Source organism: Microcebus murinus, chromosome 2 (assembly GCF_040939455.1).
Source record: "Microcebus murinus isolate Inina chromosome 2, M.murinus_Inina_mat1.0, whole genome shotgun sequence".
NCBI classification, from domain to species: domain Eukaryota; kingdom Metazoa; phylum Chordata; class Mammalia; order Primates; family Cheirogaleidae; genus Microcebus; species Microcebus murinus.
The window spans coordinates 117,626,148-117,687,095 of NC_134105.1; the positions used below are offsets into that span (position 1 = coordinate 117,626,148).

Below are 60,948 nucleotides of genomic sequence, written 5' to 3' on the forward strand. Positions count from 1 at the left end.
TTGCTTTATGACCCATTTTGAACTCAAATAAGAGTTCACCCAAATTTGCTTTTTGTCTAACATCATTTCCATAGTCCAAAATAAATATAAAATAAACAGCAAGTAATAAGTCATTAGCAAAAAACATAAAGTGAAAAATGCACATTAAAATGACATATAACATAACCACATTTATTTAAGAATGTATTCCAATAGCAAACGGCCAACTTCAACAATGCTAAAACTGCAATTACTTTTGCACTGACCTTAATATTGGGAGTGTGGACCTTCCAGTAACTATTTCATAAGGGGTTAACCTGTTTTCTAATGAGAGTGGATCTGGTACCATAATTAGTAATACTTCTGATCAAGGCAATCCAATTGATTCAGTTAGCTTTGCCTAATGCCTTGTATTTGAATACCTTATTTAACTGTTACAACTTGTCCAATGAAATGAGTACCTCCATCACTCATTTCCCCAGGAATGCCCTACAAGGAAAATACATTTTCTAACAATCTTTAGCTACTGTTACAGCATCTCCCTTCCTGCATAGGAAAGTTCCTTACAACCAGAAAACTTGCATTTTTAGGTGACACTTGAAGGAAATCCATCTAGAAGTGTTCAAATGATCTAGCAGGTGCCAGAAATGTATCACCTGAAGTTTTCATTGTCTTACCAGAATTATGGGTTTGACAAACCAAACATTGGTTATAATCATTTTGGCAATTCTAAAACAGGCATTCCACCAATACTTTTTCATAATTTGGATCATTTTTTTTTCTCTTCCATTACTTCCATCATGGAGTGCATAACTTTTAATAATGGAAGCTTTAAGAACTCAGAAAGGACCAGATGGCTGCCTAGGCCTCCTTGAATCCATGCTCAACATTGGATTTACATCCTCTTAAATATCAATTTTGTGTTTCCAATCCAGGTGCATAGCACAGTTTATTAAACAGGTTGTCATAGATAATTTGACTTGAATCAATCCTATGGAAGTCATTCAAATTGCACATATCAACAATTTCAGTACTGGCTGACTTAGCATGAAAATCTGCCAAATCATTTCATTGGTACTTGATTAATTTTTGTTCTGATTGATGTTGGGTTAGCAGTTTTTTGAACCAGTTTCTTCATTAGAATTGTGGAATTCTTACCGAGTCCATTGGTATGACCTTGAAGTTATTAAAACCTGTACTTGCCAGAGTCCTTTCCATGAATCTCCTTGAAAATGAAACACTTTAGGCTGATAGTTGCTCAGAAAAGTACAGGAGTAAACAACTAACAGTCTGGGAATGACAAGACTTAAAATGGCCATGGTTAAAAATCTGATAAGAGTTCATTACAACGATGTAATTGGTGAGGAAATTGCATTGATTCTGTTGCATACAATATTTTAACGTAATAACTAGAATTATGACTAATAGCATTATATCAGGATTATTAGATTTCTACTAATTTCACATAATTTCTTAAACACATTGATAATGCATCCATAAAAATATAACTCAAGGTTTAGCATTACTTATTATTTGACAATGCTTCCCATATAATTTAATATATCAAATAAGCCCAAGTAATTTATTATGTCTCTTTTTATAAAGAGATATATCCTTTTGAGATGTTACAAGTCCCCATCTGGAAAATCTCTAACTTAATTTGTGGTCAAGAAAAATACTTAATTAAAATCTGATTTGGGGAAAATTCATCAAAAACATCAAAGGTTTAAAATATTTGATCAAAATAAGATGAGAAGTCATTGTGAAATAACAGTCATTTATTTAACCAAAGTGATAATTTTAAAACTTCAAAAGCAAATACAGAAAGTTACATAGTTGTAAAAAAACTGTAGCTGTTAAGAGAAGAGTCAGTTTTCTTAAGTAATCAAAACCTAATGAAAGGCTGAGCACGGTGGCTCACGCCTGTAATCCTAGCACTCTGGGAGGCCGAGGCAGGCGGATTGCTAGAGGTCAGGAATTCGAAACCAGCCTGAACAAGAGTGAGACCCCGTCTCTACTATAAATAGAAAGAAATTAATTGGCCAACTAATATATATAGAAAAAATTAGCTGGGCATGGTGGCGCATGCCTGTAGTCCCAGCTACTCAGGAGGCTGAGGCAGCAGGATTGCTTGAGCCCAGGAGTTTGAGGTTGCTGTGAGCTAGGCTGACGCCATGGCACTCACTCTAGCCTGGGCAACAAAGTAAGACGCTGTCTCAAAAAAATAATAAAATAAAATAAAAACCTAATGAAGACAAAATGAAGATAGGAAATTATCTTGGTAAAACAGAATCTTTGTTTCTTAGGCCAGTTACCTAAGAGGTAAAGAAAAACCTTTCACAATTCTCTATTAAGAGCAGACCAGTACTCCAAGAAAACATCATTATATAACAGAGACACCAAATTCTAGTTTTGCATTAGTGAACTTTTGATTTTAATGCTTGATTTCTAAAAAAATGCATAAGTCCCTTATAATCCTACAGCCTGATCACACATAAAATTGCTTTCACGGCCGGGCGCGGTGGCTCACGCCTGTAATCCTAGCTTTCTGGGAGGCCGAGGCGGGCGGATTGCTCCAAGTCAGGAGTTCGAAACCAGCCCGAGCAAGAGCGAGACCTCATCTCTACTATAAATAGAAAGAAATTAATTGGCCAACTAATATATACAAAAAATTAGCCGGGCATGGTGGCGAATGCCTGTAGTCCCAGCTACTTGGGAGGCTGAGGCAGGAGGATTGCTTGAGCCAGGAGTTTGAGGTTGCTGTGAGCTAGGCTGACGCCACGGCACTCACTCTAGCCTGGGCAACAAAGCGAGACTCTGTCCCAAAAAAAAATTGCTTTCACAAGATTCATCTTCCACAAATCATACAGCTTTCTCATCCTTTCAGTTTTGGTACTATACTTTTCCTCTTCTCATTTTGGAACAACTAGTTAATCTACTTTAGAACAATAATTACTCTTTTCCCCTTTACAAAACAATACATCCTCAGACCTTATAGCTTTTTAAAATCATAAGCAAATATTACCTTCCTTGTACACTCACAAATATTAATAGGATTGTTTTCCCTATGATTTCCAGTAATTGTGGTTACCTATATTAATTAGAATTCTTAACCCTTAGTGACTTCATTTCCAGCAAACACTGGGAAGCAAGCAATTGTGAACCATCACACTAGCAATCTGTAGATTGGCAAATCTATGAACCATGATTTCTATAATAGACACATGTGCTTTCTTATAGCACAACTTGTCAATTTGGCAAGGAACATGTTTACTAATAGCTTTAGTCTCTCTGTAATAAGAAACTGTAGAGGAGTCAAAATTGTATGTCTATTTGTTTGTTAGGCTCAAGCATTAAATTGTTGTATGCACAGATTTCCCTCAGCTTTAACTTTCCATTCTTTTTTTTTTTTTTTTTTTTTGAGACACAGTCTCACTCTGTTGCCCAGGCTAGCAGGCTAGAGTGCCATGGTGTCAGCCTAGCTCACAGCAACCTCAAACTCCTGGGCTCAAGCAATCCTCCTGCCTCAGCCTCCCAAGTAGCTGGGACTACAAGTGTGTACCCAGCTAAATTTTTTGATTTTTAGTAGAGATCGGGTCTCGCTCTAGCCCAGGCTGGTTTCAAACTCCTGACCTCAAGAGAGCCTACCACCTCAGTCTCCCAGAGTGCTAGGATTACAGGTGTCAGCCACCATGGCCAACCAACTTTCTGTTCTTGATGATAAGAAGATAAAAACTCTGCTATAGAAAGGACAGCTTTCACACGGGAATTCTATCTTACTTCTAACTCACTTATTTTCAACAATTATGCTTAGATTGCTTATAAAAATGAGACATTAAACAGCTAGCCATCATCTTAAGTCACTTTTCTTGCTAACAAATTTTGTAATATAGAGATAAAATAAGTTTATTTTATTAGTAAACCTAGGTACAAAAAGTTGTACATCTGTTATTATATTTAATACTGAAAACTCTGAGGATGTGTATATTTTAATCAAATCGATGATATTCTTATTTATCAAGGATTACCCAAGTCACATGAACTTGAAAAGCATTTGGGTTAGTTCTTATTTTTCTAAAAGAATATTTCATATGTATAAGCATTTATTTTCTAAAACCAATTAAATAGAACTCTTTTACAATTTAATTTGGCAATATCATAAGTAGATACAAAAATCACACATATATATCATACACACAGACATATATAAACATATAGACAAAAATATATTGTAGCTTCCATCCTAAAATTTTACCCATGTGCCCAGTGCAATAATATAAGCTCACCAATTTACCAAAGAATATCTGGATTCAAAGTGTTTTTCCGGCCAATGAAACAAGATTTCCTGCCCAAATGGCTAAAGCTTCTGACTAATATTTGTGAAAAAGACTTTTAAGAATTTTTCGTTTGCCATCTATGAGTAACCTTTCAAAGAGGCAATCTTTCATTCATTTAGATGCCTCTGCATACCAATTAAAGAATGCAACCCATTGCTTTTATGGTGTTTTAGATCCTTTTTTTTTTTCTAATGCACATTTCAAGTGAACAATTTTATATAGGTTAAGACTCCCCCACCGTGGCTGCTAGAATTTAATTCATTTTCCCAAAAATAAACAGGTTCTGGGACCGTTATTTTAGTAAATGAAGTTAGCTGTAGTCCCAGAAAGTGGAGTCCTAGACTTCTTAGATTTGGAGGAACCCATTTTTTAAAAGGTACCTACTTAAGGCCTCTAACTAGATCCATTCCAGTTAATTATTGAATACAATTTGATCCTGGACCCAGGCCAGTAAAAAGTGCTCAAATAAAGTTGAAGAGTTCAAAACACAAATCGATGGAGCTCAAATCCAATAGTGCCTGGCGAGTACCTTTACTTGGTCACTTGATGCCCCTGGGGATTGCTGGAGGTCTACTTTGGGTACTACTTCTGATGCAACTACATTAAAAGAAAAATTTAATTTGTTTAGACAAATTAAATTTAGCAGAGCTTATTTGAGCAAAGAAACAATTCATAAACCAGGAAGCACTCTAGACTGCTAGAGGTGCAGACAGCCCCACCAGCCACACAGAAAGGCAATACTTATAGACAGAAAAAGGAAGTAACAAACAGAAACAGCTTGATTGGTTACAGTTAATCATTTGCCTTATTTGGAATGTCTGAGCAGTTTGCAGCCTATGATTTGCTGAAAGCCCAGCTACTATAATTGGCTGAGACTCAGTTACTTGTTACAAAGATACACTCTCAAGCTAGGTTGCAGTTTGTTTGCATATTAGATTAGGGTATAGTTTGGTCTGCACAGAGGCAGCATTAGGCTAAATTTAATTGAATTTAACAATACAATAATAGGAATTATGCTTTGGAAGCAAAGGGTCATTACAAGTCACTGGATTGCTTTAGTTCTGGAAGGGACTGAACAGGATGCTCTCGGATAAGAAAACAGAGGCTCAGCGAAGTCAAGGCAGTACCCAGGATCACATGACCAGTCAGAACTTCTTTATATCAGCTGCTGTTCTTTCCACTACAAGTCCAAACAAACCATTGTGAGGATGGCCTGCTCTACTGTTGCGGATGATAAGTGTGTACCTAAAACTCATATTTTCATACTTAGATGTCCATCTGTGTATGCTACATATTCTGGGAAAGGGATTTTAATTATAACTAATAGAAAGAGTTTTATTATTAGATATCCCTACATTTTGTGCTGCTGGCCACTTGTGGTGACAAGAGTGGCTTTATTTTTAAATGCTAATCCGCCTGACTAACCCCAAGTCCAGAGATACCTCCAAAATGTCTACTTGAGGTATTACTCTTTATGTAGGGAAACCTATTCACTAAGAGTTTCACCTTTCCTTCAAAACAACCCTTCATGCTGGTGCCCTGTGATGGCCGGCAGCATTCCTTCCAGAGCATGCATACTTTTTCTCCCAGGGTTTGCAGTATAGTCTGCAAACAGTCTACCTGTCTTACAGCTGCCCAAGACCATGCTTCTGTCCGTAAGTGCCCCTAATAATTTATCCTATACTAATAAACTGGATTTGTCTGCCTCATTCTTGGGTTTCTCCGCTCCTTTGGCATTTGGGGTCGCTGTGCATATACCAACCCTTCACAGAACACTAGTAGAAAAGAATTGATTGTTAGAGAGCATCACTTTCTCTTGACATTGAGCTATTTCAAATTTTAGCCACCTAAGTAACCTGGATAAAATACTGAAAGCCACTAGATGTAATAAACAATTCAATTTTATTTAATTATATTTCATTCTAACAACTTACTTTATGCATCAGGAATCTGAGACTCAAGAGTAAACAACTTTCCCAAGTTATTGTGGCTTATAAGTGGGCCCAGTGGGTTTTACTCCCAGGACTGTCTGACCCTCACCCTTGTGCTAACAATGATATACAAGATGATGAAATCCTTTTTTAAAATCAGGTATTATCTCTGCATTTTCCAGTGTCTGTTTTATGTTCAAGATAAACTATTAATCAGTTTTGTTCCCTCTCTAGATACCAAAAGAAATGATCCCAGCAGTACTAAAACGTTGATCAACTGTAAGTCGTCAAAGAAAATTTAAAAATTATATCAATTTGTTTGCGTTAATAACATAATATAAAATTGTATTAATATCTGCATTAATGAGTACTATAATTATGTATGCATTAAAGTATCTGCATAATAACAGGAACTGCATTTGTTTGGAAAAAAAATATTCTCACAAGTATCTGCAAGAAAAAGGAAAGACTTTGAGGGACCTGGTTTGGGGCAGAACTGGATTCTTTAGGATAAAAGAGAGAAATGTTCAAGTTATTTAAAAGAGGAAGAAAGGAAAGAAAATAAGAAAAAGAAAGAGTAGAGCCAGTGGGATAGCAAAATCCTGGGTATGGTGCAACACGACTCTCTCTGTGGCCCCTCAAACATGCAGAAAAGTTAGTAAACACAAAAAATATTTAGTAGAAGTGGACTTTTGCAGGATAGAGAAGGAGCTAAGCTCTGTACTTAGATTGGTATGGGACAAAACAACAGCACAGTCAGAAGCCAGTGCAGACATAGAGAAAACCATGAAGTAAGCAGGAGTATTGGGGCGAACTGTGAAATTGAGGGCATGTGCCAGGAACAGGGAGATCCCAGCTTCTGTGCAAGTCACATATATTTCTAATAAGTTCTCAGGTTGCCTGAGCCTTAGAAAAGTTTCTTACAAGGGTCTATGTATCACATAAAAGACCAGCTTGGAGTCCTCATTCTTAGAAGATTCATAACATCTTGGAAAAACCTGGATATCCTCTGTAAGCAAGGACATATAGCCAGCAGTTTATTCATTTATTAAACATGTATTAAGCACCTACTACATACCAGGCATTGTGCTATGTCTGGGGATATCAAGATGGATGAGAAAAAAACAAATGCAGACTTTTGAGGTTTAGTTAATCGAGTTCTATAGCATTTATAAAGAACTTCTACTAATATTATTTCACCTGATCTCCACCACAACCATATGTGCTAGGCAAAGCAAGGATGGTTATCCCATTCTACAGATAAGAATATTGAGGAGCACTGATTCCTTGTCAATGTCCTTTCAGCTTCAGCCCACTATACTAGTCTGTGACTCCACGTAAACATTTCTCATGAATTACAAACTCCTTAGGCAGACACAAGACAGAATTCTAAGTGATATAATAGTTTCCAATTCACAGTTTCAGGCTTTCTCACAAAATTCTTATCAAGCTATAAAGACATTTAAGGAAACTCTAAAAGGAAGTGTCTGTATTTGCTCCGATTCTCAGATGGTAGAGATATGAGTCATTGAGTCACCACCACCGGCATAGAGAAGACCCATTTCAAGGACAGCAACTGGCCTTGAGTAGGGTTGGTGCTTCCTCCACCTCCCCTTTCAGTGCTTTCATTCTGCAGGTGTGTTCTCACAAAGAGAAAAAGAACTGCCTCAGTGTGTAAGGGACTTAGGGAATGACCTCCCCTTAGGAACATGAACACTTAAAGAAAAAAATACTGCAGAGACAGACACCTGCAGAGAAGACCTATGTGGGCAGGGAGCCTCTTCATGCTTTGGGGAGCCCCGAGGGTGTTGAGAGGTAGGGAGCTGTGTTAGTCTTAACTTTGATTTTTGCAGGGAGAAAGAAAAAAATTGCACTGAGTAGATCCAATTTACAGCTGGCACTAACACTAAGTAAATTCTGTGCTCGCTTTCAGCTCTAAATTCCACAGCTCTGAATCTGAATCAGAGCAGGGAAAGGAAGGAAGAGAGGATAGATTTAAGATGATGATTTAGAGATACAAGCAAGGAGTTAAGAAACGTCCCTCTGCTGCCTCATCAGTCAGTAGAGTCTAGGGGTGATGCATTAACAACCAATCCCTAAATCTCAATACCTTGAAATAAAACAAAGACTATTTCTCTTTCATGTGTGTATCCATTAGGAGGAGGCTTGCTTATCACAGTCACTTGGTAACCAGGCTAATGGAACAACCAACCACCTTGAAGACTGAAGGAAAAGAAAGTTCTGTAGGATCTTGTGCTGGCAATTAAATCCTCCGGCCCAGAAAGGACCCATGTTACTCTGGCTCACAGTTCTACAACCAGAACTAGTCACATATTCCCAACCAACCACTAGAGGGCCAAGAAGTATAGTGCAAGCCTACCATGTTCCCAGAAGGCAGAAAGTCCAGCGTATTTTCTAGAGAGCATTATTGTTTGTCCATCTGGCTTTCTGAGGTCTAGGTCCACTTGCATAAGGAGACTAGGTATCTTTCCTCATCCCAGAGTCTGCAGTGCAATTAATTAATAATAAGCCCTGAAAATAGATGAAAATGGAGGTGACGCTGAAGGCCAGTCTTCTCATTTTTAATTACAAGTCTCTTACTAATTATGGAAAACGAAGTGATAAAGTGACCACATTATACTCAACTAACACGTTAAAGTCCTTTGATTCCCCTTATGTCAGCAGCATGCCTGGTAAGGCCCTGGGGACACCCTTGAAGTGTGTCATGTACACATCAAGGTAAGTGCTTAAGTGCTGTGCTTTTGGGGAACACTAATGGTGGCCCCAACTCTGAAGTCATCTCTGACTCAATATCAAACATATTTTGATTTTTAAAAACACATTTGAACTAATAGTAGCCTTAAAGGCTTACTTTCTGGGTAAAATTAAGTTTGAAATCATCCAAATATTATCATCTTCATAGCTGCAGGAAGGCAGCTGAACTTTGTAGGGCTAACAATGCTGTCTGTGTGCACAGGTTTTAATAAGCTAGGATAAGGCAAGGGGTGAGCCCCACGAGCGAGCAACAACTCAGTGACACACAAGGCCCTCCAAATGCAGAGCCAAAGGGTGTGGTTGTACCATTTTGAAAATCAAGGGAAAAGATTCAATCTTTCAGAACCCTCTCCTTGCTTCAGTCCATGAACCTCTCTTGGCGTGTACTCTCTGTGCCTGTGGGAGTCATTTCAATATGATGAATCAATAATCAAGACGCTGCATCATCATCATCACAATCATACATAACTTCTACTATGAACAAGACCCTCAAAATAGACTATCTCGTCTAATCCCCATCACGACTCTCTGAGGCAGGTATTATTATGTCTATTTTAAATTGAGGAAACTGAAGTTGAAAAGTTATATAATTTTTCCAAGATTACTCTGATAATAACTGACGAACACAATATTTGAACCCAAGACTTGTGACTCCAAAGGCCATGCTCCTTCCATATATCCACCTTGTATTTTCTAAGTGCCAGAGCAATCATCTGCACTTAAAAAGGCTTTACAAACTGAATGCACTAATGCGGGTGATGTGTGAGTCTTAAAAAATAATAATAATTTTCTCTAAAGGTGAAATGGATCAAAAACCCTTAAAAGTGAGTCTTTGATGTAGCAGCTGTTAACATGATTGTCTTATTTTATTCTCACCCCTTGGAAGAGTGAAACTGATGAACAATGAGGATGCTGTTGTAACTCCCTATCTCTATTTGCAGTCTGCAGGCAGAATACTGAGTCTAAAGTGCGCACGGACAGACAGCGTTTCTCTTAGCATTTCGCTGTTGCAATTAATCAGCAAGTTAAAGTATAAACAACAGCTAATTCTACATGACATCCCTTATCTCTTAGACCGGGTTCATGTGGTGTGCTGGGGACTCCCAGGACAGTCCTGGCTCACGCTGATGCCTTTTGATTTCTGCTTGCTCCAGAGTCCTAACTGTGTGACAGGGCCATCGGCACCAGGAGTTACAAGTACATAAAGTAAGTAACCGGATATTATATCTGATTCCTTTGGATGAGCAAGGTGGGCCTGGGTTTTTCCTCTTTTGTTATTGTGATTCAGGCACCTAATCACCTAATCAGAAAGCAGCTAGCTCCTTCTGCCTGACCCAGGAGGAGCTTCAAAGCTACCCCCTGCCCCAAGGTACAGTACCAGTAAATGTTGGATATTTGTAATGGGGCGATATAGTCAAATATTCCCACCTTACATTGGTAGGTATTCTGCTGGGTGGATTATTAAGTGGTTGAATGAAAGGGGGAAACTTGGATTTCTAATGCAAAAGGAAATCCATTGTTTTTCTCAAGTGCTTCTATCAGTAGCTTCTAACGTGGTCTGAGACAATGGTTCAGGGGTGTTGACTAGGAAATGCTGGTAGTTGGTACAAGTACGGAGTGAGAGGTAAGCCCCTATTTGGACTCTGATTAAGTTGTTCCGGTATGTTATCCTTTGTTGTTGTTGTTGTTGTTAAAAGTGTTTCATGCTCCATTCAATGTACATGTCAATATTCTTGATTTTCATCCCATTGACAGGTCTTTTTTTACTAATTCCACTCCCAACTAAATTCACAAGATTATAAATATCAAGTGTTTTGAAAATCAGTTTTAGCTATTCAATTCAATGCCATCTGTTTTACAGATGGAGAAACTGAGTCTCAGCCCTATTTTCTTTCTTTTTTTTTTTTTTAAGAGAGACAGGATTTCTTTGTTGCCCAGGCTGCAGTGCAGTGGCTCACTGTCGCCTCTAACTCCTGGGCTCAAATAATCTTCCCACCTCAGCCTTCAGACTACGTGGGACTACAGGCACATACCACCACTCTCAGCTAATTCTTTAAAAAATGTTTGTAGAGATAGGATCTCACTATGTTGCCCAGGCTGGTCTCAAACTCCTAAGTTTAAGAGATCCTCCTGCCTCACCTTACTGAGCAGCTGAGATTACATGCATGAGCCACTGCACATAGCCCTTGGTTATTTCTTAGAGTCTTCTGTCCTAGACACCTTGCCATGACCTTATAACTGGCACAGTTAGAGCCTGGCAGACTTAGAGCCTGGCAGAATTTTTGTTACCTGGTGGTTCTGGTTAAGAATGGGCTTGAGGAAATGGGGAGCTGCTGTCAGAGGATAGCAATCCCAGAGCATCGTGGCATAGAGGAGCTGAGCTCCGTGCTTAGATTGGTGTGGGGCAAAACAACAGCAGCACAGGCAGACGCCGATGCAGACATAGAAAAGACCATGAAGAAGCAGGGAGAAGTCATGGGGAAAGCTGTGAGATTGGGGGCATGTGCCTGGGGACGGGGAGACCCACTGCTATCCAGCCAAGTTTCTTACCAGCTTGTGCTCCTCTGTCCCCAGGGACTGAGTGGGCATCTTCACCCACCCCCAGTTCCCATCCAGCTGAATCTACTATCTGATTAACTTCTGAAATGCCACAGCACAGTTGAGAATATGGTATCATTGTGCAGTCTGTATCAACGAGTATTCCGAAGCATTTTCACGTGCTTAAGTGTATATGTGTCTGTCTGTCTGTCTGTCTCAGAGGGGCAAGAAGGGAGGGAGGGGGCTGGGAAATGCATAAATAAAGGGCTGCATGTAAGTTGATGGAACCAGTGACGATGGCTTCCTGGTAAATGCATAGGTGAGCCACAGTGAAGACAGGTAAACATTGGCTAATCAGTACTGTGCTGGGCTCAAACATAAGAGCTTGCATTTTCCTGAAAATAAGGGATAATGTCTCCAGGTCAATAAAAAATACCCAGAAAGTAAGATTCTTGCCCAAAGGTTTCCAAGCTATCTAGGTGCAAGGTTCCCTTATTGACCCCAGGCCATAGCTACTCTTAAGTAGTCAGGCCCACACAGCTTTTAATAAATATTTATGTTGGCATAACTTTGTGGTTGTTTGCACAAATAATATACAAATGGAAAAAAAATAGTAATATTTTTATTTCATTCTCAATCATAATTACTTAATAATGGGGTTTATGTGCCTGCTGAGTACTGCATATCTTCTCAATGCTAGGAATCAGATTGGGCATGACCCCTTCACTTTCTGTCCCACCTCAGTTTTCCTGCAGTCCTTGCTTTTTGTCATGGCAATTGCCAGACACCTAACTTTGCAAAGATATGATGTTATCAAATGGAACACAGCCTTATACAATATTAAAACTGTTAACTACCTTGAACTAATACTTAGCGTGGTGTTCAATGGACATTGAGAATCACTGTGCTGTCCTCAAAAATCTAAAATAACTCAGGCCACCTCTGCATAGTTTGGGAAAGACTGTCCTAGCCTCCTGTTCTGACCCTTCATGGTATATTATCCCAATAAACTAAAGTGGACATTCAATCTGACTTAGTAAATTACATATTTGCATTTTACTTCTTTGAAGTAGAGAAAGCAGTATAAAATTCCCAGGAAAAGCATAGTAGTCTCTAACCTTGTGGTTACAAATTGGTAACTTTTGTTACCTAGTAATTTTATGTTGCTTAAGTTATCTACATTTTTAATTCACTTTCACACACTGACATCTACCTTCCCAATATAGTCATATTTTCCTAATTCTTATTACCTATTTCTTTCATATTTAGTCAACTTTGATGAGTCTTTCTTCATTAAAATAATATTTCTTCAAAATATTCCAACAAAGGAACAGCCAAGTTTTTGTTGAATATCTACATAAGGAGCAAGAACATTTTAAATGTTTCTGCATTTGCTTGTGAAATAGCATTCCAATAATCAGTGGCATTAGTGTACTTTTCACTCTAATAAAATTTTCTATCATATTATCAGTCACTCTGCCTAAATGTAAGACAGTCACTGACTAAAAACTTATTTTTACTTAAAAGAAGGGTAGGGGACAAAACTTTTTCTACAAAAGCACACTTACATTTTTTAAATCATTTTGGTTTCATACAATTATCAATACTTGGAGGAGAGGTTGGAAGCATTAATTTGTATCTGACAGTGAAGGCAGTATTCACATTGGGAGCCTCTGTGCTCACATTTTCTCCTGTTTGCTTTTCCCAATGTGGAAAACAACTCAGATGAGACGATGGTGATATACCGAGCAGATTTGAACCAGAATATTAAAGAAAGAAACAAAAAACTGTTCAAGGTGACTTTGAAACCTATTCTGTGCCCTTATTTTTTATTTTTCTCTCTTTCCCTTTCTCATCATCATTCTTATATTTCCTTCACTTTCTAAAAGACAACTTTTTTTTTTTTTTTTTTTTTTTTGAGACAGAGGCTCACTCTGTTGCCTGGGCTAGAGTGTCATGGCATCAACCTAGCTCACAGCAACCTCAAACTCCTGGGCTCAAGCAATCCTGCTGCCTCAGCCTCCCAAGTAGCTGGGACTACAGGCATGCACCACCATGCCCGGCTAGTTTATATATATATATATATATATATATATATATATATATATATATATATATAAATATACATATATTTGGGTTTTTTAGTTGTCCAGCTAATTTCTTTCTATATTTTCAGTAGAGACAGGGTCACACTCTTGCTCAGGCTGGTCTGGAACTCCTGAGCTTAAACGATCTGCTCGCCTCAGGCTCCCAGAGTGCTAGGATTACAGGCATGAGCCACCACGCCTGGCCTAAAAGACAACTTTTAAATATACATTTCTAGTTTTCCCCAATGACTCTAATTCCAAATATTCTGTAACTTTGTCTTCATAAACCCCAAATTGTCAAGGCAGATATCCACAAAGATATCAAATTAAAGAAAAATCTCCTAAAGCTATGAAAATAATATAGCAATATCTATTGAAGGGCCTAGCATGTCCCAAATACTGTGGTAAATGCTTTTTATACATTTTTTTTTTTTTTTACTTTTACCACAAACCTTGGAGACCAATTATACATGTAGCTTCATATGCGGGAGAAGGAAACTGAGACATGAAAACATTAAATCACTTGCTTTAAGTCATACTGCTGGTGATTAGCCAACACTGAACTTTAAACCCAGGTCTCTGACTCCCTACCTGTCCCATGGAAAACCCAGGGAGACCTGTTGCTCAGAGAAGCCTAACTGCCTCTGGCCCACACCGAGTGACAGTGGCGGCCTGGGGAGACTTCTGTTCATTGTACATTTGATAAGAGGCCATTTGAGGAAGGAATATTTAACTCAGGATATTAACTTCCAGCAAATTTTTGCTCAATTAATTTTTTTTAATTGAAACAGATATAAGGTAATGAATGAATTCATTTTACCCATGAGAAAATCAACTCAAATATTTGTGCAACAACTATTATGGACCACGCACATTGCTAGGAAAAAAATAAGAGATAAGCCAAAGAAAATGCCCTACTTTGGGAAAACATATAGCCTTAAGCAGAGAGAAGACTAACTGATATGATCAGAGTTCATCATCGATATAACGCAGTCCTTTCTTGTGGTGAACACACTGTAGTTCCTCCAGGAGTCAAGATAAAGGCAAAGTAAGGAAAGGGCGGAGCAAGATGGCTGAAGAGAAGCCTCCAGCAATCGTCCCTCTGCACAAACACCTGATACAACAATTATCCACCCAAGCAAGCATTTTCAGAAGAACCAAAAATCAAGTGAGGGATCATACCACCTGGTTTTAACATGATATGAAGGACAGAGGCACAGAAGAGAGTAGAAAAGACAGTCTTGCATTGCCCCTGCCACCCCGTCCCCATCCCCCAGCAGGGCTGTGCCCGTGTGCCAAGTGGAGAGAGAATCTCTGTGCCTGGAAGAGAGAGAGGGGAGGTGATTGTGGGGCTTTGCACTGGAACTCAAGGCCACCTGGCCCACGGAAACACACCACAGGGCAACACAGCGCAAGGCAGAATTCTGCCAGTGCCATGGAGAGAGAATTTTGACTGGGCCCACCACCGGGAAATCCTGCACCCCCAAAACCTAAGTTCCCTCTCGCCCCACCACTGGCTGACAAAAAGCAGCCTGGGGCCTGGACTAAACTCGTAAGACGGTCTGGCCACAAAGATTGCAGCGGTTAGGCAATTCCTGTGGCTGTGCTGACTCTGAGCCAGTGGACCTGGGGTGCACATAACCCCGTGAGACACCAGCAGCTGCAGCCACAGCAGCTGCAGCCCGTGTCACTTCTCCCCAAACTACAGACAGCATGGCTCAGGGAGAGTCTTCTTCCACCTGAGGAAAGGAAAGGGAAGAGCTCAGAGGACTTAATTTGGCAACCTGGACACCAGCTCAGTCACAGTAAGATAAAGTCCCAAGCAGTCTCCTGAAGGCCCTGAGTCTAGGTCTTAGTTCAAGGATGGCATTTCTGGATCCACCCTGGGCCAGAAGGACACATGCTGCCTTGAAGGAAAGGATCTGGTCCTGGCAGGATTCACCACCTGCTCACTAAAAAAGCCCTTAGCTTTGAAAAACATCAGAAGTAGCCAGGCAACAGTCACCATGGGCTTTGGGTGAAACTGGGCTGGCTTCAGGTGTGCCCTGGCACTGGTGGCCATGAGGGAGTGTCCACATCACTCCTCCCCCAACTCCAGCAGCCCAGCACAAAAAGTGAGGAAAGAGAGCAAGAGATTTTGCCTGGCAATCCAAGGAATTCTGTATTACTCAGTCCACCAAAGCAGTATCACCAGGACTCTACAAGAGTCACAGCATTAGTGGGGCTGGGGCACCCCCAGTGCTGATGTGGCTGCAGTGATCAAAGATTTAGATCATAGCACTTAATTCCCTTTGTGTATCTGGAAAGCCTTCTCAAGCCCAGACTGTAAAGATTAAAATAAATACCTAACTCTTCAATACCCAAACATCGATGAACATCCACAGACATCAAGAACATCCAGGAAGACATGCCATCACCAAATGAACTAAATAAGGTATCAGTGACCAATCCAGGAGTGATGGAGATAGGTAACCTTTCAGACAAAAGAAACTTCAAAATAGCTGTCCTAAAGAAGCTCAGTGAACTTCAAGACAACACAGAGAAGGAATTCAGAAGCCTATCAGAGAAATTAAACAAAGAGATTGAAACAATTTTAAAAATCAAGCGAAAATTCTAAAGCTGAAGAATTCAGTTGACAAACTGAGAAATGCCTCAGAGTCACTCAACAGCAGAAATGACCAGGCAGAAGAATTAGTGACCTTGAAGACAGGCTATTTGAAAATACATAGTCAGAAGACAAAAAGAAATAAAAATAAATATGAATGAAGGACACCTACAAGATCTAGAAAATAGCTTCAAAAGAACAAATCTAAGAATTATTGGCCTTAAAGAGAAGGTAGAGAGAGAAATTAGGGTAGAAAGTTTATTCAAATAAATAATAGCAAAGAACTTTCCAAATCTAGAGAAAGATATCAATATTCAGGTACAAGAAAGTCATAGAACACAAAGCAAATTTAACCCAAACAAGACTACCCCAAGGTATTTAATAAACAAGTTCCCAATGGTCAAAGATAAAGGGAAGGTCCCAAGGGAAGGAAGAAAAAGAAAAAAATAACACATAAAGGAGCCCTGATACATCTGGTGGCAGACCTCTCAGTGGAAACCTTACAGGCCAGGAGAGAGTGGCATGACATATTCAAAGTGCTGAGGCAAAAAAACCTTAATCCTAGAATATTATAGCCTACAAAAATATCCTTCAAGCATGAAAGATAAATAAAGACTTTCCCAGACAAACAAAACCTGAGGCATTTTATCAAGACCAGACCTATCCCATACAAAACACTAAAAGGAATTCTGCTATCTGAAATAAAAGGACATTAATGAACAATAAAGCATCATCTGAAAGTATACAACTCACTGCTAGTAGTAAGGACACAAATATAGAATACTCCTATTCTGTTGCTGTAATTGTGGTATATAAACCACTTATATCTTGAGTAGGAAGACTAAAAGACAAACCTATAAAAAATAACAACTGTTTGAGAGCTAGGTAGTATAAAAATATATGGATGGAAACAATAAAATGTTAAAAGTGAAGGGAGATGGAGTTAAAATGTACAATTTCTTTTAGATTTGTCTTTGCTTGCTTGTTTGTAAGCAGGGTTGTCATATGTTTAAAATAATTGGTTATAAAAATTTTTTGCAAGCTTCACAGTAAACTCAAATCAAAAAACCTACAACAGATACACAAAATATAAAAAGCAAGAAATTAAAAGACACTACCAAAGAAAATCACTTTTAACAAAGGAAGATAGGAAAGAAGGAAGAATGAAAGAGACAACCACAAAACAACAAGAAATTAAATAACAACATGGTAGTGGTAAGTCCTTACCTATCAATAGTAACATTGAATGTGAATGGACTAGACTCTCCAATAAAAAGACATAGAGTGGCTGAATGGATTAAAAAACAAGAGCATACTATATGTTGTATACAAGAAACCCACTTCACCTATAAAGATGCACATAAACTGAAAATAAGGGGATGGAAAAAGATAATCCATAAATATGGAAACCAAAGAAGAGCAGGAGGAGTATCTATACTTCTATCAGATAAAATATATTTCAAGACCAAAATTGTAAAAAGAAACAAAGAATGTCATTATATAATGATAAAAGGATACTTGTAGCAAGAAGACATAACAATTCTAAATATATATACACCTAACACTAGAGTACCCAGATATATAAGGAAAATATTATCAGAGCTAAAGAAAGAGATAGACCCCAATATAATAATTATTGGAGACCTCAACACTCCATTTTCAGCATCAGACAGATGACCCAGACAAAAAAATTAGCAACGAAGCACTCCACTTAGTCTGCACTATAGACCAGATGGACTGAATAGAAATTTACAGAACTTTTCATTCAACATTCAAGAATGTGAAGAATTCACATTCTTCTCCTCAGCTCATGGATCATCCTCAAGGATACACCATACGTTAGACCACAAAACAAGTCTGAAAAAATTCAAAAACATTGAAATCATACTATGTATTTTCTCTGACCACAATGGAATAAAACTGGAAATCAATAACAAGAGGAAAATTGCAAAAAATATACAAACACATGGACATTAAACAATATGCTCCTGAATAACCTGAATAATTCAGTGCATCGATGAAAAGATTAAAAAGGAAATATAAAAATTTCTTGAAACAAATGAAAATGAAGACACAACGTATCAAAACCTATAGGAGCCAGTAAAAGCAGTAATAAGAGGAAAGTTTATAGCAGTAAGATAAGTGCCTACATCACAAAAACAGTAAAGCTTCAAATAAACAACCTAACAATGAATCTTAAAGAACTAGAAAAACAACAGCAAATCAAACACAAAATTCATAGAAGAAAATAAATAATAAAGATCAGAGCAGAATAAATGAAATTGAAACAAAAGAATACAAAATATCAACAAAATGAAAAGATGTTTTTTTGAAATGATAAAATAGACACAACTTTAGCCAGAATAACTAAGAAAAAAGAGAGAAGACCCAAATAGATAAAAGCAGAGATGAAAAGGAGACATTACAACTGATGCTGCAGAAATCCAAATGATGACTAGAAACTACTATAAGCAACTACATGCCAATAAATTGGAAAACCTAGAGGAAATGGATAAATTCCTAGACACATACAACCTAGCAAGATTGAATCATGAAAAAAATCGAAACCTGAATAAACCAATAACAAGTAATGAGATAGAAGCAGTAATAAAAAGTCTCCCATCAAAGAAAATCCCAGGACCTAATGGTTTCACTGCTGAATCTACCAAGCATTCAAAGAAGAACTAACGCCAATCCTACTAAAACTATTCCAAAAAACCAAGGAGAAGGGGATACTTCCAAACTTATTCTACAAGGCTTGTATCACCCTGATACCAAACCAGACAAAAGAAACAACAACAAAAAAAATTATAATCCAATGTCTCTGATAAACACAGATGCAAATATCCTCTACAAAATACTAGCAATTCAACAATACATTAAAAATATTATTCATCATGATCAAGTGGGATTCATCCCAGGGATTCAAGGATAATTCAACATATACAAATCAGTCGATGTGATACATCATATCAACAGAATAAACGACAAAAAAAAATCATATGATCATTTCAATTGATGCTGATAAAAGCATTCAATATCCCTTTGTGATAAAAACTCTCAAAAAACTGGGTATAGAAGGAACTTACCTCAACACTATAAAGGCCGTATATGACAAACCAATAACTAGTATCATAGTGAATGGGGAAAAACTGAAAGTCTTTCCTCTAAGATTTGGAGCAAGACAAGGATGCCCACTTTTACCACTTATTCTACATAGTACCAGAAGTTCTAGTTAGAGCAATCAGACAAGAGAAAGAAATAAAGGGCATGCAAATTGGAAAGGAAGATGTCAAATCATCCTTGTTTACAGATGATATAATCTTATGTCTAGAGAAACCTAAAGATTCCCTCCAAAAATTATTGGAACTGATATACAAATTTGGTAAAGTTGCAGAATACAAAATCAACATGCAAAAATCAGTAGCATGTCTATATGCCAACAGTAAACAATCTGAATTCCTAGAATCTAAAACCAAGAAAGTAAACTCAATTATAAAAGCTACAAATAAAATAAAATACCTATGAATAAACTTAAAGAAATGAAAGAACTCTATAATGAAAACAAAACTTTGATGAACAAAATTGAAGAGGATAACAAAAAATGAAAATATATTCCATGCTCATTGATTGGAAGAATCCATATTACTAAAAGTTCCATACAGGGAGGGGGGCGGGTATATACATACATAACGAGTGAGATGTGCACCATCTGGGGGATGGTCATGATGGAGACTCAGACTTGTGGGGGGAAGGGGGGAAATGGGCATTTATTGAAACCTTAAAATCTGTACCCCCATAATATGCCGAAATAAAAAAAATAAAAAAAAAACTGAAAAAAAAAAAGTTCCATACTACTCAAAACAATCTACAGATTCAATGCACTCCTCATAAAAATACCAATGACTCTTCACAGAAATAAAAAAAAAAAAGTAATCCTAAAATTTATATGGAACCACAAAAGGCCCAGAATAGCCAAAGACATCCTGAGCAAAAAGAATGAAACTGAAGGAATCACATTACCTGATGTCAAATTATACTATAGGGATGTGTTAACCAAAACAGCACGGTACTGGCATAAAAACAGACACATAAACTAATGGAACAGAATAAAGAACTCAGAAATAAATCCACACATATATAGTCAACTTATCTTTGACAAAAGTGCCAAGAACATACTGTTGGGAAATGACAGTCTCTTCAATAAATGGTGCTGGGAAAACTGGATATTCACATGCAGAAGAATGAAACTAGACTCTTATATCTCACCATATACAAAATCAAATGAAAATGGATTAAGGACTTAAATCTAAGACCTGAAACTATGAAACCACTAAAAGAAAAACACTGGAGAAAATATTCAGGACATCGGTCTGGCAAGGACTTCTTGAGTATTACCTCCAAAGCATAGACAACTAAAGCAAAATTGAACAATTGGTAACACATCAAGCTAAAAAGCTGCACAGCAAAGGAAACAATCAGCAAAGTAAAGAGACAAGCCACAGAACGGGAGAAAATATTTGCAAACTACCCACCTGACAAGGTATTAATAACTAGAATATATGAAGAGCTCCAACAACTCAATAGGAAAAAATCAAATAATCCAATTTAAAAATGGGCAAAGAATCTGAATAAACATTTCTCAAAAAAAGACATACAAATGGCCAATAGGTATATCAAAAAAGCTCAACATCATTAGTCACCAGAGAAATGCAAATAAAAACTACAATGAGATATCATCTCACCCCAATTAAAATAGCTTTTATCAAAAAGACAGGGTATAATGAATGCTAGCAAAAATGTGGAGAAAGGGGAACCCTTGAATACTATTGGTGGGAATGTAAACTAATGCAACCAGTATGGAGGTTCCCTAAAAAGCTAAAAATGGAACTACTATATATGGCCCAGCAATCCCACTGCTGGGTAGATAGCCAAAGGAGGGGAAATTAGTATATCGAAAAGACATCTGCATTTTCATGTTTATTGCAGCACTATTCACAGTAGCCAAGATTTGTAATCATCCTAAATGTCCATCAGTGGATGAATGGATAAAGAAATTGTGGTACACATGCACAATGAAATATTATATAGCCACAAAAAGAATGAAATCCTGCCATTTATAACAACATGGATAGAACTGGAGAAAATTATGTTAAATGAAATAAGCCAAGCACAGAAAGACAAATCTTACATGTTCTCACTCATGTGGGAGCTAAATATTAAAAGTAACTGATCTCATGGAGGCAGAGAGTAGAATGACAGTAACCAGAGGCTGGGAGGGTAGTGGGGAGGGGAGATATGGCGGGGATGATTTAGGGATACAAAAATATAGTTAGATAATTAGATAGAATGAACAATATTTGATAGCACAACAAAGTGACTATAAACAATGATAAGTCAGGATATGCTTTAAAATAACTAAAAGAGAGGAATGGGAATGTTCTCAACACAAAGAAATGATAAATGCCTGAGGTGATGGATACCCCAATTACTCTAATTCGATTAATTTACATTGCATGCCTATATCAAAACTTCACATGTACCCTATAAAAATATACAATTATTATGTACCCATAATGATTAAAATAAAAATAAATTTTTAAAAAAGAGAAAATGGGAGGCTGAGGTGGGCGGATTGCTCGAGGTCAGGAGTTCGAAACCAGCCTGAGCGAGACCCCGTCTCTACTAAAAATAGAAAGAAATTAATTGACCAACTAAAAACATATATACAAAAAATTAGCCGGGCATGGTGGCACATGCCTGTAGTCCCAGCTACTCGGGAGGCTGAGACAGCAGGATTGCTTGAGCCCAGGAGTCTGAGGTTGCTGTGAGCTAGGCTGATGCCACGGCACTCACTCTAGCCTGGACAACAGAGTGAGACTGTCTCAAAAAAAAAAAAAAAAAAAGAGAGAAAGAAAGGCAAAGTCACCATGGGATCAAACAGCCACACACACCTTTATGAACCACCTCCAGCTCTTGTTCTCAGTGCTCCCAGACTCTGAAGCACCCCTCCTCCCTTCTCTGCCCACTGAAGTCCTATCCATCCTTCAAAACCTGGAGCAAATACTATTCCTCTGTGTTGTTTTCCTACCGACCCAGAGTCAGAATTAGCACTTCCTTCTTCATGCTCTTATTGCACTTTGTCCATAAGACATACCTATATCTTAGCACTTTATACAGAATATTATACTTATTGGCCGGGCGCAATAGCTCACACCTATAATCCTAGCACTCTGGGAGGCCGAGGCAGGAGGATCGCTCAAGGTCAGGAGTTCGAAACCAGCCTGAGCAAGAGCAAGACCCCCGTCTCTACTATAAATAGAAAGAAATTAATTGGCCAACTAAAAACATATATAGAAAAAATTAGCCGGGCATGGCGGCGCATGCCTGTAGTCCCAGCTACTTGGGACGCTGAGGCAGGAGGATTGCTTGAGCCCAGGAGTTTGAGGTTGCTGTGAGCTAGGCTGACACCATGGCATTCTAGCCGGGGCCACAGAGTAAGATTCTGTCTCAAAAAAAAAACAACAAAAAAAAACAATATATATATATATATATATATATATATATATACACATACATATTATATTCATGTATTTTCATATCTCACTTCTCCACCAGACTGGTCACTGCTCTAGAGAAGGCATCATGCCTTGTTCATCCTTTGCACTCCCCATACCTAGCCTTAGGCTTAGCAGCACAGAAGCCACCCACTTGAGTGTTTGATGCCTGAATTAATCAGAGAATGAACCATAGAATCTGAGTTGACAGGATCCTGTAAGGCAGTGGTCCCCAAACTTTTTGGCACCGAGGACCGGTTATATGGAAGACAATTTTTCCACGGATGCAGGAGCCAAGGGTCGGGGGGAAGGATCTGACAGGAGGCGGAGCTCAGGCAGTGGCGTGAGCAGTGGGGGGCAGCTGTAAATACAGATGAAGCTTCACTCGGCTCCCCACCCCATCACCTCCTGCTGTGCAGTCCCGTTCCCAACAGGCCACAGACCATCACTGGTCCACGGCCCCGGGGGCTGGGGACTGCAGCTGTAAGGCATCTGAGTCCACCCTTCCACGTGATCTATTAGTCTCCTGCTTATGATATCTTCAAAAATTTGTCATCTAGACTCTGCCTCAATAAAGCTGACTTTAGAGCTGGAAATGCTGGGAAGTGCTTCTATTGAGCTCGAATGTGCCTCTTCAGTTCCACCGCTGCCCGTAAGTCTAATCCTTCTCTCTGTGATAGCCTTTCAGATGCTTAAAGGCAGATGTTTACATTACTGGTCAGGCCCTTGGATAAGATCCACTACTTACATGCTCTTCTGCAAAGTAAACCCGGGGCAGTTCAGTTCCTTGCCCAAGGCCTCCATGGTCAGCTCACAGCAGAACCAGGTCCCTGGCTGGGCCCCCCTGTCCCCCAGCACTGGGAGTAAAGGAGTGCTTCTCACTGGACCAGCCCGGCGCTTTAGTCAGCAGCATGGGCCTGAGACTGCAACATCCTAGGCAAGGAAAGAAATACACACCATGGTCCTCTCACACCAGGAGCCCATTCCTCCTGTCCAAACGCACTCTCCAGCACGCCAGGGCAGGGTGAACACTACGAGCCTCTCTCCAGGGAAATCACCCCTCCCCCTGCTGAATTCCTCTTTAGTTTCAGTGGAGCCACGCTAGGAGAATTCTCTCACCCTGGATCTCTGCCTGGCTCTCAGAGATGGCTCCTCACGCTCCCATAACAAAGGAGCCTGCTTTGTTTGCTGTTTTCCTGCTGAAGACATGAATGTCATGCTATGGGCAGACCTGCTGTCGTTATAGAGCCAGCGTGCCTCTGCGCACAGCCACAGATATCATATGTGTATACGCAATTCCCTCTCTTTATTACCAGAGTCTTTTTTCCCATAAAAGTGGACATTCTTTATTGAATGCCTATTATGTCCCACAAAAGTGAATAGCATTGTATCTCACCCTGCAAATGAAGAAACTGAGGCCTAAAGTGGATAAGCCATTTTTCTAAGTCACCAAGTTGATTCATGATAGAGCAGGGATCTGAAACTGAGTGACCCGGCCCCAACACCCACACTTCAGCTGCCTCTCCAAACATAGGGTCACTCTACTCCTTTGGGGCCCAGGAGAGGGAAATCACACAGCGTTCTTGATTCCACCGTGTCCGTCGGGGTCTAATGCATGACTTCGCCTAAAGAAAATCCACCAGCTCTTCCCCAATAAACACAGTCCAGTTGCTATAGGAAGAAACCAGCCCTACAACAATTTTACGTAACACTTGAAAAAAGGGAAGCTTTTCATTTCATTCGAAAACTGTGGATTGAGTATGTATTCTACTGTGTTCCCAGTGCTGCCCTAGACACCAGGACACAGCAGAGAACAAAGCAAGTGACATCCCTGTAGTCGAGCTGCTTCTCTCGGGTTCCGATTCTACAAACGAAACATGCATATCATAAAAAACAAAAGGAGAGAGTCCATCTGTGAAAGGAAAAATAGAAAATGTTTAGGAAAACTATGTTTTGGGGGACGCTTCACTGTGCTTTTAAAACTTACAAACTTGGGAAGATAACAATTTTGCCAAAAAAACATATTAGGGAAAAGCTAACAAGACATTTCTGAATGACCAGAAATGCTACAGAGATTAAAAGAATAGAGGTTTGTTGATGTGACAGGCAGAAGACAAAACCAGTTCTGGGAAATGTTTTTATAGTTACAATAACTTACAGTTATTACGCATTTACTACGTGCCAGGAACCATCATTCTAAGACACTTTATGGGTGTTAATTCTCTTGATTCCCACAAAACACTGCAAGGAAGCTATTACCATTTTCTTCATTTTTGTGATGCACAGAGGGGTTACATCATCCGTCCAAGATCACACAGTAGTAACTGACAGGACCGAGATGTCTCCCAGGCAGCCTGGAGCCAGAGCCTGGCTGCTTGCTCCGCGCAGTACACTCCTCTCTGTGTTTTCACGCATCCATGTGATCGTGCCCACAGGTGGTCTCGTGTCAGAAGGTTCTCCAGCCTGTGCCAGTGGTGAGATGCCATGAGCCCTGGAGACGAATCAGTATCAGACTGAGGGAGGATGGATGGCTTTCCACGCCGGCCTTTCCACCACACACCCTCACCGGCAGCCACCCTCCATCTCCCACCGGTGGCCATCACTGGTGACCAGCACAAGAGGGACACCCCAACAGCCCACTGGGGTGCTGGCGGTGTGCCAGGGGCTGGGATCACACAGGGCAGGGCTGCAGCAGCACCTGTGGCCACAGACAGGGTCTTGGCTCCTGGTCCCAGCTGCCCCCACCAGCTGCTGTGTGGCTTCCTGTCAGGTTACCACGCCGATCCGAGCTGCAGTTCTGCACGTGATAAAAAGCACCTGCATGACAAGGTGACCCTTTCCTGGTGTGCTGCTCTACTCGGTTCGAGGGCTAGAGAAGAGAGGCTGGAGACAGCAGCACATTCCAGAATGCAAGACTCTGTCCATGAAAGGGTCCAATCCCAGCCACTCTGCCAGAAGCCACAGCCTCGGCCACAACTGCACTGACATCTGGCGCCGTGCCGGGTGGGGGTGGGAACATGCCAGGCGCCGGGGTCGCCCGGTGACCTGAACATCTCCCTTCTCATGTGCACACGCAGGAGACCGGCTACGGGGGATTCAAGCTGAGCAAATCCCTTAATCTTCTAAATTCTTTTCCCTGGTTTGTGGAAGCAGCCGAGGATGGGGTGGAGCTTCTGTGGCTAGAAAGTTCCGCTTCATTTTCCCCACACAGGAGGACATGGCCCGGAGAGTGGCAATCGTGGGGGCTGGCGTCAGCGGCCTGGCGTCCGTCAAGTGCTGTCTGGAGGAGGGACTGGAGCCCACCTGCTTCGAGAGGAGCCACGACCTCGGGGGGCTGTGGAGGTTCACCGTAAGTGGGGTTCCAGCAACGCTGTTTGTCTGTTGCAGAATGTGACTTGACAGCTGGGAAATGATACCTGTGTTTCTTCTACCGGGCTGGCGGCCTGGGGAAGGTTAGAAGTATTTGCTGAACGGGGGGCCAGGAGGGGCCGTCGAAATTGTACAAGCAACAGGGCACAGGCTGAACTTGGGTGGGAGTCACACTAGCCGACTTACAAACTTTCTCCAAAGCCGAGAGGGAGAAATGTTTCCAAAGATGCCCGCCAAGTGTGGAAGGGAATGGAGTGACTGAGGCAGGCCAGGAGAGCCCAGGGCCCGGGGTCGGAAGCAAGGCCAGAGACTGCAGTGTGCAGACTGCGAGAGCAAGGATTTCAGCCTCTGCCTGCAGGACGGAGCTGCTTTTACCCGCTTCTCTTCCCAGCCCTGCGGCATCTGCGTTAAAGCAACCCGGGCTCAGTGCAAGATAAATTCCACAATCAGGGTCCTGCTGCTCGGGCAATCCCAGTCCAGACCAAGAACAATCAAAAGCATGTGAGTTTGGAGGCTTTTCTTCTTCCCTGAGCAAAAGAGAAGTAATATTCTCAAGTCTCAGCGGGGCTGGAGTCTGGGTTGGAAAAGGGCACAGAGGAATGAGGGCTGAGGAGAGGGGACCATGAAGCCCGCCCTTGCCTGGCCCAGGTGGGGAGGGGGAGGCACAGTGGGATTGCAAGGTCCCTGTTTGAGGCCACTGAAGCCCTGAACCCGGGCAGGGCGAAGGCTCTCTGGGCGCCACAGCTCAGCCAGGGAAGCCTTTGCGTCCAGCCTCCCCAAAGCTTTCCCTCCTTCCAGACAAAAGCATCCCCCGCCATCTTCCAATGTGCTGAGGAGAAAGCTGTCAGAAACAGCAAAAAGAAGCAAGTTGTTGGATGGCCTGGCCTCAGATCCCCTGAGAAGCTAAGACATCTCTCTATTGCAGAAGGGTGGAATTTGAAAGTGGAATAAAGTAATCATTTTCTAGCTCAGTGCGCGAAGGTCCAGAGAGACCAAGGTTGCTGGTTTAGTCACAGTCCTCCAGCATTGGCCAGCTTGGCTCACATAAAAAATTGCACATCTCAAAATGTACCCAACCGTCACATGTGATCATCAGTTCATGGAGACTTTCCAAAGGGGACTAGGTAAAAGGGCACATCTGTTCCCAGGATTCAAACTGCATGTGTCCCGCAGGATAGAAGAAACCTGACACCTGTGCCTAAACTCTCCCCTCCCAAGCCCTTTGGAGACATTACTAATCAAGCATAATTACTTCCTACTAATGAGCCTCAGAATCCTTCTTAACACAGTATTGCAGACAAGCATACCTAATGGGTCAGAGTTGGCAGTTGGGTTGAAAGATGATACCGCCCTATTAAATTAGCAGAATTATCTGGCTAAAGTAATCTCAGTCCAAGCAAAAAGCGAGCCCAAAGACCAACAACAGCTGTACTTAGCCTCTTGGGACACAAGATAAAATGCTCCTTATTGAAAGCCATATGCCGTACTTTGAAAATAAAAAAGAAACAAAAATGTTCCTATTCTAGGTCATAGACACCTAATTAACACTAAACATCATTTATCTAAGAATCAAGAGAAATGGGTCTAGATCCAGCTGTGCCCGACTGGCTGTATGACTTGGGCAGGTCAAACGCACAAAGCTCAAAAAGCAGTGTGAGGGGCACAAAACTGAGAAGGACTCACTCTGCCCTTTGGAGCTGTCAGGCAGGTGAAAGAAGGCGAGGATCTCGCAAGGCAGAAACTGCGCCGTGGCCACTTAAAGGAGTGTAGGATTACAGCCACTTTGGGAAGCCAAGGAGGCCTTCCTTGAAGAGATGGTGTGATGGGCTTTGAAAAATTTTAACAGGCAGAAGAGATGGAGCAGAAGATACCAGGGAGGGAACCAGTAAAGAGAGAGTGCTGGGTATGTTCAGCAAATGAAAGTAGCTTATTGGTGCATGTGGTGCGTGTAAGAGGGGTGACGAGAGGAGAGAAGGGTAGCTGAATGTTTGGGCAAGGGGTTCATACTCAATTTAAAAACCGTGGGTAATAGGAGATTTCTTTGTTTTATTACGCTGGTTTCACTTGCATGAGGGAAAGGCCCAAATATGTTTGTAGGTAAAGAGAAAACATCTGCATGAGAGGAAATGATTAAATATATAAATCCAACCTTGGGGCAAGATGCTAGCAGAAGGAGGAGGCAGTGGCACTGCAGGCACGAGCGGAAGGGCTAGCCTTGGAAAGAGGGGGAGGCAAGAGACACACCTTCCCCAGAGACTGAAGGGGAGGGAAGTGAACAGGGAAGAGAAATTTTGAGGTAGAGGAAAGAAGATGCAAGAGCAGGTGCACCAGAGACCTCAAATCTTTCAGGAAAACATGGCGCCTGTGGAGATGAAGTACTGTGTGCGAGCGGTGAATGGGGTTGGGGAATTAGAACAACAGAGAAAGTCATGAAAAAAATATTATAGGGAATGTGATAGGACATCAAAAAGATAACTAAGGCCGGGCGTGGTGACTCACGCCTGTCATCCTAGCACTCTGGGAGGCTGAAGCGGGTGGATCGTTTGAGCTCAGGAGTTCGAGACCAGCCTGAGCAAGAACAAGACTCCGTCTCTACTAAAAATAGAAAGAAATTAGCTGGACAACTAAAAATATATAGAAAATATTAGCCGGGCATGGTGGTGTGTGCCTGTAGTCCCAGCTACTCGGGAGGCTGAGGCAGGAGGATCCCTTGAGCCCAGGAGTTTGAGGTTGCTGTGAGCTAGGCTGACACCACGGCACTCACTCTAGCCCGGGCAACAGAGTGAGACCCTGTTTCAAAAAAAAAAAAGAAAGACAAAGATAACTAAGAGAAGTGCAGAGCAGTAGCCAAGGTAAAATGGCACCCAATTAACAAGTCATTCCACCTCTATTACCTCATGTATAAAATGAAAACGTGGAACCAGCCTGAAAAACAGATAAAAGCGGAATTGCTAGGGGGCTTAGGAAAACCCACCGCTTTCATCAGCCCTCTCTTGACACAGCAGCCTCTTTAGGCACTGCCGAGATACTCTGAGATTCCTCCAGAGCCTGGTTGGAAAGCCCTAAACTAGAGTGACCTTGAAGGTGCCTCAGCTCTAACATGCTATGAGCCTTCTAGTCTTTCTAGAGACATCCCTTCCTCTCCTGCCCCAGCACACACACACACACACACACACACACACACACACCCCTCACAAAAGATCGGCTAGAAATGCCTTTGCACTCAAAGTAGGTGGCCCATTCAAAACCTGCAGAATTTAAAAGCCTGCTCTAGCCATGGCTGTGCTTGCCAGAAAGTGTACAAAGGGGGACTCTTGGTGCCTTAGTGGGGAAGGGATCATCATGCAAAAGTAGAGAGGCAAAATGCAGAAACCCAATAAAACAAACACATGTGGAGGCAGTTTCCATTTCCAGATAGGCAGAGGGCTCAGAGATTATAGAGACTGTAAATCACTGCTCTTAACCAGACACTGCCAAGAGCTTGACTGTCTCTCCCAGCTCCCACAGCCGCAAGGAAAGAGGAAGCAGACTGCGGCTACAATGGAAAGAAAGGACACCCTACAGTGGGGAGGGGGAGGCGATGGCGACAGTTTAAAAGAAAAGGGACACATTGGTAAGGAACAACCTCTGACCAGAGGGGAGGCAGAACGCACGTGCGGAACACTCCTCAGACTCTTGAGAGGGAGGGGAGGCTTAGGACAGTAACATCATAGGTTGATTATGTTAATTATATTATAATAAAGCAATACTTGAGAAAACAAAATTTGAGGAATTCACTTGTCACTAAAAATGAATGTTACTTTTAGAGAATTTTAGTGTGGGAAGGGACCTTGAGAAATAGTCTTCAGGTAAAGCCAGGATGACACTATCCAGAGGTGATGAAGTTTGCTGTACTGGTGGGAATGCTGTCTGCCTCATCCGCCACATCCCTGCAACATGCTGCAACATATAACCCTGCAACAATAACCCTCTCTGGAAACACCTCCTTCCTTGTGTACTTCTGCACATGCATTCCTTCATTTATTCAACAAACATTTATTGAACACCTACTATGTGCCTTACATACCACATATTTTTACATTCCCTAAGGACAGTGATGAAGTGTGAGAATACTTCCCCTCTTTAAATTATTGAGGAATGGTTCCTCAGCTACTTCTTCTTTTAGAGTCGGTAAACCTTACTCTTTAAAAGCCTTACTTCGAAAACTTCAGTAATTTGCCCAGTAAAGGCCAATTATATTGAGACAGCGAGAGTTGTAGCAGAGAAAGAATTTTTAATATCACAAGGCGCCAGGCAAGGAGATGGGAGTAATTTTTTGAATCCATCTCCCCAAGAATTTGGGGGCTAAGATTTATAAAGGTGGTTTGGCAAACAAAGAAAGGGCCGGGGTATTAGGTTTGTTGATTGGCTAGGGGTGAGCTCATAGGGTTGGGAAGCAGAAACTGTGTTCTTGGCTGGGACGGTTCCCGAGTAGGGGGTTGCAAGACTTGCTGGATTGGCTCTCGCACATGGCCACGGCTCTGGTTGCTCCTCCACGAATGCAGAGTCTGGAAGCTATCTCAAAGACCAGTCTTAGGTTTTGCAATAGCGATGTTATCTATAGAATTGATTAGGGAAGTCACAAATCTTGCATCTGTCAAGGAGACATGACTCTTAAGCAGGAAGCAGTCACAGCAGTAGGGAAGTTAGGGAGCAATGGCTGGTTAACTCTTAGCTGTATCTATACTTCTATAGACATCAGATATGTGTCACTATTCCTGCTTTATGGCCTTACATTATTTTAATATCAGTGGTTTCACATATATTCAATAACATTTTTGAATTCCTGTTGTCCATTGTAGGGTACACCTGACAGGCCCCCACGCTCACAGGGCTTACATTCTTGGAGGTTCCTCAAATTTCCTCCAAAGTTTCTGCAGCTCTCCTGTGATATAAATCCAAGAACTGGACACTGTCCTCCTGTGACAGTCTGACTCTCACCAGGGAGAAGGGCAACAAAGTGAAATGGGTGCTGGCTGTTCTAAGGAAAGGAAAAGAAGGAGGAAATAATTATTTTTGGAGACAGGAAGTGTGAATGTCATAAGCATAGAGAGAAGGCTTCTCTTTAGGAGTGACTTTTAATATCATGTTACATTTATTTTAAAAACAAGAAAGAGAAGACAAAAACCTTCTTCCTATTGTCTACACTCCTCCCTAAAGGACACCAAGCTCAAGAAAGTAAATCTCCATGGTAGTTGTAAAAAAATAACACAAATAATGGTTAACATTTTTGAGAGCTTACCAAGCACTGTTCTAAAAGCATGATAGCTATCATTCCAGTTTATCCTGGGGGTGATGTTCTATTGTTCCCACATGAAGGTAAGAAAACTGAGACACAGAGAGGTTAAGAAAATTCCCAAGATCACTCAGTTAAAAATGTAGAGCTTGATGGCCGGGCGCGGTGGCTCACGCCTGTAATCCTAGCACTCTGGGAAGCGGAGGCAGGAGGATCCCTTGAGCTCAAGGGTTCAGAACAAGCCTGAGCAAGAGCGAGACCCTTTCTCTACAAAAAATGGAAAAATTAGTGAGGCATGGGGCACATCCCTGTAGTCCCAACTACTTGGGAGGCTGAAGCAGGAGGATTGCTTGAGCCCAGGAGTTTGAGGTTGCTGTGAGCTATGATGACACCACTGCACTCTAGCCTGGACAACAGAGCTAGACTCTGTCTCAAAAAAATAAAATAAAAAATGTAGAGCTTGTGTATGCACTCGGGCAGTCTGACTTTGAGGCCTGTGCTGTTAAGAACTACATTCCAAGCACTTCTAGAGTCTGTTTCACAGCTAGAGAATCGGGCAAATCTTGGATGTGGCTCCTGGAGTCCCCCCAAGTGTCCCAGTGGGTGATGGTGACCTCCCCACTGTCCAGCAGGACCAAAGTGGACCAGAGAGCCAGAAACCCCTCTGTTTGTGCTCTTTTTCTTTTCCCTCTCTCCACAGTTCACCCCTCCTTTCCTCTTGTCCCCTCTCACTCATTTTTCTCTTCATGAGAACAAAAATCTTCCTCTGAGCGGCCCTATCCGTATTCGGGGGGGCACGTGTTTCCACACCTGGAGCTCCAGGGCAATTGCAGACCCACACGGGGCTGATGCCCAAGTGTCCGCGGCTGGGAGTGAAGGGGTGTGCAGGGCCTGAGGTCTCGCAGGCCTGGGCGTCACTGGGAAGGTTGCTTACTGAGGCAAGCACTGGAGGGGGGCGCCCCGGGCTCACCAAAACAAATCAGAACAGGCATGGACCGTGCTCTCTGTGCATACACTAAATACTCCAGACCTTCTCTTTTTCCAGAAGAAACAATCAGTGCAAGGAAAGAAAAACAAGACCAAAGAGTTGGTCTTGGATTCTACCCTAAGGGCTTAAATTTCCTTTAAGCTACAATTTCTCATCTGCTAACATCTGTGATACATTATTTCACAATAGGCTTCAGTGTTTCCTGGAAGCTTTTCTTCCTGCCTTTATAATTATCTTCCTAAATTTTGCAAAACAGAAGTTTTTCTTCCTCTATTTTTGTTTTTCCTGTTCATTTGATTTAAGATCTCATACAATACATAGTTTCTGAGATTATTCTGCTCCAACAAGTCCCCAGTGAGTTCCAATAAGTCTCTGATATTTAAACTTACCATTACAAAATGCTTTCAATTTTTCAACTATTTTTCTGGAAATCTTCACAAAATGTATTATGCATCTCTCTACCTCCTTAATGTCAAATTTAGCTTTGGATAATCGCTAGAAATCGAAACTATTAACAACAAAGTGTTATTTACTATGTGATATTCTTGGATGCCAGAGAAAGGTGAAGGAACTTCAGCCCTATAGTAATTGATCCCCAAATGTTTATAACTGATGTTTTTTGGCTTATATTGCAGTTTCTTTCCTTGTTGTTTGCTCTCATTTATCAGTATTATGGCTCTTTATACCTATTTTCTTTATTCCCATAATCCAGAGGAAACTTGATTACTCTTTTAACTAAATCAAATCAACTTTATATTTAGTTCTAATACCTATCGTCAGGTCTAAGGATGTTCTGAAGCTGTGCTATCCGATATGGCAGCCACTAGCCACAGGTAGCTGTAGAACATTTGAAATGTAGCCGGTATGACTAAGGAACTGAGCTTTTTTTATTTAATTTAATTTTAATTAATTTTAATTTTAAACTCAATTCAGTTATTGTAGAACTTCTAAGTATATTTAGATCAACTCGGGTATGTGCATCCACTTTTCCCAGTGAAAATATAGAATTTCGCTATATGTATATATATAAAATACACACCAGATTTGGAAGACAGGATGAGAAAAACAATGTAAAATATCTCATTAATACTTTATATTGATTACATGTTGAAATTATAATATTATGGATATACTGAGTTAAAATATATTCTCAAAATTATTTTCACTTTTTACTTTTTTAATGCAACTGCTAGAAAATTTAAAAGTACAGATGTGGCTGCTATCACATTCCTGTTGGGCAGTGCCACTCTAATGCCTTCTCACTCGAAGTAGGGTCCATGGGCTGGCAACACCTGCCAGGGAGCTTGTCAGAAATGCAGACTCTCAGGCACACCCAGACTGAGTCAGCATCTTCATGGTAGTAAGATTCCCTAGGCCGTTCTTAACAAGATTAAGAAGCACTGGTCTAGAGAGCTGTGCTTCTCAAACTGTGGACAACAACCAGGTTTTTTTTAAATTTCCAATTAATTACAGGCTACTGTTTGTCAGATATAATAAAAATAAATTATTTTTAAAAATGAAAATGGCACAAATAAAAGTGTATAAAATATAAATTCAGGCCAGGCACAGTGGCCACAGTGACTCACACCTGTAATCCTAGCACTCTGGGAGGCCAAGGCGGGATGATCCCTTGAGGTCAGGAGTTCGAGACCAGACTGAGCAAGAGCAAGACCCCCATCTCCACTAAAAATGGAAATAATTAGCTAGGAACTACTGAAAAAAAAAAAAAGAGAGAGAGAGAAAATTAGCCGGGCATGGTGGTGCTCACCTGTAGTCCCAGCTACTTGGGAGGCCAAGGCAGGAAGATCGCTTGAGCCCAGGAGTTTGAGGTTGCTGTGAGCTAGGCTGATGCCATGGCACTCTAGCCTGAGCAACAGAGTGAGACTCTGTCTCAAATATATATATATATAAATTCAAAATTGTATAGAGTGAGAAGTCATAAAATTAATTTCAACAAATGTCATTAAATAATGTAGAAATAAGAGAAAACAATTACAAGAAAAGGACATATTGTTCTTTGAAAATGTGCACTAGGCAATTAATATAGAGAATCACCACTATACTTGTATCTTTTTGCCAAACAAGCAAAACATGTTTTGTGAAATAGAGAGTTCTTCATATTAAACAATTATAGGCACACTTCAAATACACATTGTTTATATTCCTATCTAAGGTTTCTAATGTGACAGTGAAGCTTGCTTCTTGCTTGTCAATTTTTCTAATCCGCACTGGATGGATAACAGTGCTCTTCCGGCAAGGGCAAGATGGCTGAATAGAGACATCAGTCACCAGATTGTCTCAGAAAGAAGGAAAAGTTTTAGATTTAAAAAAAAAAAAACATAGCTCAGGTGTGATTCTGAGGTAAAAGTGCCAGAACCTGCCAGAGATCCCATGGGAAAAAGTTGCAGAGCAGAACAAGAAGGAACAAGGTCTTGGCAGAGATCAACTCTCAGAAACTTGGAGCCGCGCGGAAAGGGCAGGTGAAGGTTTGTTTCTCCCCCCTCACACCTTTGGCAGTTGGCGGGCGTCTGAGCTGCTGGAGAGCTTCTCTACCCTCACAAGCCCCAACGCTGCTGCCGCCAGTGAACTGGGAGCTCCTTGAGAACAAAGCACTGGGCAGCCAACCCCCTCGGGGTGGCTCCCCCTCCCACACCCCTGAGCTGAGGTGGCGGGTGCCCTACTGCTTCTCCAGCCACTGTGTGTCTTTGTCCTCTCCAGGGAGCCTCAGCCCCTCAGTTTTTGTGTCATGGTCCCCACACAGATGTTTCCCAACTCCTGCCCAGACTGTAATAGACAAAGCAGACAATAACACACACTGGGAAATAGAAGCCCTGTTCAATAAGTGATGTTGAGAACATTGGGGTAGCCACAGCCAGAAACATAAAATGGACCCCTAATCTCTCACGATATACAAAAATTAATTCAAGATGCATTAAAGACTTAAACGTAAGGCATGAAACCATAAAAATTCTAGAAGAAAACAGGGAAAGCTCTTCTAGATATCAGCCTAGGCAAAGAATTTATGATGAAGACCCCAATGGCAAATATAGCAACAACAACAATAAATAAATGGGATTTTTATCAAATTAAAAATTTCTGCACAGCAAAGGAAACTATCACCAGAGTGGATAGACAGCCTACGGACTGAGTGAAAATATTCACAAATTATACATCTGACAAAGGACTAATACCAGAATCTACAAAGAACTCAAACAAATCCATAAGAAAAACAAACAATCCCATCAAAAAGTGGGCAAAAGGCATGAATGTTAATTTTTCAAAAGAAGATAGATAAATGGCCAAAAAACATGAAAAAAACACTCAACATCACCAATCATCAGGGAAATGCAAATTAACACTATAATGAGATACTACCTTACCCTTATCATAATTGCCATTACTAAAAAAGTCAAAAAACAATAGATGCTGGTGTGGATGCAGAGAGAAGGGAACGCTTATGCACTGTTGGTGGGACTGCAAATTAGTATAACTTCTATAGAAAACAGTATGGAGATTTCTCAAAGAAAAATGTAGACTTATCATTCAATCCAGCAATCCCACTGCTGGGTATCTAACCAGAGGAAAGAAAGTCATTTTATCAAAAAGACTCCTACACTCAAATGTTTATCACAGCCCAATTCACAATTGCAAAGATGTGGAATCAACCTAAGTGCCCATCAATTCATGAATGGATAAAGAAAACACGGTGTGTGTGTGTATGTGCATGTGTGTACACATATGTACTACCCAGCCATAAAAAGGAATGCTGGAGACCATTATCCTAAGTGAAGTATCTCAGGAATGAAAACCCCAACACCATATGTTCTCACTAATCAGTGGGAGCTAATGGATGGGTACACACAGACACAAAGCCATATAAAGGACATGAGAAACCAAGAAGGGGGGAGGATGAGAGGGTGGGTGAGGGATAAAAACTTACCTATTGGATACAAGGAACACTATTCTGGTGATAGGCACACCAAAAGCCCTGGCTTAAGTTTTATACAAGGTATCCATGTAAAAAAAAACAACACTCGTACCCCCTTAATTAATATTTTGAAGTAAAAAATAATAATAATAAAATATTTTTAAAAAGCAATGCTCTTTGCAGGGGATAATGTATATCTAAATTATTTACGTAGTGCTTAATAATATTCAAAGCAGAGAAACTAGATTCACAGAGGTATATTGATTGGAATGGAAGAAGAGATGTTAATGCAATCTCAGCAAAGTCAGTGTATTTTTTTTAACTGCTATCCAAAATAAAGCAGATAGTGCTGTCTTTTTAAAATTCATCTTCAATCTTTGATCAGTAGCCAGTTCAAATAATGTATACTGTAAGGTTATAGTTAAAAATACATTATCTTTCCATGAAATAAAATGATTTCAGATTTTACACACTTTTGAATAACAGTTTTCAAACTAACCTTAAAACATCACACGTTATAATGCAGTCCTACTACACATGACGAGTACATAGCTCAAACTCTTCTCACAAATTAGACAAAACCAAAACTGATCTATGTTCTGTTCAACAAAAAGGAGTCCACATGCTTGAATACTAAGCAATGTCAAATTATTGCTATAAAAGTTTCTAAACGCTTACTCTCAATTTCTGTATTTATGTGATAACAGACTAGTAACTAACAGTCCATATCAGTACTGCTCTGTAGACTGCATATGCCTAGCACTGCTTTATACAGTCCAGCAGAATCAAAAATCAAGATTTAGTAGTCTTTCTCAGAAGCCTTTTAGCACCCAATTTTTGGGACGTATTCTGGATAAGTGAGGCTGTCAAATTTGGAGCCACAGATAAGCAGGTTATAGTCAACTCCTATCAGTTGGTGAGATCAGTAACAGTAAACCACAGAGATATGCTTATAATTTTATTCTCTATGATTGCTGTATATTTTATGCAGATCTAGGTTCTAATCCTTTGGGTAAAGAGGGTAAGCCCACTTCATCTGTGAGGTTTATGTTCATGTTTCCACTTGTTTACATAAATGAAATAATTTTTATTTATAGGAAAAATGAACTATACATATCCAAGATGGTAAATAATATTAAAGTACTATCAAGACTTTCCAAGATTTTTCAAGACTTTCCCCTTGAAATCAGGAGACTAATTCTCCATAATACCACACAAAAGACAGAGGCAATGTATATTAAAGACATTACTAAAGCTGCTTATTATCCAACCTTGTGGTAGTCTTATGAGATGTTGATGCTTGCTGGTTAATTGAGTAGAAACTGGGGGCGGGAAATTGTTTAGTGTTAAGCCATGCACACAGTAGTCCAATCTGAAACCTTTGTCTTGTTTCTTCTCATAATCCCTAAATCTAATTGATCTCGCAGTCCTATGGTGTGGATGCAGACAGAAGGGAACGCTTATGCACTGTTGGTGGGACTGCAAATTAGTATAACTTCTATACTACTTACTACCTTACTGCCTTCTCACAAATCCCACCTCCCTGGGTTCTGACTGTCCTTGCCTCTGCTTAGGCCCTCATTAGCAATCAAGTGGATTCATGTTTCAGGTTCTTAACTCACCTCCTTCCTTTTTTTCCAGCCCCCTCTAATTCATTTCTTTGTAGAACCAAAATTATCTTTCCAAAGTTTAATGTGAATCACTTCCATGTTTAAAACATTCAGTAGACTGCCTTAACCTTCCTATAAAACCCAAATTCCTTAACTTTGGATACAAGATCATTCATAATCTGAGCCCCTCTTTTCCACAATAATTTCAAGAATACCTCATGAAACCAAAGTACCTAGCCATTGTCCATCATCCAAATACTACTTCCTGCCTCCCTTCTATTTCCATATTCTCCTTTACTTTGTAGTGATAGTGTGTGAATCTGGACAGGTGAGTTCATCCCAGGTTAATTTTTTAACATGCAGTGAATGTTCATGTGTGGGAATTGTTTGTACAGGAACATGTTGAAGAAGGCAGAGCCAGTCTCTACAAGTCTGTGGTTTCCAACAGCTCCAAGGAGATGTCCTGTTACTCAGACTTTCCATTCCCAGAAGATTATCCAAACTATGTGCCAAATTCTCAATTTCTTGAATATCTCAAAATGTATGCAAACCGGTTCAACCTTCTGAAATGCATTCAATTCAAGGTAAGACATGAAACCTCAGTTAGTAGTCAGACAGTGTTTTCTTCCCTCTTTTCTGTTACTTCTCTATAGCCCAGCCCTGGGCTCCGTAGACAAGATTTTGAACTGACAAGATTAATGACACCTGCCTAGATTTCTTTTCCTGTTATGTTCACCCTCCACCCCAAGTAAATCTGAAGGTGGGGGTGGTTACTTTGTGTAAAGGTTCACATGTATAAAATATTAGTTTGTCATATTTACATCCAAGTATCCTAAGGGACCTAAAAAATGTCAAACCACATTTTCAGCTTGCACCAAATGCCTACACACATGAACACTGACCACTCCTACCAGCTCCTTGGGTACTCTCTTCTTGACTACACATTTTTAGGAATGGGCATGTGCAATGTTCCATACACAAGAGAACTTCACTATTAAAAGGAATCTTTTCTAGATATTTTTGGGAATAGAAAAATCTTTGAATATTGTTCTTCTCCTAGGCCCTCTTTCCTTCCCATTTCAGAGGTTGGAGACAGGAGAAAGACAGAAGGACAGCAACAAAGGAATATATTTTCTTTCTCTTCTTTCTTTTTTCTTTTTTTGGGGGGAGGGGCTCTTTTTCCAAGAAACACATAGAAATCCATGTATTTCCCTTCTCCTATCTCCCTCCCCTATCAGAGATGAGGATGTGAGGAATTCCTAGGGAATGACACACAAAAAAACAACATAAATGGAGTCATTGACCAAAACAAGTGGCAAATAAGAATAACATTCATATTCACAGTTTTAAAAGTTTTCTTAAAACACTCCATGGTCAAGGAGTATTTTATCCCACTTCCTTATTTTGCAAGAGATGTAGTAAAAATAAAGTACTACTAAGTGAATGAATATAACCCACAAAAATTTTTGTATAAAGTGTATCAGAATTCCTGAATCTACAACATTTTTTTCTGCATGCTGCCCAAGACCATTTAAAAACAATTTTTAGAAATTTTTTAAAGTATATACAAGCAGCTGTCTCTGAGAGGTGATCTGTGGTTGATATTTGTGTGGTTTTGTTTATCATTCTTCTCTATGCATTCCAAATTTTCAGTGATGAACATTTATTATTTTATGCTTACAAATAAATTTTCTTTTGAAAGGTTTAAGTTAACTGAAAATTTATTTTTAGAAAGACAGAGTTGCTAATACAAATGTAGAAACCCAATAAGCACTTTGAATATTATAAACCAAACAGTGAACCCATTAGAAGGGACTTGAGAAGGCTGTCTTCTTTAAAAACTTTGAAAAGAAAGGCAGCAAAGCCTCTTGGTCAGTGAATAATTTATGCTTTTAAATTTTATTTGTATTAGATTATTTGTACATATATTTCCTGAATCAAAAAGATAGTACTGCTTTTAAATTTTATTTGTATTAGATTATTTGTACATATATTTCCTGAATCAAAAAGATAGTACTTATGGATATATACTCAATGAGAACAAAAAATAGACTATTAGAAATCTGGACTACTTCCAAAAAATTCAGGCCATAAGGTTAGCACTTTTCAATAGTTCTGTAGATCTAGGAGAACTTCAGCAACATTTTGTAAGATCTTTTATAAACTAAGATATGTGGGGCCAAATTCATGTTTTCAATTATGTAATACTCACATCTCTATTAAAAGGAACTATTGTTAAAGAGAGACGATGAGAAATCAGGCTTTATAACAGAAAGGATAATGAAAAAGACTTCAGAAACCTAGGTTATAATCCTAGTTTTATCACTTGCTGTGAGAAGTGGAGCAAATCACTTAAAATCTTTGGAAGCCACTACTTCTCTTAGATACCCCGCCAAGCTTACATACTCCCATCCATGAAATCATGATAGTCTAATAGCCTGATTAGGATTCTAGGATCATGCTTATTCATTATGTTTAGTCTGTGCTCTATAGAACTTTTGAAATGCCAACTGGTACATCAACAAGCAAGCCCTTAATGGAAGCTTGACAACTGCTAATCATATCCGTGATTCTTTTCTCTAGACCAAAGTCTGCAGCATAACAAAATGCCCAGATTTTCCTGTCTCTGGCCAATGGGAGGTGGTCACTCTGTGCGAAGGGAAGCACGAATCAGCCATCTTCGACGCTGTCATGGTCTGCACCGGTTTTCTTACCAACCCTTATTTGCCGCTGGATTCCTTTCCAGGTACAGCATTTTCTGCACCTGCCCTTGAGTTGCTTCATGGGAGCCACCCTGATACTTGATTGGTCTGGGAATGAATTCCATTACATAGTTAAAGATGTGAGGTAACAGGAGTTTTTTCTAACCAGCACTTTCTGGCCAGTTTTTGGCTTTCATTTGTTCCAAACAACTTACGAGTGTAGAAGAGCAAAATGGATAACTTAATAAGCAGTTTTATGCTTCACTGAGATTCAATGTCCCTCCATAAGTGACTGGTCACACTCAGAAAGTCTTCAAAGACAGGGTGCTTGGACAAGTTCCTGGCCTCAGCTGCAGCTGCACATTGTCAAAGTTGAGTTTAGAGGCCCCAAAGGCAATCTGTAGAAAAAGGAAAATGTAATTTGATTTTTTTGTGTGTTTGCTCATTTTATATGAGCCATAGCAATTAGCTAGATAAAAGGTTTATGGCACTGGATTAATAGTCAACAGAGAGATTAGTTTCAGGAGACAAGTTAAGACATCTTTGGGTTTAAGTTTCTTTATCTGGCTTTTGCAACCACGAATCACGGTAGTTTACGCCAGATTTTAACTGGGTTTCAATTCAAGGGAATAGAAAATGTATGTAATAGTTTTGTTTACTTTATCTGTAGTAAGCATCCAATGAGTTAAAACTTTCAGAAACATTTTCCAAATCATCTAGATATGGCCTAGAGTGATCCAAGTGGATAAGACAATAGGTAGCCTGTATTGCAGGAGTGAATAGAGTTTACGCAGTTCAGTGCATCACCTGGAATGATAGTAATGCTCATTTTGCAGGAAACTCACACAACTCCTGTAACCATAGGAATATAGGATCTGCCTGGATCTTCACCCAAAAGTGACGCAAGTTGTATCGTATTAAGATAAAGCATACCCTGAAAGCAACTGAGCCAATGTTCTCAATCTGAATAGATGAGCTTGAGACCCATGAAGGAGGAATTCTAGGCTGTACAACTACCTGGCTTATAATCTTGGGTCTCCCACTTAACCTTTCTAAGCCTCTGTTTTTTCACCCATAAACTGAGGAACTTGGATCACTTTTCCCAACAGTATATATCACAAATCAAGCAAAAAGAGCTCTACAAGACTTGTAGTCTTTCTTAAAAATCCATCTTACCAGCCACTACCAATTTAAAGTCCCTGGATAAATGATTGTTAAGGAGACTTTGAGCTCTAAAGTCCTGTGATTTTAAACTTGAAAAGGAGTTCTCTTAACCCCACCATCTCCCTCCCTCTCTTCAAAACATGCTTAGTCTATATATACTTCTTGAGAGGGTTGTTAACTGTCAAAAATTCACTAAAGATATTAAAATGTGTATCACAAGCTCTAGAAGCAATTCCAAAAGAGGTATTCCAAAAAGTCTTAGAAAAAATAATAGGTATCACAGTTAGAATAAATTATAATTTCCCAAGATGGTTACATTTATTCATTCAGGTATATACATTCTGGTGTTTACTAACACAGCCACATTCACCTAACGTAAGTTCTTACTCTGTCCTCCTATAAGAGGGGAAAGTATTAGTCTGATAGGAGACTCAGCCATAGAGCTTCATTTTTGTCAATTTGTGACTCAAAACAGCCTAGTCCTGAGAGATTCTAAAATAATATGAGATCCAGAGATAATTTTATTATTCTCCTTAGGGTTTTCCAGTTCTCCCTTCTCAGTAGTTCTCTGATCCATATTGGGTTTCTTGCCTGAGTTAATATTTGAACTTGGTTGCATCCTTGCTAAATTCTAAATGCTCTGTACTGTGGTTAGGTTTTAACTAGGATTCGTGTTAGATTTCTATTGAGTCAAAGTGAGCCGAAGAGCCACCAGGCCTTGGTAAGGCCACTTCCCACAAGTATACATATTTCTCCCCTCAGAATCTATAGAGGTCTTATCACTTTTTCTAGAAAAACAAAAAAAAGTTCTTTGATTAGCACTTATTACTTCTGAATGTATAACGTGGCCTTGAGGGTATTTCCAAATACTCTCCGTTCACACTTGATGTTTCAACAGTAGTTGGCATCACTGCCTCAGATATCCTATCAAATTATTGAATCTTAGTGTAACTAACGCAATCCCTTTTTCTCTGAGCCAACTGTGGCCAACTCAGCAAACTTGGCCTGAGTTACCGACAGTCACCAAGGTGCACTATCAATGAACTTCCCGCACTCACACGAATCTTTGTGAATAGGGACTGCATCTCATTTACCTTATTTCCCCCACATCATTTAGCACAGTGCTGGGCACATAGCAGATGTCCAAAAATGTTTGCTGAATAGAGACACTAACTCACAGTTCCCTTAAATGTCTTTGTTCTTGCTCCTTGCTTGTGAAAAGCTTATCTAAATCAAATATATAGTAAATAGATTCTTATTGTCCCATTAACAACCATTAAAGCAATCATGACTCCTTATACTTTTGCTTAATATGTCTTGATGCCACAATATTTTAGCTTAGTTGTTAATCATCTAATAAGTAATACTAGAGGCCTATCTAGTGAGATTAAGTAATTACCCCCATTAAATAAATAAATAAATGCCAGCTAATACCTTTTTTTTTTTTTTTTTTAAGAGATAGGGTCTCATTCTGTCACCCAGACTGGAGTGCAGTGGTGTAATCATAACTCATTATAACCTTGAACTCTTTTTTTTTTTTTTTTTTTTTTGAGACAGAGTCTCGCTTTGTTGCCCAGGCTAGAGTGAGTGCCGTGGCGTCAGCCTAGCTCACAGCAACCTCAAACTCCTGGGCTCGAGTGATCCTTCTGCCTCAGCCTCCCGGGTAGCTGGGACTACAGGCATGCGCCACCATGCCCGGCTAATTTTTTATATATATATATCAGTTGGCCAATTAATTTCTTTCTATTTATAGTAGAGACGGGGTCTCGCTGTTGCTCAGGCTGGTTTTGAACTCCTGACCTTGAGCAATCCGCCCGCCTCGGCCTCCCAGAGTGCTAGGATTACAGGTGTGAGCCACAGCGCCCGGCCCAACCTTGAACTCTTGAGCTCAAGCGCTCCTCCCACCTCAGCTCAGCCTCCCAAGTAGCTGGGACTACAGAAGCACACCACCATGTCCATAACAAATAATGCCCATTAAAAATAATAATGTTTTTATTTTTTGTAGAGACAGGAGTCTCGCTATGTTTCCCAGGCTGTTCTCAAACTCCTGGCCTCAAGTTATCCTCCCACCTCAGCCTCTCAAAGTGCTGGGATTATTTCAAAGAGTTGGGATTACAAGTGTGAGCCATCATGCCTGGCCATCCACTAATGTTTTATAAAGTTATGTGTTCATAATTTAGATTTCCTCAAAACTTGAGTATACTAGTAAAAACAACCTAAACCATCAGTCAAAAGGATGTTATCGACTGAAAACTATTTATGTTTCATTCAGTTATCCTGTAAATTCTGTTTCACTTCTTGCATTTTTCCTATAGGTATAAATGCCTTTAAAGGACAGTACTTTCATAGCCGGCAATATAAGCATCCAGATATATTTAAGGACAAGAGAGTCCTTGTGGTTGGAATGGGAAACTCCGGCACAGACATTGCAGTGGAGGCCAGCCACCTGGCAAAAAAGGTACCATTCTTGATGTTGCTTAAAGAGCTTTATCTTAAGATGCATGCCTCGATCAAACAGTGTTTGACACCATGATAAATATTAAGGAGCAAAAATATTTAACACACACACACAACAGATTGCTATTTATTTTTTGTCAAATTTTCATAAATTTTACTATGAATTCCATTTGTCATCTTTCCTGCAAAACCAACTCCTCCGATTTCTTTTTGTCATTTTCCCAGCCATCCAGCAAGAACTACAGGACACGTCTCTTCTTTACTCAGTGCCATAGGTCAGAAAATCCTGGCAGTTTTTCCTGGCTACATGCCCCCATTTGTCCCTTCCTTGCCTTCTTGATTGGCACCACCCTCATCAGGTCCACACAGTGAGGCGATTGCATTGTTCTCCTAATAACAACTGTAGGAATTGTTAATATTTATTGGGATCGCTCTGTGGCAAGCACTGCACTAAATGCTTTTTACTGCGTCACTTCAACCAATCATCAGAACAAGCCATTGAAGTAGGTACTATTAGTATCCCTGACTGCAGATGAGGAAGCCAGGGCTTAGAGCAGTTAAGGAAGCTGCCGGAAGTCATACCACTAGCAGATACTAGAGCCAGTCCTTAAGCCCTAGTTTCTTTAAGCCAAAGCCCATGCTCCGAACTCTGCCCTGCACCCCTGCACCGCTACCTACAGCCCATGCTCCCACTCGCAAGCCGACCAGACCCCAGCCACCAACAAACAAGTCCGCAGACAAGGCTGCTCTCATTATGACACCCTCATATTGAAAAACTTCTAATAACTCTCATTATCTGAAAAAAAATACATAGCAGATATAGTAGCTCTGCATGATAGAGTTTTCCATAATCTTGTCCACATCTACCATTTTAACTTTAACTGTGCTGTTTCCTGCATGGTCATCAGCTACAGCCAAGCAGGTCTACCCTGTGGCTCTTTCCAGCTCCTGTGTTATGTTTCTCCTTTACTCACACCAGCCTCCTCCCCTCCACAGAGCCCTTTCCCTTCCGTTACAATCTGCCTTTACATTCCCAGATATCTCATCCCAACACAAGTGATCTCTCCCCATTCAGAATGCATGTACTATTATAAGTTGCAGCCCTCAACTGGCACTTTTTAATTCTTAGTATTGCTAATTACCTTTTATAGTATACATTTTCTTTCCAACTATGCTGTAAACTCATAGAACCACTCAGCTAACTAATATATATTAGTTGTTGGCTTCTAACGTGCTAAATGTTGTGCCAGGCACTAGAGATATATTGGCAAACACAACAACAACAAAAACAAGATCCCCAGTGTCTTGGAGCATATTGTTTCGGGAAAAACAAATGCCAAATAAATAAGTATAAATAATTACACCAATAATTGCAAGAGTGAAAAATCGTTGTGAAGAAAAAAGATTGGGAGTATGTGACTTTATATTGCCTTCTGGGACTTTTCAAAAAGGACTTGATGGGCAGCGCAGTAGCTCATGCCTGCAATCCTAGCACTCTGGGAGGCCACGGCAGGTGGATCGTTTGAGCTCAGGAGTTCTAGAACAGCCTGAGCAAGAGCAAGACCCCATCTCTACTAAAAAAATATAGAAAGAAATTATCTGGACAACTAAGAATATATATATAGAAAAAATTAGCCGGGCATGGTGGCACATGCCTGTAGTCCCAGCTACTCAGGAGGCTGAGGCAGGAGGATTGCTTGAGCCCAGGAGTTTGAGGTTGCTGTGAGCTAGGCTGATGCCACGGCACTCACTCTAGCCTGGGCAGCAGAGTGAGACTCTGTCTCAAAAAAAAAAAAACAAAAACAAAAAAGGACTTGATGATTGATTCATTGATTGATAGTTTTATTAATTGATTTGAAGAAACTTAGCAATTTGGTGGTGTTATCCTGAAAGAAGAGAAAGAAGGTCTTGAAACAAATATTAACACAGGCCCATCCACTGTGACTACCACATGTGGGTAACATATTATTATTTCTATTTCTGCAATCATTTGGAAATTTCTTCAATTAGAAAACATGTGTTGGGGTGTGGTGGTGGTATGGTATCTCAAGCCTGGCAGCTAATAAGTGTTCGGTAATATGTCCCAAGGCACTTTAACATTCTAGGTACTCCAATCATTATCTCAAAAAAATCACCTTAAAATAGAAGCTAGAAGTTCTATACTTCAGGGATATATTTTGAGAGCGGCCAACTTTTCAGGGTCTTTCAATTCATAGCACTTCTCAAATCTCTGGCAGGACCAGCCCTGCTCAACACGTCAAACTGAGGGGTCTCTCTGGTTGCTTCCAGGTGTTCCTCAGCACCACCGGAGGGGCCTGGGTGGTCAGCAGAGTCTTTGACTCAGGGTACCCGTGGGACATGGTGGTCACGACACGATTTCAGAACCTGCTCAGGAATTCCCTCCCAACTCCAGTTGTGACTTGGCTGATGGCAAGAAAGATGGACAGCAGGTTCAGTCACGCAAATTACGGCTTAATACCAAAAGACAGGTAAATATGACATATCTGTCTAGGGCTATTAGCGGGAAGGAGCCTCAATCTTTCCAGTGGCCTATACAAACCAGGCAATAACATAGCAACGTGACCCAATGTGATATAAGTTACTTGATAAAGGCCGGTTACAGTGGCTCAAGCTGTAATCCCAGAGCTTTGGGAGGCTGAGGTGGGAGGATCACTTGAGGCTAAGACTAGCCTGGGCAACACACCAAGACTCTATGTCTAAAAATATACATATATTTTTTATTAGCCAGGCACCACTGCACACACCTGTAGTCCTAAATACTCGAGAGGCTGACACAATAGGATCACTTGAGTGCGGGAGTTCAGGATGACAGTGCGCTATTGCACCACTACACTCCAGCCTAGGAGACAGAGTGAGACCCCCTAAAAAAAAAAAAAAATTATTTGATAATAATAGCTAACTCTTCTTAAATTCTCGATAAGTAGATTATGTATTTCACCTTGTTGACAGTCCTTTAAGGTAAGTAGTATTATAATCATCCTTCTATTGTGGGGAAACTGAGGCTTACCAAAATTTAGTCATTTTCCTAAACCCACTGAGTAGTAAGTGAGCTCTGTGACTTTGGCAAGTGAGTAGAGCCTCAGCTGCAGCAATCAAAAGAGAGTGATTTGTCTGTGAATCTGTTGACAAAAGCAACACACCTGCCTTGGTTCATCGTGTGGGGAAAATTGAATCCTATAGGTGCCCTTCACAAGTTGCTTCTCTACAGTTGCCTCTCTAATGGCAATGCCTTCTTGCCCTTGTCAACAGGACCTTGGTTTCAGTCTGTCCTTTCACTTACAACCTGTGACTTATCCCATTAACAAGAGCCAAAAGTTTTATTTCCTCATTCATTAAGTTTATACAATGAAAATCCATTATCAGCTGACACCACAACCCGGAGATCCTGTCTGGTCTCCCTCCAGGATTCATTCTGGACGAATATGGGTCAGGTGGCACCCAGGCCACCACTGATGGCATGCAGCCCCCTCCACCACACACACTTCTGCTTTCCTCTTCCCTCTTCCCTCTCTTTATTGTCTCCCTTTCTTCCTTCCTTATTCCTTATCTGCCCTCTTTTATCTCCTATGTCCAGGCTCCTCAGGGGTTGTGACTCTTTCCAGTAGAGGTTTTGCTACCATAACCTTTATCTAGCCTGAATGGTGGCTCATGGGGCTATAAAGAATTTGGTTTAATCCCATAAATATTAGAACATATGGAAGAAACCTGAGAAATTATAATCCCTTCTCTCTTAGGCTTACTCATTGACCATTTCCCAAGTTCTTTTCATATATACTATTTCATGTGCTCTTCACCCTACCCAGTGAACTAAGGGTGGAAAGTGCTAGTATCCCCATATTATAGGTGAATAGGAGAAAGCCTATAAGAACTACAAGACTCGCCCAAGCTCTATTAAGTATGAACATTTGGGTAAGAAGCCACTCTTACTACCTCCTACTCGAGTGCCAATCCTGTTTTACCACATAGTCTCTTTCTGTGCATTCCCCAAAATGGCTCACCTTATACAAAATCAACTCACAAATTGTTTGTCTTGTGATTCCCAAGGTACAGCCAGAAAAAGATGATTCTTCCCTTGTTCCTCTAAACACATGCATGTTTTCCTTACACAAGTGCTTCCTAGGAAGAGACTACCAGAGAGAGCATCCAGTAGTTCTCATCAGATAGAGAAGTACCTGGTTTCTCTTGTAGTCCTTCAGTATTCGGCTCTCGCTAGAATGACAGTGACAGCTGAATGCTGAAAATCAGCAAGAAAAACAAAAGTGAGAGGAATCTCTGGCTTCCTCCCCAGGCTTCCAAACTCTAGAGAATGGTAAGCCTATTGTGTAATCCTTCTTGGACATTCCTGCATCTCCTTCCACAGAGGTAACTTCTACCAAGTCTGACAATTCTTGTCCGACCAAGGGGACAGCCCCAAGATGCAGGGAAGATGAGGAGGAGGGAGGGCTGGCTGCACCGTTCACTAGTAGATCCTTCCTTGTTGGTGTTTTTCTTTAGGACTCAGCTGAAGGAGTTTGTGCTAAACGATGAGCTCCCAGGCCGCATAATCACTGGGAAAGTGCTCATCCGGCCAAGCATAAAGGAAGTAAAGGAAAACTCCGTCATTTTTAACAACACCCCAAAGGAAGAGCCCATTGATATCATCGTCTTCGCCACTGGATACACCTTCGCTTTCCCCTTCCTTGATGAGTCTGTAGTGAAAGTTGAGGATGGCCAGGCATCACTGTACAAGTATATCTTCCCTGCACATCTGCAAAAGCCAACCCTGGCTGTTATTGGCCTCATCAAACCCTTGGGCTCCATGATACCCACAGGAGAAACACAAGCTCGATGGGCTGTTCGAGTCCTGAAAGGTAAGCGTATGAGAAACAGCAAGGCATGAGGTTTGGGTGTGCCATGCGAGTTTAGATTTTAGACTGTTACCCAGCTCCTATTGAAAGAAGAATCTTTTGAAAGCAGGGTCCAGGCTGGGCGCAGCGGCTCACGCCTGTAATCCTAACACTCTGGGAGGCAAAAGCGGGAGGATGGCTCAAGTTCAAGAGTTCGAGACCAGCCTGAGCAAGAGTGAGAACCTGTCTCTACTAAAAAGAGAAAGAAAAAAAAGTTTTTTAAGTTTGTAAAATTAAATATTTAAAATTCAAAAAATAAATAAATAAAACAAAAGCAGGATCTATTCTATTGTTCACTGAATTATACTATCATAATGATTTGTACCATCACCATCATAAATGATAAAGCAGGGATCAAAAAATATAAGTTGTATCTATGTCTACCTGTTATTTCTTTTTCTTTTCTTTCCGTTTTTTCTCTTCTCTTTTCTATTCTTTCTTTTTCTTTATTTTTAAAGACAGGGTCTCATTATGTCACCCCGGCTGGAATGCAGTGACTATTCACGGGCATGATCATGGCTCACTGCAGCCTCGAACTCCTGGCTTCAAGCCATCCTCCCACCTCAGTCTGCAGAGTAGCTGGGACAACAGGTGCATACCACTGCACCCAGCTACCTGTTATTTTGACTAAGACAAAATAACAGTCGACACTTCTGTCAGTTGACTGAATCAAACTGGTTCAATTAAAATTTTAAAATTCAAGCAAGTGAGTGACAAAATTCAGGCAAAGCCAATGGAAGGTTCTGTCATATCAAATAACTCCTGAGACATCCAATGCTTATCCTTCCAGCTGATGGCGCTATTACCAGGAACATACCACACCAGTCAGCTCAGGCTGCCAACATTTTTGGCAAGAGAATAGATGAGTGGCTGGTTACTAGAAATGAAAGAAGAGCAGGAAAGCATCTTTATCCATAAGTAAACAGCTAGACCTAAAGTTAAATTGCACTTTTTTTTTTGTCTTACAGGTGTGAATAAGTTGCCACCACCAAGTGTCATGATAGAGGAAGTTAATGCAAGGAAAGAAAACAAGCCCAGTTGGTAAGTTAACTACTAATGCTTTATGAAATTGGTAAAAACTATAGCAGAGAGGTGAGAGTTACATTAGAGGAAAAAGAAGCGTCGGAAACTTAGAGGAAAGATACTAGGACAGCCTGTTTAAGAAGAGAGGAGGGAAAGGAAAATTGAAAAGTTTCAATGTCCCCAGAGTCAACACTTCAGACAGACCATGGCTGTCTAGCAACACCTGGAGTCTGGATTCCAAACCAAGTACTGTGTAGCTAACCTTCACCTACCATGCACATTATTCCATACCTCATGCATAATCAGCAGGCAAACAATTGCGCTTATCCACTGTGACACTAGAAGTGTCTGCTCATTCATTGATTCAGCAAGTCTTTATCAGCTCTATTGCATTTATTAAAATTGCTGCTTTTGCTTTTCATTTTTAAATGGTTGGGGAAAAAAGAAGAAGGAAAAGAAGATTTTGTGGTATGTGAAAATTATATGAAATTTAAATCACATTGGCCATAAATAAAACTTTATTAGAACACAACCATGCCCATTCGTTTACATAATATCAATGGCCACTTCGGATGACAACAGCAAAGTTGAGTAATTGACACAGTAATGTGGCCCCCAAAGCCTAAGTAAGACATTTACCATCCAGCCTTTTTTCGGAGTCAGGTTGTTGACCACTCCTCTAGAGGAGGGGCTTCCACTTGCGCTGTGTTTTGTGGCTGCCACTCAAGAGCCAGGGCAGAGGCCAGCGAAGGCAAGGAGTCCTGGCCCTCTACTGTCACTCTCCATCCAACCAAAACATTTCCAATTTTATCCACCTTACTGTTTTATCTGTTTTGGGCTCTGATATAAATTTTCACTTTAAAAAGAGATTCTGTGGCATGAAAAACGTTTTAAAATCGCTGCATTTAAGGAAATTGTTATCGCTTCTCCCATTCATATACATTCCCAAACTTCCAGGTGTTGATCTGTTCTTGTCAAAGTACCAAATTCCAAAACAATGAAAGCATTTTAGACGTCTCTTCTTTATCCTCAACCTGGAATGTGATTTGATCTCCATTGTGAAACTCCAGTATAATAGATAACTAATTAGAACTATTAACACTACATGGTGTAATATCTTCTTATCACATAGGTCAGCCAATTATTTTAGGGCCTCAGACCAGCATTACAGGGAATTCCACCCTATGGATTTTTGCGGCTTTTTACATTATTTTTTACATTAAAATCTATTTAATTTTTGAAAGATTTAGAAATTGTAAAATATGTTTTCCTCTAGAAAATGCTAACCAATTCACAAAAGAACTAAAGAAATTCTAGCTATGAGTATTCAGAGCACCCACTGAAAGCCATATGTATAAAGTATCTTTTGAAAAGGCTCATCTTCTATTTCAGAAATAGAATGAGACCATCAGATAGCTATGGGTGTAAAGGGGAGAATACAGGAACCATTCCAAATTTTGCAGCAGCATTTGTTTTTTTTGGGGGGGGGCACTTTTACTTGTTCAAAGGTTATCATTATTTTATTTTTTTGTCTTCCTCTTTTCTCCCAATCTTCTTTTTATAAAGGTTTGGCTTGTGCTACTGCAAAGCTTTGCAAACCGATTATATCCCCTACATAGATGAACTCCTGACCTATATCAATGCAAAACCCAACCTGTTCTCTCTGCTCCTGACGGATCCACGCCTTGCTCTGACTGTCTTCTTCGGGCCCTGCTCACCGTACCAGTTCCGCTTGACTGGTCCAGGAAAATGGGAAGGAGCCAGAAATGCCATCATGACCCAGTGGGACCGAACACTGAAGGTCACCAAATCTCGAATTGTACAAGAATCCCCATCTCCCTTTGAGAGTTTACTTAAACTCTTTAGCTTTCTGGCTTTGCTTATAGCTGTTTTCCTGATTTTTCTATAGGAAAAAGATTTCCTAAATGGCAGATGCACAGAGTAAATTTACAATGCTCTGATTCCTCTGTTACAGCAAGAAGGCCTTCACAGTTATAAACCACATCTGAGTAGTGAGGGCCGCCCTCTCCCTTCCCTGGCTGCCTCTACGGCTACCCACCACTGTACCCTAAGCCTCTCCCAGCTCCACTTACGTCTAATGCTAGGGGATGACAACTCAGATTTCTGTGCATTTGAAGGCCGTTGGAAGGTTCCAGGTCCATTTTAAGAAGAAAGCTGTTCTTGACGGCACTCTGAGCAGTCATAATTATTTTCCATATAAACTATTTTCATAGATATCAACTAAAACCCTCCACTTTATAAAAGATTGGGTTGTACTAGAATGGTGCTTTTATAGTATTGACTGATTAAAAAAGAAAGAGAAAAAAAAAGAAACCTAGAAATTGATTGTTTCAAGTGGTCTTTTGTTCTCTTTTTAAGGGTTGGGGAAATAGAGATGAGGATGAGGAGTCTATGAATAAATCCATAAAAGGAGAGGGGGGGTTCAATGAGTTCATCTGAGAGTTGCCAAAGGAATGTACCTGCCTGAGACTGTTCATTCCCCCAGAACACTCTCTGTGAGAAAACAGGTGCTCCAGCTGGCATATCAAAGATCCACATGAGATCTACTCCACATAAAACAACCACCTCTACAGGCTCTTACAGCTGACCTATAGCACAGGAAAAAGGCAGCCTTCTCAGATACTCCTTTACACCACTGCTCTGATAGGCAGGTAGAGCTGCCTTCTCTTAAAGAGTCAACCAGAACCAACCAAATTCGATTGGAATTCATTAGAAAAACATCACAGCCAAAAGGTCTTTAATAGAAAGAAAGGGGGCGGGGGGAGGAAAAAGGAACAAACACAAATATTATATCAAAAGCAATTTTTGACCAGACTAGACCCAGGCTGTCTCACAGTTACATCTGATGAAGATGTGACTCACAGCCAGGAAAGATTTTGCTTTCGCTTCACCTCACGGATGGACTTAGATGGCAAACCTCACCTCATGAAGACGTCCACAGTTTGGATGGAGAGAGAGGGTGCAAAAACTGTGGAGTCAGGAAAGAGTAAGCTCTGTAGATAAGTACAGAAACAGATCACTTCTCCAGTTTGGTCTGCTAACTCCTCAGTATCATCCCATTTCTTACCTTTTCTCCAATCTATTCCACTTCTTAGCATAGCGATTCATGATGAAAAATTTCCCTACCAACTACAATCTCAGTTACTCCTGAAAATTATTTTCTCTCCATTGAAGCAGAATTGACATTTTAGCATTCCTCATGAAGCTGGCTGGGGAGAAGTTTGGTGCCCAGTGTGAGACAGGGCAAGGCAAATTCACCAGGGCCCCATGTCAAACCAAGAGGACACAAGCTGGCACCTGAACCTAATGCCACCGGCTGTACTGGGAGACTAAATATACAAATGGACAATGGCCAGATCACCTACAGCAATAGAACTCTGACCCACAACTCTGCAGCAGTGAGCTCACACTAGTCAGGACTTGGTCAATGAGTACCAGCTTCTCTAATTTTTGCTCCTGCTTCCAACTCAGAACCAACCACAGAAAGCCAAATAAGCTCCCCAAACCAGTCCCACATGATGTCTAACTTCTAGTTAACCTATCTCCACCTTCCCTATGCCAACAACCACCAATGAAAGTACACCTACAGCCCTCCTTTTTTTTATTATTTAAAAAAAAAACACCCTGCACACCTTTGAATCTATGCCAAATATTAGTTATGGTGGCTGAATCTTTTGCTGTAGCAAGCTCTGTCTCTACTTATTTCAGCAACACATAACACATATTACATAGAGGTGTGACACACCTAAAGACTATAACAATAGTTGTAATGCTGCACATTTTACACTACTTTAAAACTAATAAAGTGTCAACCATTATCTCATTTCATCCTCACAGTAATAATTGTGTGTTTGGTAAGGCAATTGTACTACACAATTTAACGCATAATAAAACTCAGACAAGGACACGTCAATTGATTTGTCCAAGGTAACAGAGGTACTAAGTGGCTGAGTCAGAATATGAGTCTCCAGAACATACATCCAGGGCTCTGTACCATTTAAGCCTATCGTTTCCAATGTTCAAATGACTTTGTAAGTCTGAGTGGTGATATCATGAGAGTCATATTACAATAATTTTACTCCTTAGCCAGGCGCTGTGGTTCACGCCTATAATCCTAGCACTCTGGGAGGTCTAGGCCGGAGGATGGCTCAAGGTCAGGAGTTCGAAACCAGCCTGAGCAAGAGCAAGACCCCATCTCTACTAAAAATAGAAAGAAATTAATTGGCCAACTAAAAACATATATAGAAAAAATTAGCCAGGCATGGTGGCGCATGCCTGTAGTCCCAGCTACTCAGGAGGCTGAGGCAGGAAGACTGCTTGGGCCCAGGAGTTTGAGGTTGCTGTGAGCTAGGCTGACGCCACAGCACTCTAGCCCAGGCAACAGAGTGAGACTCTGTCTCAAAAGAAAAAAAAAAAGAATGTTACTCCTTGAAAGTATATGTAAGTCCCTCTCCCTTTCTCACTCTCCCTATGAGTGTGTGAGGATTCGTCTCTCTGCCTGTCTCTGTTGATGCATTATATCTCTCCCACTGTTGTCTGGAATTTCATATCTTTCCCTTTACATACACCTATATGTTTTTGAATCCATGGGTCTGAATCTCCACATGCATCTTTTCCCCTGTTTATCCCTCCCTCTTTTTTTATGACTATGACTGTGCTAGGCCTGTGGCCATAGTATAGAACAGACTCAATAGAAAGAAAGGTTTCTCATTTCTAGTCTAGAAATTATTCCAAACACCATACTGAGAAACACTATCACTTTTCCCATTCAGAAAAAGAAAGAGAACTAATTTAGTTAGTTCCCAGAAATCTAGCAAAGGAAGAAACATACAAAACACTTCAGTGTTGCTAACTCTGTTTCTTATAAACCTTTTAAATCAGAAGAGCTTCTGAGGCATTTACTGCCAAAGGAAATTTTATATTTTCTGAAATTCTTTTTTTTTTTTTTTTTTTGGAGACAGAGTCTCACTTTGTTGCCCAGGCAAGAGTGAGTGCCGTGGCATCAGTGTAGCTCACAGCAACCTCAATCTCCTGGGCTCAAGCGATCCTTCTGCCTCACCCTCCAGAGTAGGTGGGACTACAGGCATGCACCACCATGCCCGGCTAATTTTTTCAATGTATATTAGTTGGCCAATTAATTTCTTTCTATTTATAGTAGAGACGGGTCTCGCTCTTGCTTAGGTTGGTTTCGAACTCCTGAACTCAAACTGAAATTCTTTTTTTTTTGAGACAGAGTCTCACTTTGTTGTCCAGGCTAGAGTGAGTGCTGTGGCATCAGCCTAGCTCACAGCAACCTCAAACTCCTGGGCTCAAGCGATCCTTCTGCCTCACCCTCCTGAGTGGCTGGGACTACAGGCATGCGCCACCATGCCCGGCTAATTTTTTCTATATATTAGTTGGCCAATTAATTTATTTCTATTTATAGTAGAGATGGAGTCTCGCTCTTGCTCAGGCTGGTTTCGAACTCCTGACCTTGAGCAATCCGCCCGCCGCAGCCTTCCAGAGTGCTAGGATTACAGGTGTGAGCCACCGCACTGGGCCTGAAATTCTTTTTAATAGATATAAACATCACCCCCTGCTGGACCAATCTTAAATAAAGTTGACTATTTTCTTATAGACTACTTTCTTATAGATCTTTCGAGATGTCCCACTGTGCAGTGATGCTTAAAGAATCAAGCCCAGTGGAGGGACAGTGGAGAGACTGTGCTTAGGAGCATGGGCTCTGCCACTTACTACCTCTGTGACCTTGAACGAGTCACTTGCTTTTCCTAAGCCAAGGTTTTGTCTCAAATAATATGGAAGTGGATCAAGATGACCAACTAGATACAGGCAGTATGTGCCTCCTCCAGAGAGAGGAAGCAGAATTATGAGCAGATTCTCACATTTCAAACAAATCATCTAGGAGAGAATGCTAGGATTCACCAGGGAAGCTAAGGGAAGCAGTGGGTAACAAAAGGGTTCAAGGCAACTTGCCCAGCCAGGGCCTGGCTAAGAGCAGAGAAGCTCCTAGACAGGGGGAAACAGCAGTATGAAAGAAGCCCCCAGGTCTCCAAGCTCCAAGACAAACGTTCATGACTTGGCTACTAGAGAACCCACCGAACCACAAGGGTCTCAGGCCTAACAGGGGGAGCTGCTGAGAGACTGCACGGAGATGGTGCTCCAGGTAGGGAACCCATGCAGACTCCCACAGGCATCCAAGCCTAGAACAACTTAAGCCAGGTGCCATTTTGAGAAGCCAGGGAACTGTGGGTGCACTGCAGCCACTGTGCAGCCCCAAAGAGCACTAGAGGAGCCTAGGCACGCCCACGCACCCCTGGGAAGGTCCCCACCCCCCTGCTGTGGGCTACTGCTCAGACTGAAACATGGGTAGACAGTGTTTTCCACAGTCTCTTGTGGAGCACACTGCTTGCCTGGGTGAGGCTCCAGCCTTTCCAGACACATGTCCTGGGCATCATTTTAAGAGTTTGACACTGGGCTGCACTCCACCCCTGGGCTGAATTGGGGCTGATGTGGCTACAGCCCCTGCCTGGCTGGGGAGGAGCAGGAAAGCCAGGCTTTCCAGCACACATCTGGGATGGTGCCCACCATCCCGCAGCCAGCTGCCGTGGGACCACGCCTCAAGTGGACTGCCCTCCACACAGCTGCCCGCCAGAGAGGCCTGCCGAGAAGGGCCCCACCCTCCCTGTCTTAGGCCCAAGGCACCGTTTTGAGAGTTTAAAGTCGAGCAGCGCCCCACCCATGGGCTGAGTTCGGGCTGATGCAGCTGCAGCTGTCACCCAGCTGAGGGGGGATGGGGAGCCCACGTTCTCCTGTGAGACTGAGACATGAGCAGACTGCCCTCCACACAGTTTCTTGCCTACGCCGCTTGTCTGAAGGGGGCTCTGCCTTCTTTGATTGCAAGCCCACGGCAGGTGATATTTTGAGAGTTTAACACTGGGCTGGGCCCCTTCTTCAGTCCTAATTCAAAGTGATGTGGCCACAGCCACCATCCAGCTGGGAGGGGACAGTGGAGACTAAGCTCTCCTAAGCAGGCTTAGGAAAATACCCACTGCCCTGTTACAAGCTAGGGGACCAGGGACTAGCCTGCCCAATCTATTGCAGCTCCAGTAACACCAACATGGACTACTTGGGTCCTAGTGGCTGGCTCCACCACCACTACTGCTACCTCCTCCTTCTGAAGTCCTACCCAAGGACCTGAGAACCCAAGGACCTTGGGCACCACAAGCCCTCTGCTCCAGCTACTAGTTTCTGAGCAAGCCACCTAAAGCCCCCAAAATTACCCCCCGCCCAGGACACACTAACACCACTGCCAGTGTAAGTTGCTCTGGGACCTATGAGGAAAGACTTTTAGTTTGTCCCCATTCAGTATGATGTCGTCTGTGGGTTTATCATATATGTCCTTTATTATGTTGAAGTATGTTCCTTCTGTTCTTTGTTGTTGAGAGTTTTTATCATAAAGGGATGTTGAAATTTATCAAATGCCTTTTTGCATTTATTGAGATGATCATATGGTTTTTGTCCTTCATTATGTTGATGTGATATATTGTGTTTATTGATTTGTGTACACTGAACAAGAAAAGAATGACCACTTTCACCACTCCTATTCAGCAAAGTACTGGAAGTCCTAGCCAGAGAAGTCAAGCAACGGAAAGAAATAAAAAAGGATCCAATCGGAAAAGAGAAAGTCAAATTGTTTCTCTTTACTGATGATATGATCTTATACCTAGTAAAAACTAAAGAATTCACCAAAGAAACTCCTAGACTTTGTAAATAAATTCATTAAAGTTGTAGGATACAAAATCAACATACAAAAATCAGTAGCATTTCTATACACACCAATAATGAGCTAGCTGAGAAAGAAATCTAGAAAGCAATCTCATTTACAATAGCTACTAAAATAAAATACCTAGGAATAAATTTTACCAAGGAGGTATAATATCTCCACAAGAAAAACTACAAAATACTGATGAGGGAAATTGAAGAGACACAAACAAATGGAAAGATATCCTATGTTCATGAATAAGAAGAATTAATATTGTTAAAATGACCATACTACTCAAAATAATCTGCAGATTCAATGCAATCCCTAACAAAATACCAACGTCATTTTTCACAAAATTAGAAAAAACAATCTAAAATTTGTATAGAAAAAAGAGAGCCAAAATATCCAAAGCAATCCTAAGGGAAAAAAATAACCTGGAGGCATCACACTACCTCTTGAAACAAAATATGTTGCAAGACTATATAGTAACCAAACAGAATTGTAATGTTATAAAAACAGGCACTTAGAACAATGGAACAGAATAGAGAGTCTGTAAGTCCATGTAGTAGAAAAAAATGTGGAAAATACTTCAAGACATCAATCATGGCTAAGACTTCAAAAGCACAGACAACTATAATAAAAACAAACAGGACTATATTAAACTAACTTCTGCACAGCAAAGGAAACAATCAACAGAGCAAAGAGACAACCAGTTGAACAGGAGAAAATATTTGCAAACTATTCATCTAACAAGGAACTAATACCCATAATATACAAGAAACTCAAAAAAAATCAACAATAAAAAAGCAAATAAATTAAAAAGTAGGCGAAGGACATGAATAGACATTTCCCAAAAGAAGACATACAAATGACCAACAGGTATATGAAAAAATACTCAACATCACTAACGTCAGGGAAATGAAAGTCAAAACCACAACGAGATATTTTATCCCAGTTGAAATGGATATTATTTTAAAAAGACAAAAAAATAAAACAGATGCTGACAAACATGTAGAGAAAATGTCTGGGGGTTGGGCACTCTAGTAGCTCTGATAGTGCAAAGGCAATATATGTAATCAAAGTATTTGTATCCCTGTAATATTCTGAAATAAAAAAATAAAGACAAAATAAAAAGTAAAAAAGAAAAAGGAGAACTCTTATATATTGTTGTGGGAATGTAAATGTTGTGGCTGTCCACTATGGAAAACAGCATGGAGATTTCTCAAAAAACTAAAAATAGAACTATCATGTGATCAAGAAATTTCACTATTGGGTATTTATTCAAAGGAAAAGAAGTCTGCACATCAAAGGAATACTTGCACTAGCATGTTTATCACAGCACTATTCACAATAACAAAGACATGGAATCAACAGCGCCCTTCAACAGACAAATGCATAAAGAAAATGTGGTATATATACAAAATAGAATACTATTCATCCATAAAAAAGAACCAAATCATGTCATTTGCAGCAGCATGGATGAAACGGGAAGTCAATATGTTAAAGTGAAATAATCCAGGTGCAGAATGCCACATACCACATGTTCCTGTTCATATGTGGGAGCTAAAAAACTCGATCTCATGAAAATAAAGAATAAAATGATAGACACCAGAGGGTGAGAAGGGTGTGTGGGTGGGAGGAGGGGATGAAGAGAGATTGATTAGTGGGTACAAACATACAGTTACATAGAAGAAATAAGCCCCGATATTCAATAGCAAAGTAAAGTGACTACAGTTATCAACAATGTATTATATATTTCAAAGTAGGTAGATGAGAGGATTTGAAATATTGCCAACACAGAAATGATAAATTCTCAAGGTGACGGATTACCCAAATACCCTGACTTGGTCATTACACATTGTACACATGTAACAAATACTCACATGTGTCCCATAAATGTGTAAAAGTATGTTGTATCAATTTTAAAGAGAGAGCTTAGGCACAGATTTATGTGTAGCATTTGGGGAACAATATATAATACAAGAATATTACACATCAGGCAGATTCTTTACAACCTTGGACAACCGTACTTTCTATACAGAAAAAACTAAAACTGGATACTTACCACACACAAAGTTGTACTCCGAATGGATTAAAGAACTGAACGTGAAAAGTGAAACCATAACAATAATATAAAATACAGAGATGAGAAAAACCTTTTAAATAAAACCTCAGAAGTACAAACCATAATGCAAAAGTAAGAAGAACAATTAATGAAGTTGCTTATAATGAGATGAAGGAATTATGTTCTACAAAGGACACACTAGACAAAATGAACAGAAAAATAACATATTAGGGAACAATATCTTCAATGTGTAAATACAACAAAAAATTAATACCCATGATACATAAGGAAGAAAAAGACCCATTCTCCTTGATGCATTCCTAAAACACATGTCTGTCATATCTGAATGCTTATTATTTGTATAAGAGAAGAAAGTAAAGATTATGAACCCAGTGGAAAAGCAAAGTTTAGCTGAGAAATATTCTTTCTATTAAAATGCTTGTGCCAATAGAGAATATTATGTTAATTCAGTCAAGTCATTGAAACAATTTCTACATGTTGCCAAAACTTTGGTTAAACAAACTAACTGATTTTTTTCTTTTCCCATCCATTTTTGTGGCACTAAAAAAAATAAACAAAAAATATCTATACTTCCCAAAGCAATCTACAGATTCACTGCTATCTCCATGAAAATCCCAATAATATCATCTAGTTCAGGCTGTTATAAGAGAATACCATAGACTGGATGGCTTACATGTAAATATTTATTTCTCACAGATTTAGAGGCTTGGAAGTCAAGATCTAGGCACTGGTAGATTTAATGTCTGATGAGGGCCCTCTTCCTGATTTACAGATGACCATTTCTTATTGTATCCTCACATGGCAGACAGAGTGAGTTCTAATCTCTTTCTTTTTTTTTTTTTTTTTT

General features: G+C 40.5%; 1 protein-coding gene across 2 annotated transcripts; it reads left to right on the forward strand.

Annotated features, from left to right (window-relative positions):
- The first annotated feature begins 10,093 nt into the window (after positions 1–10,093).
- Positions 10,094–52,566, forward strand: FMO1 (flavin containing dimethylaniline monoxygenase 1). Of its 2 annotated transcripts, XM_012765155.3 has the most exons (10): positions 10,103–10,228; positions 23,370–23,461; positions 26,021–26,158; positions 38,375–38,563; positions 40,563–40,725; positions 44,161–44,303; positions 46,592–46,791; positions 48,818–49,173; positions 50,178–50,250; positions 51,799–52,566. In XM_012765155.3, the coding sequence occupies exons 2-10, from the start codon at positions 23,405–23,407 to the stop codon at positions 52,139–52,141; spliced, it is 1,662 nt and encodes a 553-aa protein (XP_012620609.2). In that variant the 5' UTR covers positions 10,103–10,228; positions 23,370–23,404; the 3' UTR covers positions 52,142–52,566. The 2 variants fall into 2 exon arrangements, with proteins under 2 accessions (XP_012620610.1, XP_012620609.2); XM_012765156.3 differs by lacking the exon at positions 23,370–23,461 and having other exon boundaries at positions 10,094–10,228.
- The last annotated feature ends 8,382 nt before the right edge of the window (positions 52,567–60,948 follow it).

Bases quoted from the DNA above. Each gene is read 5' to 3' on its own strand.
- FMO1 (XM_012765155.3), top strand. From the start codon at position 23,405: ATGCTGGGAAGTGCTTCTATTGAGCTCGAATGTGCCTCTTCAGTTCCA. The intron at 23,462-26,020 runs GTAAGTCTAATC...TTCCCCACACAG, and splicing joins CTTCAGTTCCACCGCTGCCC to GAGGACATGGCCCGGAGAGT. The intron at 46,792-48,817 runs GTAAATATGACA...GTTTTTCTTTAG, and splicing joins GGCTTAATACCAAAAGACAG to GACTCAGCTGAAGGAGTTTG.